Source organism: Haliotis rubra, unplaced genomic scaffold (genome assembly GCF_003918875.1).
Source record: "Haliotis rubra isolate DU_JTF1 unplaced genomic scaffold, ASM391887v1 Scf1603, whole genome shotgun sequence".
In the NCBI taxonomy this organism is placed as follows: Eukaryota; Metazoa; Mollusca; class Gastropoda; order Lepetellida; family Haliotidae; genus Haliotis; species Haliotis rubra.
This window is the reverse complement of record NW_025765563.1, coordinates 2,343-74,431: the sequence shown is the minus strand read 5'-3', so window position 1 is coordinate 74,431 and position 72,089 is coordinate 2,343. Positions and strand designations below refer to the sequence as shown.

General features: G+C 40.2%; 5 protein-coding genes across 6 annotated transcripts; 1 reads left to right on the top strand and 4 right to left on the bottom strand.

Moving 5' to 3' along the window:
- Positions 1-29,915: 29,915 nt before the first annotated feature.
- On the bottom strand, positions 29,916-31,489 carry LOC124271485 (ribosomally synthesized cyclic peptide ustiloxin B precursosr-like). The gene is made up of 2 exons (XM_046706638.1): positions 30,562-31,489; positions 29,916-29,950 (listed from the first exon to the last, which is right to left on the bottom strand). Exons 1-2 carry the CDS (start codon positions 31,487-31,489, stop codon positions 29,916-29,918), a joined length of 963 nt encoding a protein of 320 aa, XP_046562594.1.
- Positions 31,490-44,462: 12,973 nt separating this feature from the next.
- Positions 44,463-45,347, bottom strand: LOC124271484 (ankyrin repeat domain-containing protein 2-like). The gene has a single exon (XM_046706637.1). The coding sequence runs from the start codon at positions 45,345-45,347 to the stop codon at positions 44,463-44,465; it is 885 nt and encodes a 294-aa protein (XP_046562593.1).
- Positions 45,348-45,656: 309 nt separating this feature from the next.
- LOC124271483 (putative ankyrin repeat protein RF_0381) lies at positions 45,657-46,826 on the bottom strand. Its single transcript, XM_046706636.1, has one exon. It carries the CDS (start codon positions 46,824-46,826, stop codon positions 45,657-45,659), a length of 1,170 nt encoding a protein of 389 aa, XP_046562592.1.
- A 1,460-nt stretch (positions 46,827-48,286) lies between these two features.
- Positions 48,287-56,553, bottom strand: LOC124271481. 2 transcript variants are annotated; one of them, XM_046706634.1, is made up of 9 exons: positions 56,509-56,553; positions 55,741-56,024; positions 54,368-54,533; positions 51,658-51,711; positions 50,830-50,843; positions 49,789-49,812; positions 49,358-49,426; positions 49,086-49,145; positions 48,287-48,847 (listed from the first exon to the last, which is right to left on the bottom strand). In XM_046706634.1, the coding sequence occupies exons 2-9, from the start codon at positions 55,880-55,882 to the stop codon at positions 48,714-48,716; spliced, it is 663 nt and encodes a 220-aa protein (XP_046562590.1). In that variant the 5' UTR covers positions 55,883-56,024; positions 56,509-56,553; the 3' UTR covers positions 48,287-48,713. The 2 variants fall into 2 exon arrangements, with proteins under 2 accessions (XP_046562590.1, XP_046562591.1); XM_046706635.1 differs by lacking the exon at positions 49,789-49,812.
- Positions 56,554-58,184: 1,631 nt separating this feature from the next.
- LOC124271480 (multiple epidermal growth factor-like domains protein 6) lies at positions 58,185-60,911 on the top strand. Its single transcript, XM_046706633.1, has 3 exons — positions 58,185-58,740; positions 59,354-59,471; positions 60,476-60,911. The coding sequence occupies exons 1-3, from the start codon at positions 58,185-58,187 to the stop codon at positions 60,780-60,782; spliced, it is 981 nt and encodes a 326-aa protein (XP_046562589.1). The 3' UTR covers positions 60,783-60,911.
- The last annotated feature ends 11,178 nt before the right edge of the window (positions 60,912-72,089 follow it).

Here is a 72,089-nt window from a genome sequence, read left to right as displayed (position 1 = left end):
ACATTTTATAGTTTGCCAATGTGAATCATAATTCGCACACACGCCCTAGTATGTCTCATTACACTTCATGGCGAAAACAACAATTCTGTTGAATGCTACAACAAATGAATAAAAACAAAATGCAAATATTAAAATTAAAACAGAATAAATTTATAGGAACAATGTCAGGCTATTACCTTGTTCGAGGAAAGTATCCATCAATATAAAAAAAACCCGAGTGATATGCCAATCATCTGCAGCTGTTCCCAGTGATGTGTCTTTCAACAGTCTAGTATATGAAAAAGTGATATATAGTTTCAGGTATGTGACATTGGTGTATAGTCTCATTGGTCACCCAAGATAGCACACCTGGCAACTGATTGCATAATGTCCACCATTCTTTAAAAACGGTAATTTAGTAAGCCAATAATGAGCAATCAATCACTGTATTGGCGGTTAATCCTTTGAAGGAAGGACGTTGTTTTTACGCAGACACAGCCACGACAGGGTGTATTCAGTATAGATTAATAAATCTACATAGATAAACACTACCTTTTGACAAATCCGCTGTGTAAGATAAAAGTAATCAATCAATCAGCGTGTTCTCGGTTAATCCTTTGATCGATGTTTGTAATGCTGAATATTTACTCCAGACACAAGAAATGCCAAATGGGAAACTTTGTCGGGTAATCTAAGTGGTGTTACCACTAATTATACCTGTTATAAATTCATTAACTGACCATCAAGTGAATGATGACAAATAACATGTGTAGGTTTATACCACCTAACACGGGTTACAACGAGGGAGTATTCATTGCTGTATTGCATGCAATTTTAATTGCATGTGAAAACTTATGGGCCAAAACTGTTTTGAGAATACAAACAGAGCTTCATTGTTGCATAAGAAATACATATAAGCATTTGCTGTGTGCTAAAACTGTATGTACCTATTTACCTAAGTAAAATTTCAGATTCCTGTAGCAATGGCAAAATAGGATTGTTTAGTTTACCGATTCAAATAAATCAAATGTCAGTTTTTAATATCACGCGTAATAGGCGTCATATTTTTACATGACATGATTAAATATCGAGGTAAAAAAACACAGAAATGGGATCAATTTGGATCAGTCATTATACAAATAAGGCCTAACGACACCAAGCGATTTTGACAGAATCGTCTATGAAAACAAGTTGTAACTCGGAAACTAGGAAAAGCGGGAGACAAAATTATATGACAGAAGATTGTGAGAACATATAGCTTTCATTTCCACAACAGTTGTCACGATTTCAGGTTTATACAAACCTGTAAACAAGATAATTTACCCCCTGAAAGGTGGATGAATTCTGCATCGGCCCTCATATCTATTCCTCATATGACGTCACAGAGACGCCCCGCTTTGATTGGTTGAAATTTCATTCGCGGGTGAGAATTGTGCACTGTTGTCAAAAAGGTCAATTTAAGTTGATTAAAGATCGAAGTGAGTAGTTTTAATGACGGGGTTTCATTTATAGCGATGCCAGTTAGTGATTTATTTATTGTACCCCCCTAGAGTATATGTGATCTTCAATGTATTTTCATGAAAATGTACACTGATATTCCAAAGAGCTTTCAAAATAAACACTGTTTAATACGTGCAATGTATAATTAGAAATATGCAGCTAAAAGAGTTTTAAATAGTATATAGTAAAGCGCTAATATACATTATGTTTTAGGTCTGGACATATTTCACCTTGCACACATCAATTAACAATTTATTAACAACACCCCACTAAATAGTAGCTGCAAACACATTGTCAATAGCAGTATGAGATATTAGCTATGGAGGTCCGCCTTTGACCCCATTCAATTTCTTGTCTGCCAGAATGACCCCACATTATTTTTTAAACCCAAAAATTTCTTTTCACATTATTTTCAAAATAATGGATAATTCGTAGTTCTATACATATGATATCAAAACATAATGTATGTAACATTGAGAAAATAAGTTATAGCTTTCACATGAGAATTTCTCGGAAGAATTGGCAATGATAGTATGATCAGTATAGACTGATTACTTTGAGGTAAACAAGGGTAGTTTTTTGGAGACCCTGTTGATCACTGCTGGTAAAATAAGAAGACATCAGAAGATTTTTCAAAATATGATCAGGCAGCATTCTAAAGGTGAGAATCTTTTGTAATTATGCTAGAATTTTATCATATTTGTTCTATCATCTGTTTAGCAAACCCCTCTGTGTCACCTGTCACTGTCAAATAACACTGGCATTCCACTGGATGTAACTGTGTATAAACATACACATTTTAACAAGAATAATGTACCTTGATGTTTTCTAGGATATATCAGGCTACATTTAATATTGTTAGAATAAGAACATTGTATCAAGGCCTAGCAGATTATGAAAAGCAAGCAGACGTCAAGTGACACATTGTTGCAAAGTGTATATATAAGCTTAAAATGACAAGTAATAACAATAGAAACTGTAGCCTTTTTTTTTCTGTTATCAGACATTCAGGTTCAAATCCTAATTGTTTTTTTCTTTTCTTCTTTTTTTTTCTTCAAAAGTTAAGTTAAACATTGTAAATTGGCTGACAAAACTTGTGCACATGAAATACAAATTTTGTTAATTTTTTTTCTTAAGTTTGGTAATGTAAGTTACACTGTTCAAACAAACTTGAATTAACATCATGTAAATCTTGTTTAAGCCTGAAGACACTGACTTTTCCAATTTGTTCCCACACAATAAAGAACCTGTAGAAGGTAAGCATTGTTTCAAAATGTTAGTATGGTAATTTCTTTAAGTAAATATTTAAAAAACTGTCCAGAGCTGTTAATTAGTGGTGCACTGATCAAACAAATAATTAGTTTATGGATATTTTGTGGGCTGCCAGTCAATTACCGATAACCAAATCACATAATCAATTAAAACGTTCACTATTTCTTCTTAAAAATATGTTTACAGAATCAATGACTATTGGTTTCAATTGTCATATTAAAACTGAGGACTGATTACCTTGGTTTTCAAGTGCTCTAACAGTTGTTTTTATCTTATACCTATAATTGATCAAAAAGTGGCCTCAACAATTGATTATGCTTTTGGAGGTCAATTCCCTTCCCTATATAACTATCCTATTGACATGTTTAGCATTGGAAAATTACAAAGCACCAATTTCTTGAACATAATGATAATTCTTTTATGATTTCAAATATTTGTTTTCAGATAAGAGAAATTTGCTTGGACTGATTTCAGGAGTGTCATTTCATGTAGATGACAACTTAAAACTTGAGGTGGAAAGTAAGAATAATGTGAGTGCTAAAAAATAACCAATATTTTTTCTTCAATTTTCTTATTTAATGTGACAGAATTTCAGAAATACTGATGTCTCAGTGGTGATTAAATCTGCATAAGCCTTCAAGGCCAGACAACTGACATTTGAAAATAAATAAGTAATGTTACCCTTGAATAGATTTATAATATCAAAGTTTTAAAACAGGATTTTCTTTTGATATAAAGTCATCTGTTTTTCAGTTGAGAGAAGATCTGGGTATGGCAGACACCAAGACAATATGCCTGTTTCCAGCAACTTAAGTGATACACGGTTGAATGCTGCAGTTCTTGACATTGATTCAGAAACTGATTCAGAGATTGATGACCATGTGGATGAAGAGTGAAAGTGGATGTTTTATATATATATGCAGTGAATGAGTTGTGAATAATTACTTTTTGAAGAATTTTGAATACTGACTTTTAACACTTACTTGGTGTCAAAATCAAGCTGTGCCAAGAGTGTAATTTCACCTGAAAAAGGCCCCTTTGAGGTCAGGACCTGTGCTTTTTAGTGCAACATGATTGGTTATTATAACAACATGTTGAGAATGAGATGTTTACGGTATATATTTGCAAGAATGTTGTAAATACTGACTTTTAACACTTACTTGGTGTTAAAATCAAGCTGTGCCAAGAATGTAATTTCACCCAAAATGGCACCATTTGAGGTCAAGACCTGTGATATTTAGGGAAGCATGGTTGGTTATTGTAATAACATGTTGTGAATGAGATGTTTACTTTATATGTATATTTGCTAAAAGCGGTTGTAAATACTGACTTTTAACACTTACATGGTGTTAAATCAAGCTGTGCCAAGAATGTAATTTCACCTGAAATAGGCCCCTTTGAGGTCAAGACCTGTGATTTTTAGTGCAACATGATTGGTTATTGCAATAACATGTTGTGAATGAGATGTTTACTGTATATTTGCTAAAACCGGTTGTGAATACTGACTTTTAACACTTACTTGTTAAAATCAAGCTGTGCCAAGAATGTAATTAGACCTAAAATGGCCCCCCTGTGATTTTTCGTGGGACATGATTGGTTATCATAAGTACATGTTGTAAAATTGACCTAAAGTTTATGTTTGCAAAGAAAGTTGTGAATAATGTGCTTTTTGTAATCAATTGGCAAGTAATTGAATTACTGTCCACAATGTATTGCAACCCTAATTGGGCCCCTTGAAGTTAAACCCTTGTGATTGATGTTGACATGTTTCTTCATCATGAATACCTGTTGCAAAACTGATACTGTTTGTATGTAAATAAACTGATAGTTGTATATAAGTCATTATGGCACACTGATATTTCAGATTTCTTGTTATTTTTTCATGGGAACTGATAAAACCCATTTTTGGCCCCTCTGCATTGAAATTATGGCCTCAGATCATTTTAAAAATAGCTTTTTTATGCAAAGCCATCTTGTCTCTAAACAAATAACATGTGTTCAGCCAATTCTGTTTGTGGGCCAAAAACCACCCTTATCATACCTTGTCCTTTCACTAAGTTCTTCTGCGATTGAAACTTTTATCACTTTTCAGGTCAAATGATCAGTTTTGATTTATTGAACTTCGTGCTTATTGGACAGTGGTTACAGTTTATTTTTCCTCAAGCTTAAGGAACATTGGACAGTTTTCCTTTCTCCAGCTAGCGAAATTGTTGACGAATGCTTGTTTGTACTGATTGTTTATTGTTTTCTAAATTTCAGAAGCTGGAAAGCAGGACGAAGGTCCTGACAACGATTGACTGGCCGGAGAAGAAGAAGCAGAAAGTTCTTCCTCTCTTGGGGAAAGAGTTAACATTTCTCAAATGGGCAAACCAAATAATATGGATTCATCTCCATTGATGAGTTTAAGGAAAACATTCCATACTCACTGCTATTTATTCCCATATTGCTTTTAATTATTCTCATGCCAATAATAGTTGTCACCCCTCCCCACCTCCTTACTCCCACACCCCTCTCCAATTAAAAAAATTGAAGGGGGTGACAACCATTATTGGCATGAGTATATTTATGCATTTTGAAAATGTGAATTTATTAATGTGAACATTCCAAATATCATTTGTTTATCAGCAAATTGTTGAATGTAAATAAACCTATCATGACTTTGTGTTTTATTCTGTTATATATTTGTCATCCTGACGGTTTTACCATTGTGCAATTGTATAAAATACCTGATTTTGTATGTGTGTTGCATGAAACACAACCTCTGTTCTAGAGGAGCGCATGGTTCCTAGTATGGTGATCTACCTTCAGTTGTTGGCGATCTATAACCCGTTTTTATATTGTATTGTCTTCGTAAATAAAATAGTTTTACATGTTCATGCTAGTTTTACACTCCATCTGTGATACTCTAGTTATTTTACAGTCCTTCGATGACTGATTATTTAGCAATTATTTTGTTTTGTTTATGTAAAACATTTCTCGTCACTATATGGCTGAAATATTGCAGGGGGGGCGTTAAATTCTAACTCACTCACTTTGGAGGAGCCTGTAAGGGTCCGGCACACAACATATTCAGTTTCATGGAAACCAGGTTATAAGCTGGGAACTAGGTTGGAAACAACAATGAACTAAGCACCAGCAAGAGACTCCATGGACGAGTGGGTAAAGTCCCGACATGGATACCATCCAGATACTGGTGCAAAATGTAGTTTCAGTTTTAATGGAAACTAGGTTATAACTTGGAAACCAGGTTGAAACCTACAACAAACTAAACATGGAAACCAGGTTGAAACCTACAATAAACGAAAACATGGAAACCAGGTTGAAATCTACAATAAACGAAAACGGAAACCAGGTTGAAACCTACAATAAACGAAAACGGAAACCAGCTGGATCCTGCTTGGAGGAGTGGGTAATGAATCGCACTGGAAACCAGCCGGAAATGGTGCAAAATTCAGTTTCAGTTTTCATGGAAACCACAATGAAACTATAGGGAACTACATGGAAACCAACTTGAAATGGTGGTTTCCATGTCGTTTCTTCTCAGTTTCAGTGTTCCGGAAACCAACTTATTTTTGTAGTGATAAATTCTTTAGATATGTGTGGATATACATTTCATAACATATATAAATCATTTTCATTAATATTATCAGTTTCACTTATGAGGCTGAATGAAGTCGCTGTGCATTAACCTGTTCATATGAAATTGCAATAGTCCCAATGTACTGGATATTGTACATCCTAGGAACTAAAGCACATGTTGCAGTTATGGCTATGTGTGATCTTCTAAGTAATAGTTAGACCGACTGACTGACAGAGTTTGGATTTACGCCGCTTTTAGCAATATTCCAGCAACATCATGACGGGGCACACCAGAAATGGGCTTCACACATTGTACCCATGTGGGGTTCGAACCCGGGTCTTCGGTGTGACGAGCCAACACTTTAACCACTAGGCTACCCCACCGCCCCAGTAATAGTTCGAATCTATGTAGAGAAATATAAATGGTTAAGAAGAAGATAAGCTTCTTAGCCACTAAAATTTCTCCACTGACTTAGAACTCCGCCTACTTTGGATCGACAGTTATGAAGTGACGTCACTAGCAAGGTCATATCCTACGTCATCTTTTTACCTCACAATTCAAATGTGGAGAGCCATGAACGAGCAGTCCGATTTCGTGAATTTTGATTTGTTGTTCGACGAACTTTTCAGCAATACTGACTTTGAATCTGTTGAATGTGCACAAGCTCCAAGTCTGACCCAGTTGCTGTCTATTCCATCTCATGATTTGGTAAAACATGAGGAAAGTGACGGTCGTTTTTATCTTCCTGTGATATCAAACAAGAACACAAGGAAGTGATACCGAAGAAAACGCGACAAAACAACCAGTGGGCACTAACTGTTTGGAAAGACTGGGTGCAGTACCGAAATCAGCACGATCCAACTCTCTTAGAATTTGGTGTAATTCCAGAGGATATTTCTCGTTGAATAACCGCGACCTTGATTTCTGCATGCAACGTTTCATTCTTGATATCAATATTTATAAGGAGGACGATCCTACTTTTGCCGCATTTCGTAAGACATTGGACGCGCACATGATAAACTTAACGGCAAAATGCGTCAGCGTTGACAAGAAACGTTGTGACCGAGTAAAAGAAGCGGACGAACGGAAAATGTGGGAATCCAATGTGTTTTCTTTGGATTCGATGAAGGACTAAGTAATGCTGTCGTTTTCTACAACGGAAAAGCGTTCGCTTTTCGTGGATTCCAAGAACATAAAAATTGTGAAGCGGATCAATTTCAAGTTTTGAGTGATGCATCTAACGACAAGCGGTACGTTAAGTATGCGCCACGTGTTTTGAAAAATGTGCAAGGCGGGTTGAAACATTGCCTCATTGATAAAGAACCTATCATTCATTATGAACAACCCGCAAACCCGAACTGTCTAGTAAAACTGTATAACAAGTATTTGTCGTTGATTCCGAGAAAAGGACGCCTGCACGGGAAATCGCTTGCCGTCATGGATGACGGTCTACCAAGGTTCAGTGTAATTGTATCTCAAACAATAAACTGTCGGGTATGTACAAGAAGTTTTACCATCAGCCAGGTATTGACACCGATGGCAGGAATATCTCCAACCACTCAAGCCGCGTAACACGCTGTACAACATTGTACAAGAGCGGATTTACAGACAAGTCCGTCACAAGTCGAAGTAAACATCGCAGTAATGCTGTGAGAAGTGATCAGCGCGAATGCAAAGGCGATAATAATTCATTAATAACCCAACCCAGAATATCAGGGATGAATCCTCTGTTTCTAAAGATCCTAATGAAAACCGTAAATTGAGTATTTTAGATATACCCGATTGTGTTGAAACTGCTGTCATCTGTAAGGCGAAAAGAAAGTCACTGTTGACATTTAATAAGTGACATATTGCATTATGTTTGTTCCTAAAGTTTTCATTTTCAGTTTTGGGTCTTGACGGCATTAGAGTCACGTGAAAACATTGTTGTGTATCTATTGACCAATTGGCAACTTGCTAAATGCCTGCTGAATGCTGTGCTGAATGCCTGCTGAATGCTGTGCTGATTGCTGAGTTCTTAATCATTAAGAGCCTATGGTTCAGACGGGAGAAGTAGAAATTGTTTGCTACAAAACTTACACTGTTGCAAGCAAATATTTTTGTGAAAAACAATAGGATCCTAGTTCTCGTTAATAAATTATGAAGTCCCCATACAAGATTCCTGCCTGGTCGAGCAGAGATAACATAAGCGAGGCAGATACTTTATGCCAAGAATGATAAAATACAAGTCAGGACCCATTCTCTTCCCACAGAGGCAACGTGTCATATCTTCCTACGAACCTATGTTCTAATACGGCCCTTCCATGGTGCGAGTGTTCAGGATTCGTGATTGGTTGCGATCAGATTTAGTTGTGCCATCAGCGACGTTGTTTCAAAAGTGATCATTCGCAAGGCTTTGGTAATTCCCGTAAGCTTCGGGAAAACTAGAACCTCTTCCCCTGCGCGACGCGCCAACGTTTCTTCTAGACAGAACTCAGTCATGTAATGGCGGATCAATGACCCATCGCCCTCGTTGACAACGGACAAGCCAGCCATTAAATGTCTTGTATCTCACATCAACACAAACCCCGGCAGAGGAGGGATATTTGTGGCCCCACATTTGCTTGTATTAGTCTCGTTAAATCTAATTCGATGTAACACATGTTCTGATTGGATAGAAAGAAGGGAGATAATTCGTGTTGGGATTTTTTGCTGCTAGGGGATTTTACGAGAACCGTATGGCCGTATTAGAACAGAGGTTCGTAGGAAGATATGACAAGTAACCTCTGTGGGAAGAGAATGGTCATGACCATACATATTTCCCTAATTTTATCTTATGGAAATAGCTATTGTGTTCGGTCATAACGTTAGAATGACAACCAATGAGAATACAGGAAATCTTTCACGGCACATACAGGAAAACTTTCAGGGCACACACTACTGACAAATAGCAAGTCAGATGCTGACGCGTGTAATTTCTCAAAATGGAAAACAATGAATGAAACAGGTACTATGGCATTTGTCGTTGTGTCTATAGACTGGAGTATTTGGGCTCCAAACCAGAACGAACGTGAAAGCGAAACAATTTCAGGCTCATGTAAAATCTCTGACTGATTTTGATAGTAATTTTATCACAATCGGACTTGATTTTATCATTGTTATAAAAATACCACTGACAGTAGGTAGGTGAATTCGTAGACCAGACTGGTCCGTAGACGTGGAAATCCGGTGGATTCGTAGACGGATTGACGTTATTGAAATGGGAAAAGTTCAACCTCAATGATGATGAAAATCGACGAAAAGTGTTTGCATTTTGTGAAATAAATAAAATATATCAGGTAAGTATGATTGGCGGTGAAAATATGCTTAAAATAATAAAATATGCTTCACAGCGGTCCACGTCCGACAAATTCCGACAAATCATAGGCCGCTAATATATTAAATTCAGTTGTGTAAAATTAAAAGATATGTATTAGGTAAGTATCGTCATTCAACGTTCAACTACGCAGACCAGCAGAGAAGTAGCAGAAAACACTTCTTAAGAAAACACTTACATCTCCCACACAGAGTATTTCGCAATCAAAACAACTCACTACTTCCTAATTAACATTCACAACAACTCAGTGAAACCTGTTAATCCTCCCACAACAATGAAAACAGTCGGGAAATTATGATGAGTAGACTAATTTTGTCTGATCCGCCGACAAAGATTACCTGTACACACACTTATGGTATATAAACCTCAAGAAGGTAAGAAGAAATAATTCTTCAATCACACTTTCTTGTCCTTAGCTGCCCTTAGTTTCGTATCACTGAAAACAAAGCATAACAACTTCGTTATACACATTCTAAGTAAAAATCAAACTTAATATATACTATTATTCAATTATTAATACACGTCTACGAAATCACCGTCTACGAACCAGTCTGGGTTACGAATCCACCGCGTCTACGAACTGGTTCAGTCTACGAAATCACCGTATCCCACTCCCCAGGGGTACTACTTCCTTCTTCAGCCGAGCTTTTGGATTTTCATACCCTATGCGTGCAAGGCGAGATTCATCTCTTTCATATGCATCCGACTCGAAATGATCGGAACACAGGACTGCATTCTTGCTTGGCTTCTAGTTTTTCTCTCCACGTTGACACCCATGAACCCAAACCTTTCCTGCCTAAATATGTCTTTTAAGTGTTCGCCATTGTGGTATAAATGTCGCCTTTAACATGAAGTGCTTCTCACATCCACAAGACACCGAATGTCTCCTCAAACGACTTTATTCACTACCATACACAACACACGCAGCACGAGGGGAGAAGGCGTTCCCCCGAGCAAGAGTGAACTAAGGGACGTTACTCTATGCGGCTCGACAGATGGATAAAGGGACGCAACATTAATAATCCTACACTGGAAACAAAATCCACATTTACAAGCTTGGAAATGTCTTGGAAAGATGATGTTTCCTAGACATTTCCAATTTTGGAAAGATGATGTTTCCAAGACATTTCCAATTTTGGAAAGATGATGTTTCCAAGACATTTCCAATTTTGGAAAGATGATGTTTCCAAAAATTTCCAATTTTGGAAATGTGAGATTTCCAATTTTGGAAATATCCGCAAGGGGAGATAACTGGTGGGTGATGGTAAATTATTGTTCTGCATGGGCTAATTGCTATAGTGGCGTGGGGGCGGCATGAGTGTTTCATGGGGGCGTTATGGCGACTGGCGGTATAAGTCTTTGATGTTTGGTGTTGTTTTAGTAATGATTGTTTAAGGGATTAACGAAAGGATTATCGACTTGACTAGTCGAAATTGCAGTGGTGAACACATTTTAAATGTTCAATGTTTTGGGTGAAAAGTGAATTTTGTCACGTTTAGTTTAAGTATGTGTCATCGTAAGCATATATCTAGTGAGTGAGAGTTAATTTCGTACAAGGGCCACCGACCCGTTATACAATTATAAAGATGACAATACAATCCAGCGCCATATGTTATATTAAGCTGTATGCTAACATGTACAATGTCTTATTTAATCTTATACTCTATATTCAAAAACTTAACTCTTTTTGTCAATGCAAGAAATATAAACTTAGCAAGATTGTTTACAGTTGTAGAATTGCAAGACAATAATAAGTTGATAAATTTAGTTTCACATGGATTATTTATGTAGTATTGTGGGAGCAGGCTGTTTCTCAGATCACAGTAAAATGAACATTAAATAAAGAATTGGTACTCTGATTCAATGGTAAGTACAATACACAGGGGGGCAGAATCGCTCATGTTGTTTTATATTTACTTTTCGCCCATATTCCAACATTAAAGGATGGTCTGAACAACGAAACTTACTCAAAGCAAAACGAATCGTTGCGTTGCCGTCAATCGTTGCGTTGCCCTCCTAGGGGGTCGAGTGATGGTGTCACCATGCACTAATTTCCACCGGACCCCGTAGTTCGTGCTAAATGGGTTATGTTTGTGAGTGCGAAGCGAGCGTTGTGGAAGCTTGGAACGATATCTTAAATGTGTTCAGATCGCTTCGCGGAAGTTAAAGAATCAAAACTACTTACTAGTTGTAGTACAATAAATATATGATTGATGACCAAAAGGTTTTCCATGACACAACTTGAAGCATAACGATTTCTTTCTCGGAAGCGAGGTTGTGGTGGAAGTGACAATAATATTGTAAGTACTGTTATATTGACACCCACCTCGCTTCCACGAGAGAAACTGTTATGTTATAAGCTATGTCATGCAAAATCCTATTGGCCATCAATCAAATACATATTTTACTACCAGTAAAAAGTAGTTTTGATTTTGTAACTCGGTGAAAACAAACCTAAATAGCATTTATTCTCAGACTGGCGGATGTTAGCGACAGGGCGCCGCCATTTTTAATAATCGTAACATCACGGGCTAAAGTTTGTTAAAGAATTAATGAGATAATGGTTTGTTTTCATCAAGTTAGAAAATCAAAACTACTTTCTACTCGTAGTTAAATATGCATTTGAAACATGGCCAACAGGATTTGGCTTGACACAACTTGTAACATAACGATTTCTTCCTCGGAAGCGAGGTGGGGGTCGAAGTGACAATACTGCGCAATAAATTTCTTGCTACATTCACGTGGTTAACGTCCACTCACCAGTATGTAGATACTAGTCAACGTGCGTCTTTATATTTGGTCTTATAATCCTAATTAGTTTATTATCATACTTGTATGCATTTTGAAACTAAATAAAAATCAGGCGATCTGCCTATACTTATAACTTGAATATCTAGACATTTTATAGTTTGCCAATGTAAATCATAATTCGCACACACGCCCTAGTGTATGTTGTCTGTCTCATTACTTCACGACGAAAACAATGATTCTGTTGAATGCCACGACAAATTAATAAAAACAAAATGCAATTATTAAAATTAAAACAGATAAGAGTTATAAGAACAATGTCAGGCTATTACTTTGTTCGAGGAATGTATCCATCAATATCCACAAAAACGAGTGATATGCCGTTCAACTGCAGCTGTTCCAAATGATACATCTAATACATGTTTACGAAAAGTGATATATCGTTTCAGGTATTTCACATTGGTATATAGTCTCATTGGTCACCCAAGATAGCATACCTGGGAACTATTCGCATAATGTCCACCATTCTTTACAAAAAAGTAATTTAGTTAGCCAATAATGAGCAATCAATCAATGTCTTGGCGGTTAATCCTTTGAAAGAAGGAAGTTGTTTTACGCAGACACCGACACGACAGAGTGTATTCAGTATAGATTAGTAAATCTAAATACATGAACACTACCTTTTGACAAATCTTCTGTGTAAGATAAAAGTAATTAATCAATCAGCGTGTTATCGGTTAATCCTTTGATCGATGTTAATAATGTTGAGTATTTACTCCAGACACAAGAAACGAAAAATGGGAACCTTTGTCAGGTTATCCAAGTGGTGTTACCACTAATTATACTTGTTTTAAATTCATTAACTGACCATCAAGTGAATGATGACAAATAACATGTGTAGGTTTATACCATCTAACACGGATTACAACAAGGGAGTATTAATTGCTGTATTGCATGCAATTTTAATTGCAGACAGACAGATCATTTATTAAAGTCTCACCCCTGTTATACATATATACAAACTAATTAAACATATATTTACATAGGGCCATTCCATACGGAATTATGAGAGACAAAATTCTTTAAACATTGCATGTACATGTATTATGAATAACAATAATTAAAAGTTATATAATACGGATTTTCTCCTCTTTAAAATAACATGGCAGGTTTTGGCAGCTATAAAACAGATATTGCTATTGGAGAGGATAAAAGCAGTTTTTTGTATATCAGTAAGATTACTAAAATTCTGACATAGGCTATCACAAGTATTTAAAAGACTAAAACGTTCATCACTATAAACCGGACAATTAATTAAAACATGAACTTCGTCTTCAACACAGTGTTTACAATAAAAACATTTTCTGTCGTTAAGTGGAATATTGTTATATCTACCCAGCTCAATATTAATTGGTGCAGTGCCGCATCTGAACTTAGCATATGCACTTCTGTATGGGCGGGGCATGGGATGAGTTACGTAAAATTCCGGCGTATAAACATCCTTAAAAGTACCATAAAAGCGTAGCTTATTTGCCCCCTGTTTAGATGAACCACAGGTATTGCATGTGAAAACCTATGGGCCGACACTATTTTGAGAATACGGACAGAACTTCATTGTTGCATAAGAAACACACATAAGCATTTGCTGTGTGCTAAAACTGTATGTACCTATTCACCTAAGTAAATTAGTCTTCTAGCAATGGCAAAGTGGGGTTGTTTAGTTTACGGATTCAAATAGATCAAATGTCATTTTTTAATATTATACGTCATATTTTTAAATGACGTGAATAAATATCGAGGTAAAAAACCCACAGAAATGGGATCAATTATGATCAGTCATTATACCATTCAGGCATTAGAAAACCTGCAAAAGCCCACACTGCTGTGATACTTTAATACAATCAGACAAGAACTACCGGGGAAATTAACGGCATCTGATGGGCATCCACCCTTCCTAATGTCGCACTGTTTAGGTTGAAGTAATTAACCGTAACCGAGATGAGCGAGGCTGATCATAGTTTTCACTGTCACTAGCGGCTGGCTCGAACAAATAAGGCCCAGCGACACCAGGCAATTACGACAGAATCGTCTATGAAAACAAGTTGTAACTCGGAAGGGGAGCAGGACAAAAGCCACCCGGACAAATGCCACCCAGTTATTTTACCATTACAGAGAGGACAATCACCACCCATATTGATTTTAATGTTGATTTTGTTGTAAAATTATGTAGACTTTGATGAATAATTTGGGTTCTTAAAAAAATATATTCACTTTGATAAAAAAGTTGATTTTCATGTAAAATTTTGATTTCATAGTAATGTTGACTTTTTAAAAATGTTATTGTGTTGGTGGTTTTTATTTTTATTTGGGTGGCATTTGTCCTAGGTGGCATTTGTCCGGGTGGCATTTGTCCTAGGCCCACTCGGAGGCTAGGCAAAGCAGGTGACAAAATAAAATGACAGCAGATTGTGAGAACATATAGCTTTCATTTTTCACAACAATTGTCACGATTTCTGTTCCTGCTGAGCTGTAGGCTCGTTCGATATCTCGCGATGTCATTATCGCGATAATGCACCGAGGAGATCATCAAAGGAGTGGATTGCTTATAGGTCACATGCAACCAAAAACTCAAACATAATTAAAACACAGTTATCACTTATTTATGACATATAATATACATTGCTGATTATGAAAAAAACATATAAACAAAATTAAAAGCGTACAATCGCAAATCAAAAGTGCAATATTTTGTACTTGGGTTTACTTCCCTAGAAACGAAGCAGCCGGGATACCGAACCCAGTCAGAGCGGGTGGGTGTGCACTCAAGTGTAACGGCTGGTTCATTTGCCGATGCCCTCACGGCTCATTGTGTGTGTGTGTATATATAGAGATGTTAGGTTTTGAAAATACGGTGTCGTACCGGGAAGGCTAAAATGTATTTTTCAGATGTCCCGGGGAAGGCTAAAATTTATATTTCGGATTTCCCGGGAGAGCTAATTAGGGGAGTACCGCCAAAGCTAAAGATACGGTGCCGGGAAGCATAATCCATGCCGGGAGTAGATACATTTCTTTTCAAAACATTGTTATAATAGAGGATTTATCAGAACAGAATAGAACATAGAATTTATTAAGACTTCAACCAGTCTTCTATTCGATTAAGATTTAAAGATAAACAATGGACACATATTATTTCTTCCCAAGGTACATTATGGTATCTTCCAACTTCAATATGTAGCAGGCATCTTTATCTTCTTCGCTTGTTTAGACCTGTATTTAAGTGGCGTTTTTATTTCAGATATATTTAGGCACCCATGAAAGGCCACCTCCTCGTGGTGGGTGCTGGGTCACGCTAAGCGCCTTTCAACCCCCCGTTGTGGACCCGGGGGGCATATTTTGGTCCACCAACCCGTTTGCCGTGGGTTGCGCCCCTGTGTCGGTGGAGGACGGTAGCCTGGTGGTTGAGGGCAGTAGGGGCCTGGAACCGTGTTCCTATTGCCCAACACACCACTTCGGCCCTTACTTCACCTAGACGGGTGGTTGAATGGGCCCGGTTCAACCAATCGGCTGGTCATGCCAAGCCCTGTGCATGATTTATGTGCATATACATTTTTTGAATATATACTATGTTTTGATTGGTCTTGGCTAACGTTTTACGTTATCAAAATTAAATCTGCCTAGAGTCTCATGCCAGAAGGCGGTGGCTCATGGGCCAATTCGGTGATGTTGACCTCCGAAATCTGTATGTTTCCTGTTTCTTGTTATGGGCGAACCAGCCAGACATTTAATTTGGTAAACTTACGCAGCTTTTCGCGTCATATTTGCTGAAGTATACCATCCCTGTATCCCTGGTGTTTGCATGATGGAGATCCGATGCAATTAAACACCGCTCTTTTTGCACTCCATGGTGGGTGGGGAGCAGGGATGCTGAATCCCATTATTTCCACTATGGCTCAGAAAAACCCTGGTTCAAACAGATCTAAACGCCGTCATGTTGATTCAGATGAATCTGATCACAATGTATCTTCTGTACTTGATTCATGGCCTCGATTTATTATCATTGAAGCAGCAGACAAGCAGCCACTTAAGCTCAACCCGTTTGCAATTTCGAAAGCAATTTCAGGAATTTGCGGAGAAGTAAAGAACGTGACACGTCTTCGTAGTGGATCGCTGCTTATTGAGTGTTTGCGGGAGCACAATCTCTAAACCTGTTATCATTGAAAACATTTGTAAACACTGAGGTTGTTGCGTTTGCACACAAAACGTTAAATACTTGTCGCGGCATTGTTCGTGACAGAGCACGTTGCCTGTCCGACATGTCTGAAGAAGATATTTCAAACGAATTACAAAATCAAGGAGTGACAACAGTCAAACGTTTTACAGTGAAGACCCGGGACGGTGATATCATTCCCTCAAATACATATCTGTTTACCTTTTCATTGTCTGCCTTACCCAAATCAATAAAAGCTGGTTATGTCAACATCGGAGTGGAGGTGTATGTCCCAAATCCACTCCGATGTTTCAAGAGTGCCAAAAATTTGGACATGGCTCCAAATCATGCAATCGATCTGCTGTTTGTCAACGCTGTGGAGACGGACATGAGAACGCAGATTGCTCAGCAGACATCAAATGTGCAAATTGCAAAGGACAACATCTTGCTTCATCACGGTTATGTCCTGTGTGGCAAAACCAGTCTAAAATACTTAAGGTCAAACATGAAAAAAAAACATCTCGTTTTATGAAGCAAAAATATTTGTTGAAAACCAGTCACCAATTCCACTCAATAGAACTTTTTCTGCAGTTGCTGCTACTTCTACTACTAAATGCACTTCAGTTTCTGTTCAGACTGATTTGACATGGCTCAAATCAGATCAACCCTCTAACATAACTTCAGTCAGTGAGTCTCACACATCTTCAACCCAAACTGTAAATCAAGCTCAGATTGATGTCAATGTACTTGATGTTCCCAATGTACCAGTCACAGCACCACCAGCTTCTCAACCTTTGACCAAAATGAAAGAAAGAAATTCAATAGAAAACAGACAAACAGGAAAACTTCATCTTCAGATATAGTTGTCCATAACTCTTTGAAGCTCTTGATATGGACACAACCCTTTGTCTCAGAGCGGTAAACATCCGCCCCCTCACACCGTGAACGATCGCCAATAGAGCCACCATGACGCAGTCATCCAGCATAATCCAATGGAATTGTAGAGGACTTAGGAATAACTTTAATGATTTACAGATTTTAATACAGGATTTTACACCATCAGTAATGTGTCTACAAGAAACGTATCTTCGAGACACAGATAAATGTGATATCAGAAAATATAATTTGTATAATCACTTTTCACCTCCAGGTGCAAAAGCCACTGGAGGTTCTTCTATCTTGGTAAGACAGGATGTTATTCATAGTGTTGTTCCATTAACTACTAATCTTCAAGCTGTTGCAGTTCGACTTACATTTCACATTGCCTTAACACTTTGTTCTTTGTACATTCCACCTTCTTCGGCGTTACAGCAGGCTGATCTACAAGCTTTATATGCTCAGCTTCCCAAACCCTGTGTTATCATGGGTGATTTAAACGGACATAACCCTCTATGGGGAAGCGTTAGTACTAATGCTAAAGGCAAAGTAATTGAAGATTTTATTTCTGACAATAACATATGTATCTTAAATGATTGCTCCAACACGTACTTACATCCTGCCACGGAACTTATTCAGCATTGGATTTGACTCTGACAGATGCCAGTTTACTAAATGAATTTGACTGGTCTGTCCATGATGACCGATGTGGAAGTGATCATTTCCCTACACTACTTAAAGCTATAAACCCTACTGATGAACCACCTGTGACCAGATGGAATTTTGCCAAAGCAAACTGGCCTTTATTTCAAACTCTTTGTTCCAGAACACTGCAGCCTGAAACTTTCAGAAATATTTCAGACCCAATTCAGTTATTCTCAGAGAAATTGAAAAGTATAGCTGATGACACTATTCCTAAGTCCTCTATGAACCCACACATACGTAAACCATGGTTTACAGATGATTGCAAACGAGCTAGAAAATGTAGGAAAAAGGCTGAAAAGTATTTCCGGCGACACCCTACAGTTCATAATTTTAATACTGTAAAATAAACAACGCAAAGGCAAGACGTACATTTAAACAGAGTAAACGTCAGTCCTGGAGACATTATGTATCTAAAATTAATTCACGCACACCAATATCAAAGGTGTGGAACATGATCCAAAGAATTAAGGGTAAAGGTTCCAAATCTACTGTTCATCATCTCAAGGATGGTGACAATATATTAACTGGTAAGTCTGACATTGCCAATAAGCTTGGTGACACTCTCGCCAAACACTCTTCTTCGTCGAATTACGTCCCTGAATTTCAACACTATCAGAAACAACAGGAGAAGAAAAGAATAAATTTTAACTCAGACAATGGCGAAGACTATAATGAATTATTTTCATTACATGAGCTACACACTGCCCTTGCACAAGCTCATGATACGGCAACAGGAGCTGATAATATACACTATCAGCTCTTGAAGCATTTACCGAAATCATGTTTGGAAACACTTTTAAATATTTTTGACACAATATGGACTTCAGGGAATTTCCCAACTTCCTGGCGTGATGCCATTGTAGTCCCTATTCCAAAGCCAGGCAAGGATCATACTGATCCGTCTAATTATAGACCAATCTCTTTAACGAGTTGTGTCTGTAAAACCATGGAAAGAATGGTGAATAATAGATTAACTTGGTATCTTGAAACCAATAACCTGATATCAAATATCCAATGTGGTTTCAGGAAAAATCGTAGTACCATTGATCATTTGGTACGTTTAGAATCCTTTGTCAAAAATGCTATAGTAAATAAACAACATGCTGTATCAATTTTCTTTGATCTTGAGAAAGCTTATGATACAACCTGGAAGCATGGCATTTTGAGGGATTTACATGATTTTGGTTTAAGAGGCCGTTTGCCTCTTTTATATCACAGTTTTAAAAGACAGGCAATTTCAAGTCCGAGTGGGTTCAACCCTGTCTGACCATTACAATCAGGATCAGGGTGTCCCGCAAGGCAGTATTTTGTCTGTCACATTGTTTAGTATCAAGATCAACAGTTTATCCAAGGTTTTAAACGATTCAATTGATGGATCACTTTTTGTGGATGATTTTAATATTTCTTGTCGTGGTAAAAATATGCATACTATTGAACGGCAATTGCAGTTGTGTTTAAATAAAATAAATAAATGGTGTCTTGAAAACGGGTTTAAATTTTCCAAGTCCAAAACTAATTGTCTACACTTTTGTAGAAAATATAAGCCTCATAAGGACCCAGAACTATCTTTAAATGGCACTCCTATCAAAGTTGTGAAGGAGGCCAAGTTCTTGGGTCTAATTTTCGACTCTCATTTAACCTTTTTGCCGCATATTAAATCACTTAAAGCTAAATGCCTGAAGGCCCTTGATTTGTTGAAAGTTGTTTCCAACTCAAAGTGGGGAGGGGATCAAACTACCCTCCTCCACCTATATCGTTCATTGGTCCGCTCGAAACTTGATTATGGTTCCATCGTATATGGTGGGAGCCTGCAACAGCAACCTAAAACTACTTGATTCTGTCCACCACCAAGGCCTAAGACTTTGTCTTGGGTCTTTTAGAACCTCTCAATTGACAGTCTCTATGTTGAGGGCTGATGAGCCATCACTTACCCAACGTCGTATCAAACTATCTTTGCAGTATATAACAAAACTCCATTTCTAACGAGTCTAATCCTGCATTTAACTGTGTTTTCAATCCTTCTTATGAGCAGTTGTACAACAAAAGCCTTCTCTTGTTCCGCCTCTTGGGCACAGAATTAAACCATTCCTTTCTGCTGCTGGCATTGAGCTGGATAATATATCTCCTTCTCGTCTTCTTTCTTCTCCTCCTTGGGCAATTGGTGAGGCCAGAAGTTGACTTAACATTAACCACATTTAAAAGTCCGAAACTAATGATTTACAGTATAAACAAGAATTTAGTCAATTAAGAAATAAATATAATACCTATAAATCCTTATATACAGATGGATCAAGGATGGTGGCGCGCGGTTGCTTGTGCCACTGTCATTGGGTCCAAAACAATATCTTCCAGACTACCTAATGACAGGTCAATTTTCACAGCAGAAGCAAACGCAATACTAACAGCTCTTAAATATATTAATAAACACCGTAAATATAAACAATATATCATTTTTTCAGATTCTCTTTCGTGTCTTCAGGCTATTAAAAATCTTTCTTGTAAACATCCACTTTTATTAGAAATTATTGAATTGAATAATGAGCCTGCTACTGGCCAATGCGACATCGTCTTTTGTTGGTTACCCAGCCACGTTGGTATTTCTGGAAACACGATGGCTGATATTGCTGCTAAGGCAGCACTCAACAAATCTGTGACACCACTTCTGATCCCATACTCTGATTACAAAGCTTGCATTAGATCTTACATCCGTGATCTGATGCAAAAGAAGTGGGACACCCAAGTAGGTATCAATAAATTACATGCAATAAAACCCTATATTGGTTACACTTACTTGGGTTGTCAGTCCAGATTTGAAGAGGTCATTATGCGGCGATGTCGCATTGGCCATACAAGGTATACCCATGAATATTTGCTTAAAGGCGAAGATCCTCCAGTTTGCATCCCTTGTGATGAAGAATCACAGTCAAGCATGTCCTGCTTGACTGTGTTGAATATTCCATCACAAGGGATAAGTATTTTAATGTCAAAACATTGAAGGATCTTTTTACTACTGTTCGTTCTGATTTAGTTATTGCCTTTTTTAAAAGAATTAGATTTGTTAAGTGATTTGTAAATAGTTATATATTTTATTATTGGTAGTTTGAATTAGTAACTGAGATTGTTAGTGGCTGTATCCTCAAAGGGGGTTGAAGTAGTGTAAAATTATTGTCCTCCTGAGAGGGTACGTAAGTCCCAAAACTTTCAAAGTTAACTTTTTGCTTACCCGATTTTTAATCGTAGTATATTTGTTCATTTAAATTTTGGCTAAACTTGTCCTACAATCGCCAACTGCTGAGGGGATGGTGTAAATCCAACTAGGATCCATGCAGGTAGCGAAAGTAATGTAAGTCCCCATGGTTTCTAGTATGGTGATCTACCTTCAGTTTTTTGGCGATCTATAGCCCAATTTTATATTGTGTTGTCTAAAATGTTTTAGACTCTATTACTAGTTTTATCTGTATATGTGATACTCTAGTTGTTTTACTGTCCTTCGTCGGCAGGTTTTGTAATATACATATATTTCATTTCAATATCAAATTTTCTCGTCACGATATGGCTGAAATATTGCCGATGTGACGTTAAATATTAACTCACTCACTCACTCAGATATATTTAATTCGAAAAACATTGCTATAATATTTAAGTTGCAAACTGACACCGAAACTATCGTACACATATTCTTGATGGCAGGTGCGCAGGTTAGATTTGACTTAATCCTGAAGGGCCTTCTGAACAACAACATCATCGGGGACATCGCCTACACAGACCACGTGTCTGAACTTCTCAAATTGTCTTAAGCTCGACGTCGATTGACAGAAATGTGATTTACTATGGATAATGACAATGTAATGTCGAATTCAAGAAAATGTATACTGAAAATGAAAACGTATAGCTGTATTAATATTTTTGTATGTGCCTAAATTAAAGAGCGTCCACGTTAATCCTGTTTTCTTTGTAATTTGTCAGAGCCTCCGAGTGAGGCGCCCCGTGTTCATTTAACCATAACATTGCAGACAGACAGATATTTTATTTCAGTCTCACCTCACATTAAATACATATATAAATATATTTATAAAATGTAGCATATAAGTGAGCCACCCTTTAAGGGTTATGAGAGACTAATGTATTAATACATTATAAATACTAAATAGTAAATAATTATATAGGTACATACAGTCTAAATTCTATCCGTATAAAATATGTTTTCTTCTTTGCAAGAGATAAAAGCAGGTTTTGGCACTGAAATATACATGGTGTTTAAAAAGTAAAACTAATTTATCATCATCACAAAGATCTAAGAAGTTGGGATAGCTAAAACAGACATTTTCATATAAACTTTCACGCAAATCATCATACATAGGGCAATACAACAGAACGTGTCTTTCATCCTCAACACTCTCACTGCACTGAAAACATACCCTCTCATTCACGTTCACATTTGTATATCTGCCGGTTTCCAAATGCAGAGGAGCAGTACCTGATCTGAATTTGGAGAAGGCAGAGCGGTAACAACGGGGCATACTCATACTCACATAACTTTTACAGCCATTGCAAGTACCGCGAAGGCTACGCTCATTGAACCAAGAAGCGTCACGATTTTAGCATTCCCGGCAATGAACCGTAAATACATGCTTATTTTCTTGTGTATAACAATTTGCAATCAACAGACATCATAACATGTCATGTGTACAAGTATCACACCTGCCTGTCTGTCTAATTACATAATGTGACAGAGACAGAACTCGGGCCATAAATCAATGCGTTTTGTTTATGGTGTATAGCCTGATAGGTGTTAAGTTCAAATTGCATGTGGTCAGTGATCGAAGTTGTGTATTGAATATTGTCATTAGCAGACAGGCAGGCAGACACATAGGTGTCAATAAAACCGACACTGAGTTTTGTCTGTGACAACGACATATCTGTGTCACAGTTACATATTCTGTCAACGCTAAATAATGACATTGCTTTTAAGTATCGAACTGAGAAAGTGTCTCGGTAAGAAGACGTGTGGTGAAATAGACAAATGAAACAGTTAAATCGGTAATCTACTGGTATAACATATAAAAAGCTCGCACCTGTGAAATATCAACAAAACATTTAAAAAAAAATAGCTCACACCAAAGCCTTCACCGAGTATTCACCGGAAAACCCGCTGCGCGAACCTATTTCACTGCGCATGTGCTATGAGCGCAGCCCAGCTGTTGAAACCAGTTTTCCTCAGAAAAGTCGGGGGAAAATTAGTGAATCGTTTGAACTCCGATTTCGCGCGTTTTTTTTCATCGCGTTATTTTTCAACTTTATAAGTTGAATTTGCATTTTTTGATGATTTGTTTCGGTAAGTCCATACCGAAAGGTATCAGAATCTGCAAAGTTGTGTTTTACGTTGCATGTGACCTTTAACATAAGAAAACGTCACGTGAGTTCCATCGGAATATGCAGAATGTACTCACTCACAACTAAGACGTTCATCCGCAGTCATAACATTAGTATTCTAACCGGCGTTGTTTGAAACTCATATTAACCCTCTGACACATATAATTATACCAGTGAAGTTCCGCGTTTGCATTGGTATTCATGTTTGTCGTTAAAAGTGAAAGGATCGGGTCCCAGTGGTCAGGCTCGCTGTCTTCGCGTATCATCGTATCCTAATTGCGTTGATCGACTCACATGTTGATCACTCGATTGTCTGGTCCGGATTCGACTATTTACAGCCCTCAGACTTGTTACTGCAAGCATGCTGAGTGGTTGCTAGTTTTTAAACACCGCAAACAAATCTTAAACTTGTGTTGAAGGAAAGGGGTTCACGTCAGCTATAGAAATCACTGGATTATCTGGTTTCTTTACAGACAGGGATGAGGAGACGTCAACAAATTTCATCATCTTATCACGCACTCAATAATGTTGTACCAGTTGCTTCCTGACCACGAAGGAGATGTAAGTGGTACATTCCAGTTTAAAAAAATTAGGTTCACGACAGAATTCGGAGAGAAAGTTAAGCTACTTGTCAACATCATACAAGTGGCATTGATAAAATTCATTATGCTTTTGATTTATACCCCTACAAGGCCGCAACTGTTCGTGTATAAAGCTTTCTAAGTTCCGTTCTCATTGCATCAATCTTTCCAATCTTGCATTAGGAAAAAGGCTTTTTGTACCGCACGCCAGACGGCAGTCGAGCCCACGGCTTACACCTCTCGATAAGATAATATCTTAAAATTGTATGCATGATTGGACAAAAGTGTGTATACAGATCCCCATATGACCTTTCAATTTTTTGCACTTATGACAATACTTACAGTATTCTTGTTTAAACTATAGCAGTTTATTTTAAAATACCACAGAAGTGGTAAGATACTATTCTAAAAGTTGAATTTTGAGCAAAAGTAAATATTCTCTCCATTGGGCAAATTTTATTCACCCATGGGTGAAATATTTTAATAGCGCTCTTAATTAACCAAAACATCATACGTGATTCATCGTTATTCGAGATAAAGAACTACAACCACGGAGTACCAAATGAGTTCGGCATTCCCAGTGGAGTACATAGAAAATGTTACTCGTTTGTAAGCGGGGTACATTGAAAACAACAGAAGAGCGCTCAGCCATTCAGAAAACGACATTTATGTGTGAGGCAAGATAAGAATCTGTATCGAAACGTCGCATCGCGAATAAAAGAAGTTGTTATCCATGAAGTTAGTTCTATATTATATATACTTTTACAACAATATTTCACACCGAAAATCATTGGTCAGTTGTATTATTTGTTTCAAAGTATAGCTGACTATATTTCTGCAGCAATGGTTAGCCAGTTAGCGCCTACAATTGTGTACTGAAATTAGGGACCTAACGGTTTCGTGTTTGTGAATGCATCTGCCTGTGTTTGTATTGTTATAACCAGGGTCTGCTTTGTATGACATAAGCAGTATACACAAAGTCAGTTATTTCAAATGTAATGTAATTTCCATAACAAAAAATCTTGAAGCTATTACCTACTGATCAGAAAAGGGCTCATTAGCACCTAATCGCCAAATACTCGGATCCAAAGTAACAATAATATCCATCTTAAGTATTTATTTTTATATATATAACCCACACAGCATTCTGAGTTCTAACGAAACAGAATGCCCTGACATGAACCTCTCAAACAGATTCCATGTGTGGTGAAGAACGGCACATGTATTAATAGTCTGTGCATCCCTTTAAGTTGTAGCTGCTTGCTTCGACCACACCCCTGTTTAGTGCGGACATATCGTCAGCCATTTGTGTCAAGGTCGTTTATTTGAGGGTCAAAATCGGTTTTCAATCGACTTGCAGAAATAACAATATTGAATTGGTAGGTGTCGTTGGTGGTGCTCGATAGGCCAATAATCCATGATTATGTTTACATAAACTTTTAATCGAATGCATGCGATGGTAGCGTATCGATCAGCAAAGCAGGCGGGTGGGGTACACCGAAGGGTCCGGGTTTGTCATGATGTATTGTACTGTGAAACATTTCCAGTCGGGGGTCATCTCAAAATCAATATATACAAATTAAACTTTAATCCTCGGAAAGGCACGAGTGCCTGTGGCAGAGGTGGGAATAATTCCGCAAGAGCGACTTCGTCAACTTAATCAGTCTGTGCCGAGACAGTGCCGAGGGGTAATTGCTGCCAATGGTGGCCTTACGAAGTAGTGTACGGAAAACACAACGATTAAGTCTGCTGTTGTGTTGGCGACCTCTTGTCTATAGACGTGCGAACTCGCACCTTTCTAACATTGAAATTACATGATATAATTGCTCTTAAACTAAATAATTCTTCTGAAAATGTCTATGCGTTTCTTTTTTTGAAAATTGTACTTACATATAAAACGACAAAACTAAAAACATATTGATCTTAGTTAACGGCATGATGAGAATTGATGAAATATATCGCCGAATATCAGTGTTATCGAACTTCGCGTCAAATTCCATGCAAGTTTAACGTCTCGTGGACCAAAATGCATGCATGACTAGTGACTCCTTGCTGTGTGTATGAGAAACAATAAATACCTCAGCTCCCAGATACTGGTCAACCGTCCTGTTGTTTAAACACAAGTCCTTCAAGGTTGTCGCTTCATGAAGACACCGAGTAACCTTTCAGACAACACCGTACCACCTTGTAACAACTTACAGAGCAATGTCGTACAATTCTGTCCGGTTGTATGAACGTGCAGAGTCTGGTGATACTGTTCAATACCCTTGCAACTAAACTATGAAAGTCTTATCGCAGCATGGAAAGGTCAAAGTTGATCACAGCAGGAGGGGAGTAATAGGTTGCCCAGTTCAACATTATTCAAACATTCCAGACAGCTGCCAGGGTTTATGTCAATACAACTCATTAAATTCAACCCATCCTCACGACTGGAACCCCCATACCTACCCACCTGTACATCACACCTACCCACCTGTACATCACAACTCCACAGCTGTACATCACAGCTCGCTACCTGTACCTCACAAACACCCACCTGTACCTCACATCTCCCTAGTTTTACCTCACACCTCCCCAGCTGTGCCTCACACCTCCCAGGCTGAACCTCACGCCTCCCCAGCTGTACCTCACACATTCTCAGATGTACCTCACACCTCCCTACCTGTAACTCAAACCTTCCTACCTGTTCCTCACACTTCCCTAACTGTACCTCACACCTCCCTACCTGCACCTCACACATCCCTACCTGTGCATCACACCTCACCAAATGTACCTCACACCTCCCCAAATGTCCCTCACACCTCCCTAGCTCGACCTCACACCTCCCCACTTGTGCATCTCACCTCCCTAGCTGTACCTCACACCTCCCCAGCTGTCCCTCACACCTCCCTAGCTGGGACCTCACACCCTCACACCTCCTAGCTGTACTGCACCTGCTGTACCTCACACCTCCCTACCTGTACCCTCACACCTCCCTACTCTGTACTCTCACACCTTCCTAGCTGTACCTCACACCTCCCCTTGTAGCTGTTCCTCACACCTCCCTAGCTGTAACCTCACACCTCCCCACCTGTGCCTCACACACCTCCCCAGCTGTACCTCACACCTCCCCAGCTGTACCTCACACCTCCCCAGCTGTACAACTCACACCTCCCCAGCTGTACCTCACACCTCCCCCAGCTGTACCTCACTCACACTGCTGCAATCCCCCCAGCTGTACCCTGCTTTACAGTTTTCGTGCTGTTCCCCACTACTCTGATTTTGCCTCAACCTTCTCTGGGGCACTTCACCCACAGCACTTCTATTCCAAGAAGATAGCTATATTATACAGAATGAGTTCATTGAAGCTAATTACCTCAATACCTTGAAGGAAACGGTTACATTCGTTGATCGCTACTTCCACGGTTTATCCTACTTTTGACCAGCTTATCTCTATGACACTTTGTACAAGAACATCAACCACTGACTTAACACTCAACGCGCAACACTCCAAGTCCACTGAATGTATTGCCTGTTGTCACAGCCCGACAATTCACCGACATTCTGACTTCATGAGTGAGTGAGTTCAGTTTTACGCCGCTTTTAGCAATATTCCAGCAATATCACGGCGGGGAACACCAGAAAAGGGCTTCACGCATAGTGTCCATGTGGGGGAATCGATTCCGGGTCTTCGGTATGACGAGCGAACGCTTTAACCACTAGGCTACCCCACCACCCATGACCTATTAATGAGGCGTCCGTGGTACAATTGCAAAATTCAGTTAGTGTTTGTGAGAGAAGAGAAGAGATTCTTCGACAACATAATTATAAGAAAAACATGCTCAAGCCTTCCTATGTCTCCACCCTACTTTCCAACTTCAAGTCCACATTCCGTCGTTGCTACCGTTGCGACAAGTTCATATCACATCGCATATCAATCTGTTATCTGAGTAATATGAGACCAGAGCATGACCTCGAGAATACTGTGCGGGCGTCACCCGTGGTCTCGGTTAGACTATTGATCTTTAGTAACCTATGCTTGTCGTAAGAGACAACTAACGGGATCGGGTTGCAGTCTCGCTGACCTGGTCGACACATGTCAACGGTTCCCAATTGCGCAGATCGATGCTCATGCTGTTGATCACTGGGTTGTCTGGTCCAGACTCGATTATTTACAGACCGCCGCTATATGGCTGGAATATTGCTGAGTGCGGCGTAAAACTAACCTCTCTCACTCAAACTCACTGAGCGGGCGGGTTGACTGAGTGTACGGGGAGATTCAGTGTATTTATAATTCAGTCGTGGAAAAATTTACCTAATTTATCAGAAATAACTCTTTCCTATATAGTCTGTACAATCAAAGATGTGAATATTTATTCGGACCAAGCATTGACTGCATCCCAGTTTTGTTGTAAACTGTCAGATATCTTCACGCCTTTAAACTTTTTTATTGAAATTTTAATTGACATTCTGTCAATGTCCTGGAGTGTTTGTTTGTTGTTTAGCTACACATTAATTCCAGTTTTAGGACACATAAATTAACACAAGTCATGTTGTCCTTGGCAACAGCTCAAGATGTTATCAGAGAAAGTGAGATTACATGCCATCAATCTGTTGGATCTGAGTGCGGCGTAAAACATTTCTCTCTCACTCCAAACTTGGCAACAGCCCAAAGGTTAATCAGGGAAAGTGGATTACATGGATCATGTACATTTGCTCTTTAAATTAGATAATCCTTCAGAAAATGGCTTATGCCTTTCTTGTTCAAGAGTTTACTTACATATAAAAACATAAAGATCTTAGTAAACGGCATGATGAGAATTGATGACATATATCGCCGAACATCAGTGTTAGCGAACTCTGCGTCACATTCCATGCAAGTTTAACGTCATGGACCAACATGCATGCATGACTAGTGACTCCTTAATGTGTGAATGAGAAACAATAATTACTTCAACTCCCAGATACTGGTCAACCGTCCTGGTATCTAAACACAACTCCTTCAAGGTTGTCACTTTATGAAGACACTCAGTAACCTTTCAGACAACACCGTACCACCTTGTAACAACTTACAGAGCAATGTCGTACAATTCTGTCCGGTTGTATGAACGTGCAGAGAGTCTGGTGATACTGTTCAATACCCTTGCAACTAAACTATGAAAGTCTTATCGCAGCATGGACAGGTCAAAGTTGATCACAGCAGGAGGGGAGTAATAGGTTGGCCAGTTCAACATTATTCAAACATTCCAGACAGCTGCCAGGGTTTATGTCAATTCACCGACATTCTGACTTCATGAGTGAGTGAGTTCAGTTTTACGCCGCTTTTTGCAATATTTCAGCAATATCACTGCAGGGAACACCAGAAATGTGCTTCAAACATTGTATCTATGTTTGGAATCGAACCCGGGTCTTCAGTATGACGACTGAACGCCTTAACCACTAGGCTACCCACCACCCATGACCTCATGCGTATTATTGAGGCGTCTAGGTAAAATTGCAAAATTCAGTTAGTGTTTGTGAGAGAAGAGAAGGAATTTTTCGACAACATTTAAAAATGACATGTTCAAACCTTCCTATGTCTCCACCACACTTTCCTGCTTCAAGTCCATATTCCGTCGTTGCTACCGTCGCGACAAGTTATTATCACATATCAGCCTGTTATCTTAGTAATATGAGACCAGAGTATGACCTCGAGAATACTGTCTAGGTTAGAATATTGATCTGCAGTAAGCTATGCTTTCAGTTTCAGGACACAAAAGTTTACACAAGTCCTGTTGTTCTTGGCAACAGCACAGCTGTTACCAGAGAAAAAATGAGATTACATGACTCAATCTGTCTGAATATTATAGACATATTTCCATATGTCAGGACACCCTGCACTTCGTCAACTAGGTCACACACCACTCGTCTGGGGAGACCCGTGAAGATCCGGGTTAGAATTGTATTCAACCCATTGTCGTAGGAGGCGACTGACGGGATCGGGTGGTCAGGTTAGCTGATGCTCATGCTGTTGATCACTGAACTACAGACCGCCGCCATATTGCTGTACGATTGCTGAGTGTGGCGTAAAACTGAACTCACTCACTGTTTGTGAGGATATTTCTTTCCCCTTTTTCTCATTATTTTTATAAAAGTGTACATGACGATTGGATATTCATACATACAATATACAATGGTTGGTCCAAATGATGTGCATGAATATTTACTGAAATTAGTGCCGATACGTTATCGAAGCGATCGGCAAAACTACTTTCTGATCATTTTTGTCATTATGACAGTGCTTTCTAACACAGCTAAACAACGTACAAACCAACGAAACTGCCAAACTATTTGCCTCAAAATCTACATGTAGATGATGATTTATCCAAAGTCATGATTAAGGATAGCCCGTCCTCCCTGTCTGTACCTTGGGCTAGCATGTGTAGCCCGTCCTCCCTGTCTGAACCTGGGGCTAGCATGTGTAGCCCGTCCTCCCTGTCTGTACCTTGGGCTAGTGTCTGTAGCCCGTCCTCCCTGTCTGAACCTGGGGCTAGCATGTGTAGCCCGTCCTCCCTGTCTGTACTTGGGGCCAGCATGTGTCGCCCGTCCTCCCTGTCTGAACCTTGGGCTAGCATGTGTAGCCCGTCCTCCCTGTCGGAACCTTGGGCTAGCATGTGTACCCCGTTCTCCCTGTCTGTACCGTGGGTTAGCATGTGTAGCCCGTCCTCCCTGTCTGAACCTTCGGCCAGCATGTGTACCCCGTCCTCCCTGTCTGTACCTGGGCCCAGCATGTGTAGCCCGTCCTCCCTGTCTGAACCTTCGGCCAGCATGTGTACCCCGTCCTCCCTGTCTGTACCTTGGACTAGCATGTGTAGCCCGTCCTCCCTGTCTGAACCTTGGGCTGGCATGTGTACCCCGTCCTCCCTGTCTGTACCTTGGGCTAGCATGTGTAGCCCGTCCTCCTTGTCTGAACCTGGGCCCAGCATGTGTAGCCCGTCCTCCCTGTCTGAACCTTGGGCTAGCATGTGTAGCCCGTCCTCCCTGTCTGTACCTGGGGCAAGCACGTGTAGCCCGTCCTCCCTGTCTGAACCTTGGGCTAGCATCTGTAGCCCGTTCTCCCTGTCTGTACCTGGGGCTAGCATGTGTAGCCCGTCCTCCCTGTCGGAACCTTGGGCTAGCATGTGTAGCCCGTTCTCCCTGTCTGTACCTGGGGCTAGCATGTGTAGCCCGTCCTCCCTGTCGGAACCTTGGGCTAGCATGTGTAGCCCGTTCTCCCTGTCTGTACCTGGGGCTAGCATGTGTAGCCCGCCCTCCCTGTCTGAACCTGGGGCTAGCATGTGTACCCCGTCCTCCATGTCTGAACCTGGGGCAAGCATGTGTAACTAATCCTCCCTGTCTGAACTAGGCCTAGTGTCTGTAGCCCGTCCTCCCTGTCTGAACATGGGGTAAGCATGTGTAGCCCTTCCTCCCTGTCTGGACCTGGGCCCGGCACATGTAGCCGTCCTCCCTGTCTGAACCTTGGACTAGCACGCGTAGCCCGTCCTCCCTGTCTGTACCTGGGGCTGGCATGTGTAGCCCGTCCTCCCTGTCTGAACCTGGGCCGAGCACGTGTAGCCCGTCCTCCCTGTCTGAACCAGGGGTTTGCATGTGTAGCCCGTCCTCCCTGTCTGAACCCATGCTCAGCATGTGTAGCCCGTCCTCCCTGTCTGAACCCATGCTCAGCATGTGTAGCCCGTCCTCCCTGTCTGAACCTGGGGCTAGCACGTGTATCCCGTCCTCCCTGTCTGAACCTGGTGTTAGCATGTTTAGCCCGTCCCCCCTGTCTGAACATGAGCCCAGCATGTGTAGCCTGCCCTCCCAATCCCGTCAGAACCAAACCTGTACCTTCTCAAATTTGCCAATTTACCCCCGACAATGTCGCTTCTCTCTCAAATTCAATCGAGAGTTACAGCGAGGTGAACTAGGTGACCCTCACATTTTATCAACAAGGTTGCAGCCTTTCCAATGAAAGTCCATACCCCGAGAATGTAACGTGGGCACAGTCCACTGTGTGTGTAGGGAACACGACTAGCTTTAGTCGGCAAAACAGCCGTCAGTATCAAATAAATCTGTTTCACACTCCAAGAAGCTACATGCATGACAAAAAACGTTTTTGTTCATTATTCAGAACAGTTTCTTCTTTACTTGATTAGTCAGTTTTTGACAACCTTTCACCCCTCGCGTTTCTACTCATAGTTCGGCCTACTCTTTATCTCTTATCAGCAAACAGTTTCCCCTCTTGCCAACAGCATCATCGATTTTATGATAATATCATTGAATGTAAAATGTGCATGGATGCCGTGGGTTTTCGTTTTAAACAATACTGCAACGCCAGCATCATTACAGCAGAAGACTGCGGCAAGTGTCCCACCAGAAAGTGATATGTAACGTGGGGTCTTGGGTAGGACTGACCGCAGTGAACTGTGACATACCAGGAACTGATTAGTAACGTGGGGTCTTGGGTAGGACTGACCACAGTGACGTGTGTCCCACCAGGAAGTGATATGTAAGGTAGGGTCTTGAGTAGGACTGACCACAGTGAAGTGTGACCAACCAGGAAGTGATACGTAAGGTAGGGTCTTGGGTAGGACTGACCACAGTGAAGTGTGACCAACCAGGAAGTGATACGTAAGGTAGGGTCTTGGGTAGGACTGACCACAGTGAAGTGTGACCAACCAGGAAGTGATACGTAACATAGGATCTTGGATTGGACTGAGCACAGTGCGGTGTCCGAATCCACATTTGGAGCTACCATTCTACACTGACGTTTCTACAATGCAAACAAACTACAAAATAACGCTAAGTCTGTTTTCCACGCTGTTTATTAAAGCATCTTAGTAGCAATATGCATTAAAAAGGCAATGAGGCGACAGTAAAATATCACACATAAGAATACAGTTTCGATTGGAAAATCTTGTACGTGAATATCAGTGAACGTCACACTTAGATGAGTAGAGTTTTTATTCATTAAGTACACAATCCCATTCACAAAGGGACTATGATGCTGTTCCATGTCGAGATCGCGTTAGGAAATAGGTAACTCCCGACTGTGTAAGGATGTGGACCATGTGTGAAAAATATCAATTTTCTGTGTGTTTTTTTTTATCATTTTCTCCGAAACAGCTCGCATAACGAGGTCCCACAAACTGTTCCGGAATCTGTTTGAAACATCCTGCATACATGTACAGTTCACTAGAAGGCACAGTTAGATGTTGGTGTTTCTGTTTTCTTATACGATTTTCGCTGGCAATGTTAAACTTCTGAAAGCAGCTACTGACACTAAACCGATTTCTTCTTATACACACATTTTATCTCCTGCACAGAAATGAAACCTAATGCTTCCATCAATGACTCTTATCGGTCAACAACAACAACATGTTCGTCAAACATAAAAATTGTAAGCCACTTGAAGACTTGTGATCACATGCTGGACGCGGTACTTGTACAGTAGTATACAAACCTGCATGCACATAGTGTTCTATGGACGGCACAGATGATGCTTGTTGTGGTTTTCAAATACGTTTATCACTGGTATGGGAAAGAAATTCAGAAAGCACCAAATATATACCTATCAGGAATAAAACTATAATTGACCTGATCATGGGTCCTAAACACCTTCCATCAATGATTCTTACTCTTCACCAATATAAAGACAGTAACGACCTGTTATTCAGTTTTGACCAGAAAGTGAGTTATATTTGATAATGATCCTGACAAACTGTAACCTTTGTTATTGCTCTCTTCCCAAAGCACATCTTTAATAAAACGCATTTGGGAGAATTGTGGGAAATTGCCAGTATATATCGAGAACTTCTTCAAAACAAAATAAAAATGTACAATATATCATGACATTCGTAGCAAATGTATCTGTATAGTTACAAAAGAGTGACAAATACTTTTTTTTGCATTGCACTAAGCAAACACTGACAATCAGATTCAGACCTCTGGGACAAAACAGTTCTCTGATAATCAGTGAGTTCAAGCATGGGAAAATGTCAGCTGAATTGGTCCTCAGAATATGAACAAAATAAAGAACCCGGAAGTCGGAAAAACGGAGTCGGCCAAAGCAAAAACTGTCAGCCATTTGATCTGGGCACCAGTCATGTTAAAGGTCAGATTAATCAGTTTCACTAGGTGGGCGTCGCGATTTTAAAGTTTTTAATAATAGACTCTTATCCAAGGTGAAACGTTTTGATCTTTCAACATTCAGGAGAAATAGCATCATGCTGCATTTGGTATCACCTTCTGTTGTCTGTCACAGCTATCTTGTCTCTTGGCACAAAGATGTAATCATTTGTAGTAACTATGTGACATGGATATCATAGGAACTCTTCCACAAAATCCATTCCTTAAATGCTGACACTCAGAAAATTGGCATTTTAAAAATTAATTATTTGACAAAATCACATACCTTTGATCTGATAAAGACGTAATTTTGGATACTTAACACAATGTGTAATTCGTACAGACGAAATGTATTGAAGTCTAAAGAAGTATGCTAAACTACTTCACAATTGGGAAACATACAGTATATGTATTGTTAACTCCTGCATGAAAATATACAAACCAGGAAAGTAAAAACAACATTAAACCATAGCGACTACAACGGTTCTCTTCTGTCCATTGTGATACAACGTTCAATGTAATACTACTACAACGGTTCTCCTCTGTCCATAATGATACAACGTTCAATGTTCACTATATTGCCTTTTTTCAGTTAATAATATTTACGTACACACATTATGCATGTTTCACATAATGTCAAAAGACTCATTGCTGCCTCAAAGTAGTTTGATGATATCGTGTCTGGAATTTGATAGATCAGAATCAGATCTTGACTTCCTCAGCTGTAGACCTTCAAGCCAAGTACTTCTCTCCTTTATCAATGATTTCTTCAGCGGTAGACCTTCAAGCCAAGTATTTGCCTCCTTTATCAATGATTTCTTCAACTGCAGTTTTTCAAGCCAAGTCTTGCCTCCTTTATCAATGGTATCTTCAACTGTAGTCATTCAAGCCAAGTACTTGCCTCCTTTATCAATGATTTCTTCAACTGCAGTCATTCAAGCCAAGTACTTGCCTTCGTTATCAATGGTATCTTCAGCTGCAGTCATTCCAGCCAAGTACTTGCCTCCGTTATCAATGATTTCTTCAACTGCAGTCCTTCAAGCCAAGTACTTGCCTCCGTTATCAATGATATCTTCAACTGCAGTCCTTCAAGCCAAGTACTTGCCTCCGTTATCAATGATATCTTCAACTGCAGTACTTCAAGCCAAGCACTTGCCTCTTTTATCAATGATTTCTTCAACTGCAGTCGTTCAAGCTGAGTACTTGCCTTCGTTATCAATGGTATCTTCAACTGCCAACTGCCGTCATTTAAGCCAAGTACTTGCCTCCTTTATCAATGATTTCTTCAACTGCAGTCCTTCAAGCTAAGTACTTGCCTCCTTTATCAATGATTTCTTCAACTGCAGTCGTTCAAGCTGAGTACTTGCCTTCGTTATCAATGGTATCTTCAACTGCAGTCATTCAAGCCAAGTACTTGCCTACTTTATCAATGATTTCTTAAACTGCATTCCTTCAAGATAAGTACTTGCCTCCTTTATCAATGATTTCTTCAACAGCAGTCATTCAAGCCAAGTACTTGCCTCCTATATCAATCATTTTCTCCACTGCAGACATTCAATCCAAGTACTTGCCTACGTTATCAATGATATCTTCAACTGCAGTCCTTCAAGCCAAGTACTTGCCTCCTTTATCAAGGATTTCTTCAACTGCAGTCATTCAAGCCAAGTACTTGCCTTCGTTATCAATGGTATCTTCATCTGCAGTCATTCCAGCCAAGTACTTGCCTCCGTTATCAATGATTTCTTCAACTACAGTCCTTCAAGCCAAGTACTTGCCTCCGTTATCAATGATATCTTCAACTGCAGTCCTTCAAGCCAAGTACTTGCCTCCTTTATCAATGATATCTTCAACTGCAGTACTTCAAGCCAAGCACTTGCCTCTTTTATCAATGATTTCTTCAACTGCAGTCGTTCAAGCTAAGTACTTGCCTTCGTTATCAATGGTATCTTCAACTGCCGTCATTTAAGCCAAGTACTTGCCTACTTTATCAATGATTTCTTCAACTGCATTCCTTCAAGCTAAGTACTTGCCTCCTTTATCAATGATTTCTTCAACTGCAGTCGTTCAAGCTGAGTACTTGCCTTCGTTATCAATGGTATCTTCAACTGCAGTCATTCAAGCCAAGTACTTGCCTACTTTATCAATGATTTCTTCAACTGCATTCCTTCAAGATAAGTACTTGCCTCTTTCATCAATGATTTCTTCAACAGCAGTCATTCAAGCCAAGTACTTGCCTCCGTTATCAATCATTTTTTCAACTGCAGACATTCAATCCAAGTACTTGCCTACGTTATCAATGATATCTTCAACTGCAGTCATTCAAGCCAAGTACTTGCCTTCGTTATCAATGATTTCTTCAACTGCAGTCCTTCAAGCCAAGTACTTGCCTATTTTATCAACGATATCTTCAACTGCAGTCCTTCAAGCCAAGTACTTGCCTCCGTTATCAATGATTTCTTCAGGTGCAGTCATTCAAGCCAAGTATTTGCTTCCGTTATCAATGATTTTTTCAACTGCAGTCCTTCAAGCCAAGTACTTGCCTCTTTTATCGATGACTTCTTTAATTGCTGTCATTCAAGCCAAGTACTTGCCTCCGTTATGAAGGATTTCTTCAACTGCAGTCCTTCAAGGCAAGTACTTGCCTCCTTTATCAATGATTTCTTCAACTGCAGTCCTTCAAGCCAAGTACTAGCCTCCGTTATCAATGATTTCTTTAACTGCAGTCCTTCAAGCCAAGTACTTGCCTCTTTTATCAATGATATCTTCAACTGCAGTCCTTCAAGCCAAGTACTTGCCTCCGTTATCAATGATTTCTTCAACTGCAGTCCTTCAAGCCAAGTACGAGCCTCCTTTATCAATGATTTCTTCAACTGCAGTCATTCAAGCCAAGTACTTGCCTCTGTTATCAATGATTTCTTCAACTGTAGACCTTCAAGCCAAGTACTTGCCTCTTTTATCGATGACTTCTTTAATTGCTGTCATTCAAGCCAAGTACTTGCCTCCGTTATGAAGGATTTCTTCAACTGCAGTCCTTCAAGGCAAGTACTTGCCTCCTTTATCAATGATTTCTTCAACTGCAGTCCTTCGCTGCCAAGTACTAGCCTCCGTTATCAATGATTTCTTTAACTGCAGTCCTTCAAGCTTGCCTAATGATTTCTTCAACTACTTGCCTCCTTTATCAATGATTTCTTCAACTGTAGACCTTCAAGCCAAGTACTTGCCTCCGTTATCAATGATTTCTTTAACTGCAGTCCTTCAAGCCAAGTACTTGCCTCCTTTATCAATGATTTCTTCAACTGTAGACCTTCAAGCCAAGTACTTGCCTCTTTTATCAATGACTTCTTTAACTACAGTCATCCAAGCTAAGTACTTGACTCCGTTATCAATGATATCTTCAACTGCAGTCCTTCAAGCCAAGTACTTGCCTCCGTTATCAATGATATCTTCAACTGCAGTCATTCAAGCCAAGTACTTGCCTCCGTTATCAATGATTTCTTCAACTGCAGTCATTCAAGATAAGTACTTGCTTCCGTTATCAATGATATCTTCAACTGCAGTCATTCAAGCCAAGTACTTGCCTCCGTTATCAATGACTTCTTTAACTGCTGTCATTCAAGCCAAGTACTAGCCTCCGTTATCTATGATTTCTTCAACTGCAGTCCTTCAATCCAAGTACTACTTGCCTACGTTATCAATGATATCTTCAACTGCAGTCCTTCAAGCCAAGTACTTGCCTCCTTTATCAAGGATTTCTTCAACTGCAGTCATTCAAGCCAAGTGCTTGCCTTCGTTATCAATGGTATCTTCATCTGCAGTCATTCCAGCCAAGTACTTGCCTCCGTTATCAATGATTTCTTCAACTGCAGTCCTTCAAGCCAAGTACTTGCCTCCGTTATCAATGATATCTTCAACTGCAGTCCTTCAAGCCAAGTACTTGCCTCCTTTATCAATGATATCTTCAACTGCAGTACTTCAAGCCAAGCACTTGCCTCTTTTATCAATGATTTCTTCAACTGCAGTCGTTCAAGCTAAGTACTTGCCTTCGTTATCAATGGTATCTTCAACTGCCGTCATTTAAGCCAAGTACTTGCCTACTTTATCAATGATTTCTTCAACTGCATTCCTTCAAGCTAAGTACTTGCCTCCTTTATCAATGATTTCTTCAACTGCAGTCCTTCAAGCTGAGTACTTGCCTTCGTTATCAATGGTATCTTCAACTGCAGTCATTCAAGCCAAGTACTTGCCTACTTTATCAATGATTTCTTCAACTGCATTCCTTCAAGATAAGTACTTGCCTCTTTTATCAATGATTTCTTCAACAGCAGTCATTCAAGCCAAGTACTTGCCTCCGTTATCAATCATTTTTTCAACTGCAGACATTCAATCCAAGTACTTGCCTACGTTATCAATGATATCTTCAACTGCAGTCATTCAAGCCAAGTACTTGCCTTCGTTATCAATGATTTCTTCAACTGCAGTCCTTCAAGCCAAGTACTTGCCTATTTTATCAACGATATCTTCAACTGCAGTCCTTCAAGCCAAGTACTTGCCTCCGTTATCAATGATTTCTTCAGGTGCAGTCATTCAAGCCAAGTATTTGCTTCCGTTATCAATGATTTTTTTCAACTGCAGTCCTTCAAGCCAAGTACTTGCCTCTTTTATCGATGACTTCTTTAATTGCTGTCATTCAAGCCAAGTACTTGCCTCCGTTATGAAGGATTTCTTCAACTGCAGTCCTTCAAGGCAAGTACTTGCCTCCTTTATCAATGATTTCTTCAACTGCAGTCCTTCAAGCCAAGTACAAGCCTCCGTTATCAATGATTTCTTTAACTGCAGTCCTTCAAGCCAAGTACTTGCCTCTTTTATCAATGATATCTTCAACTGCAGTCCTTCAAGCCAAGTACTTGCCTCCGTTATCAATGATTTCTTCAACTGCAGTCCTTCAAGCCAAGTACGAGCCTCCTTTATCAATGATTTCTTCAACTGCAGTCATTCAAGCCAAGTACTTGCCTCTGTTATCAATGATTTCTTCAACTGTAGACCTTCAAGCCAAGTACTTGCCTCTTTTTTCGATGACTTCTTTAATTGCTGTCATTCAAGCCAAGTACTTGCCTCCGTTATGAAGGATTTCTTCAACTGCAGTCCTTCAAGGCAAGTACTTGCCTCCGTTATCAATGATTTCTTCAACTGCAGTCCTTCAAGCCAAGTACTAGCCTCCGTTATCAATGATTTCTTTAACTGCAGTCCTTCAAGCCAAGTACTTGCCTCCGTTATCAATGATTTCTTCAACTGTAGACCTTCAAGCCAAGTACTTGCCTCCGTTATCAATGATTTCTTTAACTGCAGTCCTTCAAGCTTTCGCGTACTTGCCTCCTTTATCAATGATTTCTTCAACTGTAGACCTTCAAGCCAAGTACTTGCCTCTTTTATCAATGACTTCTTTAACTACAGTCATCCAAGCTAAGTACTTGACTCCGTTATCAATGATATCTTCAACTGCAGTCCTTCAAGCCAAGTACTTGCCTCCGTTATCAATGATATCTTCAACTGCAGTCATTCAAGCCAAGTACTTGCCTCCGTTATCAATGATTTCTTCAACTGCAGTCCTTCAAGATAAGTACTTGCTTCCGTTATCAATGATATCTTCAACTGCAGTCATTCAAGCCAAGTACTTGCCTCCGTTATCAATGACTTCTTTAACTGCTGTCATTCAAGCCAAGTACTAGCCTCCGTTATCTATGATTTCTTCAACTGCAGTCCTTCAATCCAAGTACTTGCCTACGTTATCAATGATATCTTCAACTGCAGTCCTTCAAGCCAAGTACTTGCCTCCTTTATCAAGGATTTCTTCAACTGCAGTCATTCAAGCCAAGTGCTTGCCTTCGTTATCAATGGTATCTTCATCTGCAGTCATTCCAGCCAAGTACTTGCCTCCGTTATCAATGATTTCTTCAACTACAGTCCTTCAAGCCAAGTACTTGCCTCCGTTATCAATGATATCTTCAACTGCAGTCCTTCAAGCCAAGTACTTGCCTCCTTTATCAATGATATCTTCAACTGCAGTACTTCAAGCCAAGCACTTGCCTCTTTTATCAATGATTTCTTCAACTGCAGTCGTTCAAGCTAAGTACTTGCCTCCGTTATCAATGATTTCTTCAACTGCAGTCCTTCAAGCCAAGTACGAGCCTCCTTTATCAATGATTTCTTCAACTGCAGTCATTCAAGCCAAGTACTTGCCTCTGTTATCAATGATTTCTTCAACTGTAGACCTTCAAGCCAAGTACTTGCCTCTTTTATCGATGACTTCTTTAATTGCTGTCATTCAAGCCAAGTACTTGCCTCCGTTATGAAGGATTTCTTCAACTGCAGTCCTTCAAGGCAAGTACTTGCCTCCTTTATCAATGATTTCTTCAACTGCAGTCCTTCAAGCCAAGTACTAGCCTCCGTTATCAATGATTTCTTTAACTGCAGTCCTTCAAGCCAAGTACTTGCCTCCTTTATCAATGATTTCTTCAACTGTAGACCTTCAAGCCAAGTACTTGCCTCCGTTATCAATGATTTCTTTAACTGCAGTCCTTCAAGCCAAGTACTTGCCTCCTTTATCAATGATTTCTTCAACTGTAGACCTTCAAGTCAAGTACTTGCCTCTTTTATCAATGACTTCTTTAACTACAGTCATCCAAGCTAAGTACTTGACTCCGTTATCAATGATATCTTCAACTGCAGTCCTTCAAGCCAAGTACTTGCCTCCGTTATCAATGATATCTTCAACTGCAGTCATTCAAGCCAAGTACTTGCCTCCGTTATCAATGATTTCTTCAACTGCAGTCCTTCAAGATAAGTACTTGCTTCCGTTATCAATGATATCTTCAACTGCAGTCATTCAAGCCAAGTACTTGCCTCCGTTATCAATGATTTCTTCTTTAACTGCTGTCATTCAAGCCAAGTACTAGCCTCCGTTATCAATGATTTCTTCAACTGCAGTCCTTCAATCCAAGTACTTGCCTACGTTATCAATGATATCTTCAACTGCAGTCCTTCAAGCCAAGTACTTGCCTCCTTTATCAATGATTTCTTCAACTGCAGTCATTCAAGCCAAGTTACTTGCCTTCGTTATCAATGGTATCTTCATCTGCAGTCATTCCAGCCAAGTACTTGCCTCCGTTATCAATGATTTCTTCAACTACAGTCCTTCAAGCCAAGTACTTGCCTCCGTTATCAATGATATCTTCAACTGCAGTCCTTCAAGCCAAGTACTTGCCTCCTTTATCAATGATATCTTCAACTGCAGTACTTCAAGCCAAGCACTTGCCTCTTTTATCAATGATTTCTTCAACTGCAGTCGTTCAAGCTAAGTACTTGCCTTCGTTATCAATGGTATCTTCAACTGCCGTCATTTAAGCCAAGTACTTGCCTACTTTATCAATGATTTCTTCAACTGCATTCCTTCAAGCTAAGTACTTGCCTCCTTTATCAATGATTTCTTCAACTGCAGTCCTTCAAGCTGAGTACTTGCCTTCGTTATCAATGGTATCTTCAACTGCAGTCATTCAAGCCAAGTACTTGCCTACTTTATCAATGATTTCTTCAACTGCATTCCTTCAAGATAAGTACTTGCCTCTTTTATCAATGATTTCTTCAACAGCAGTCATTCAAGCCAAGTACTTGCCTCCGTTATCAATCATTTTTTCAACTGCAGACATTCAATCCAAGTACTTGCCTACGTTATCAATGATATCTTCAACTGCAGTCATTCAAGCCAAGTACTTGCCTTCGTTATCAATGATTTCTTCAACTGCAGTCCTTCAAGCCAAGTACTTGCCTCCTTTTATCAATGATATCTTCAACTGCAGTCCTTCAAGCCAAGTACTTGCCTCCGTTATCAATGATTTCTTCAGCTGCAGTCATTCAAGCCAAGTATTTACTTCCGTTATCAATGATTTTTTTCAACTGCAGTCCTTCAAGCCAAGTACTTGCCTCTTTTATCGATGACTTCTTTAATTGCTGTCATTCAAGCCAAGTACTTGCCTCCGTTATGAAGGATTTCTTCAACTGCAGTCCTTCAAGGCAAGTACTTGCCTCCTTTATCAATGATTTCTTCAACTGCAGTCCTTCAAGCCAAGTACTAGCCTCCGTTATCAATGATTTCTTTAACTGCAGTCCTTCAAGCCAAGTACTTGCCTCTTTTATCAATGATATCTTCAACTGCAGTCCTTCAAGCCAAGTACTTGCCTCCGTTATCAATGATTTCTTCAACTGCAGTCCTTCAAGCCAAGTACTTGCCTCCTTTATCAATGATTTCTTCAACTGCAGTCATTCAAGCCAAGTACTTGCCTCTGTTATCAATGATTTCTTCAACTGTAGACCTTCAAGCCAAGTACTTGCCTCTTTTATCAATGACTTCTTTAATTGCTGTCATTCCAGCCAAGTACTTGCCTCCGTTATCAATGATTTCTTCAACTGCAGTCCTTCAAGGCAAGTACTTGCCTCCTTTATCAATGATTTCTTCAACTGCAGTCCTTCAAGCCAAGTACTAGCCTCCGTTATCAATGATTTCTTTAACTGCAGTCCTTCAAGCCAAGTACTTGCCTCCTTTATCAATGATTTCTTCAACTGTAGACCTTCAAGCCAAGTACTTGCCTCTTTTATCAATGACTTCTTTAACTACAGTCATCCAAGCTAAGTACTTGCCTCCGTTATCAATGATATCTTCAACTGCAGTCCTTCAAGCCAAGTACTTGCCTCCGTTATCAATGATTTCTTTAGCTGCAGTCATACAAGCTAAGTACTTGCCTCCGTTATTAATGATTTCTTCAACTGCAGTCCTTCAAGCCAAGTACTTGCCTCCGTTATCAATGATATCTTCAACTGCAGTCATTCAAGCCAAGTACTTGCCTCCGTTATCAATGATTTCTTCAACTGCAGTCCTTCAAGATAAGAACTTGCTTCCGTTATCAATGATATCTTCAACTGCAGTCATTCAAGCCAAGTACTTGCCTCCGTTATCAATGACTTCTTTAACTGCTGTCATTCAAGACAAGAACTAGCGTCCGTTATCTATGATTTCTTCAACTGCAGTCCTTCAAGCCAAGTACTTGCCTTCCTTTGTCAATGATTTCTTCAACTGCAGTCCTCCAAGCCAAGTACTTGCCTTCGTTATCAATGGTATCTTCATCTGCAGTCATTCCAGCCAAGTACTTGCCTCCTTTATCAATGATTTCTTCAACTCTAGACCTTCAAGCCAAGTACTTGCCTCTTTTATCAATGACTTCTTTAACTGCAGTCCTTCAAGCTAAGTACTTGCCTTCGTTATCAATGATATCTTCAACTGCAGTCCTTCAAGCCAAGTACTTGCCTCCGTTATCAACTGTATCTTCCACTGCAGTCCTTCAAGCTAAGTACTTGACACCTTTATCAATGATATCTTCAGCTGCAGTCATTCAAGCCAAGTGCTTGACTCCTTTATCAATGATTCTTCAACTGCAGTCCTTCAAGCCAAGTACTTGCCTCCGTTATCAATGGTATCTTCCACTGCAGTCCTTCAAGCTAAGTACTTGCCTCCGTTATCAATGATATCTTCAACTGCAGTCATTCAAGCCAAGTACTTGCCTCCGTTATCAATTGTATCTTCCACTGCAGTCCTTCAAGCTAAGTACTTGCCTCCGTTATCAATGATATCTTCAACTGCAGTCATTCAAGCTAAGTACATGCCTACGTTATCAATGACATCTTTAACTGCTGTCATTCAAGCCAAGTACTGGCTTCCTTTGTCAATGATTTCTTCAACTGCAGTCCTTCAATCCAAATACTTGACTCCGTTATCAATGATATCTTCAACTGCAGTCCTTCAATCCAAGTACTTGCCTCCGTTATCAATGATTTCTTTCAAAGCAGTCATTCCAGCCAAGTACTTGCCTCTTTCTTCAGAGACTTCTTCGTTGACCTTCAAGCTACGCATTAGCCTCCTCTAAGACGGACTTCTTTAAAGGTAGACTTCCAAGTAAAGTACTTGCCCCTTCAGCAAGTCATCTAAGTTATTATCCCTTTTACCAAGGACTTCTGTAACTGTCGACCTTCAAGTTACGTACTTGCCCCCTATCGGTTCATTTCATGGTTGTCAGTTTCTTGATTTCGTATACTTTTTTTCATCTCCGACTGACGAGTTTAAGCTCTGTCTGGCTTGTACATAGTCAGATAGTACACATCAGCCCTCATTATTGACCTCATTATGTCATTCAATGGCTTGACATTCCTCTTTGACTCACCACCTGATGTAAGTGTTTCTATGATTTGTCTGCAGTCCACTTTAAGGGCAATGTTCAAGGCGTCATCCCCTGTACTGTCAACCAGTGTCAGATCAGCACCTCTACTTCTCAGGTAGTCAAACACTGCAACTTTACCATGTAACACTGATGTCATGATACATGATAAGCCACCTTTGTCTTGAACATCAATATTGAACTTGTCTGATATATGCTTCACAATGTCAAGGTGACCGAATTTGCACGCAAGATGTAGAAGAGTGAGTCCATCCTTGTCCACCAGTGTATGGTCAGCATCTCGGGACATCAGGAACTTCACCAGACTCATATGACCTCCAACAACAGCTCTCATCAGAGGCGTGCAACCATTCTTACCCCTTGTGTTGATGCCAAAGTTGTCAATGACCTTCCTAACAATGGATTTGTTCCCTCCTTGACAAGCTGCATGAAGAACATTATCATTCTGTGGAGTAGTCAAAGATGGAATACCACCATTTGTTACAATCAATTCATAAGCCTCCATCTTTCCACTGAGAGCTGCCATCATTATTGGCGTCCATCCATCTTCTCCCGGACTGTTGATGTCAAACAGAGGCAGGAGGTACTTTATGATGGACGTGTTTCCTCCCTGACAAGCAAGATGCAGTAAATTGTTCCTGGAGAGATCCAGCAGTTCTTTCTCAACACTTTGTGACACAAGGAGGCTGAAGACATTCTTCTGTCCTGCCCAGGCTGCATGCATAACTGGTGTGCAGCTATTCCGTCCTTTAGCATTTATGTCCATCATCTTCAGAATACAATAGCTGAGTCTCCGCCAAGATATGCAAAATGTAGAACATTATCATTGCAGTCATCGGTTAGATTCAGCTCAGCTGCCTTTGACACAAGAAAATGATAAAAAAAAGCTTTGCCTGCCTCCATGATAGCTGTTCTGTTGTTGAATCCCCGGTGATTGACATCACTCTGCTGTAGGAGGTATTCTACTATTGAAGTGTTCCACCAGGACAGGCTAAATGAAATATGGGCGCGTTGTAATCATCTTTAAGTGACATGTCAGCTACTTTAGAGACAAGGTCAAACACGCTCTTCACTCCATTCACATCACAGGCGTCCTGCCATCTTGTCCACGAGTGTTGATGTCAAACAGCGGAAGCAGATGCTTTATGATGGACCTGTTTCCTCCTTGACAGGCGAGATGAGGAACGTTGTTACCATAGTCATCAGCTATAGTGAGATTTGCTTGCTGTGAAACATGCACATGTCTGTTTCCTAACGAGGCTGCTATCATCGCTGGTGTCAAACCCTTCTTTCCCCTGGTGTTGATGTCAAACATTTGAAGAACACACTGAACGATCGTGGACCCGCCTCCCTTACATGCTGAGTGTAGGACACTATCTCTGTAGTCATCGATCACTTTCAGATCGGCGTTCTTTGAGACCAGAAAATCGAAAACACTTTTGTTTCTGACAGAAGCTGCCTTCATGATTGCTGTTCTCCCACTGTCTCCCAAACTGTTGATGTCAACATGTGGAAGTAGTTGTTCCACTATTGACTTATTTCCACCCAGACAAGCTAAATGAAACACAGAATTGCTGTGGTCATCCTTCAGCGATGTATCAGCTCCCTCTGAGACAAGCAGATCAAACACACTCTTCACTCTGTTGACAGCTGCGTACATCACAGCCGTCCTGCCATCCTGTCCACGGCTGTTGATGTCAAACAATGGAAGCAGATGCTCTGTGATCGACATGTCTCCTCCCTGATATGCGAGGTGAAGCATGTTGTTACCGTGTTCGTCAGTCAGATTGAGATTCACTTCTTTTGAAACAAGCAAGTTGAAAACATCTGACTTTCCAAATCGAGATGCTACCATAACTGGTGACCAGCCATTCGTTCCCCTCGCATTGAGGTCAGGTGTTGTCAGCAAATGTTCAAGAATGGCTACATTCCCGCCCTCACATGCAAAATGTAAAACGGTGTTACTGAAGTGGTCAGTCAGTTCCAGATCAAGTTTTTGTGACACAAGAAAATCAAAAACATGAATGTGCCCTGACTCAGCAGCTTTCATAAGTGCAGTCCTGCCGAGATAATCCGAACTGTTGACTTCAGATTTTGGCAGTAGACATTCCACAATGGATAGGTTCCCACCTACACATGCTGACTGAAATACAGTGTTGCTGTAGTCATCCTTCAAAGATACGTCAGCCCCCTCTGACACAAGCAGGTCAAACACGTCCTGGCAGCTGCATACATAACTGGCGTCCATCCTCTATTCCCACGACTGTTGATGTCATACATTGTCAGTAGATGTTTCACAATGGAGACATGTCCACCATGACATGCCAGGTGAAGGATATTGTTGTTGTTGTCATCTTTCGGGTGAAGATCAGCCTTTGCTTAATCCAGCTGGTCAAATGCATGTCAATCGTTGTCAGTAGAATGTCAGGTATGTCATCAAGGAGGCAGGTTAAAAGAAGGAGACTGTTGTTGTCATCGTCAGTCAATGACAGGTCTGCATTTTGTGACACGAAGTCGAACATATCCATCCTCCTTGACAACAGAGCACACATCACAGGCGCCATACCGTTATTCCCTTGACAATCTTTGTCTGTTGATGGTAACAACGAACTTACAATGGATTCATTTCCATATATACATGCCAGATGAAGAACAGTGTTGTTGTTGCTATCACGTAAGGTTAAATCACTTGTGCCTTGTTTGACTAGATAATCAGAGAGATCATTCTTGCCCGTGACAATTGCATGCATAATTGGTGTCCAGCCATTCACTCCTCGACTGTTGATATGACAAGTGTTACTTTTCTTCAGCTTTTTTTCAACATATTTGACAAGTGAAATGTTTCCATACTGACAAGCCAAATGTAACAGGTTATTGTTCATGGCATCACACAGTGTGATATCAGCTTTATGAATCACTAGAATTTTCAAACTGTCCATCTGTCCACCAGCAACTGCAAACATAACTGGCGTCCAACCATTCACAGCACGTCTGTTGATGTCACAATGGGGAGGAGTCGGTCTATGATGTCATTGTTCCCGAGGAAACAGGCATAATGGAGAATGCAGTGCTTTGTATCATGAGACTTGGTTCCAACATCTAGAACCATTTGTTGCACTTTGTCTGCAACTTCCTTCCTTTTCCAGATGGGATGCATGATGTAGTTACTGAACGTGCCATCAACAATAGCTTCAGCCAGCCTGGCGGTAATGACGTCACTGTGAGCACCTGGGAAATAAATGGCAGTCTGTTCTGCTGGAGCGGTGTCATGCAGCTGGTCACGTACATGGTCACAGATGAACTTTAAACTACAGTTATGGAGGAACAGCTCTGGTGTAATATCCAATATGGCAGACATACACATGTCATGTATTAGACGATGGGAACATGAGACAAGGGCTGAAACATCTTTCAGGTGTGTGCCTTGTATTTGGTTGTCGGATACAGTGTGGTGTTTTCTTGTATTCATTTCACCTCCACATAATGACTTCAACAGAAAGTTGACTGACTGATCGTCCAGGTGATTTATGTTCTTATGCAGTTCCTGTTTTAGATGGAATTTATGCATTTCAAAAAACGATTCTTTGTGTTTTTGAAAGGGAGCATATCTTGAGAAAAGCTTGCATGCTAGAGAAAACCCAACCCTTTCCTCGTATGAAATAATTATGTCTACGTCGACCTTGGTTTTACAGTCGTAATGATTTTTTATGTTTCAGCCATATGGCCTTCTTCTCTTCACCTGTCATCAATTTGGTCAAGTCTACTACTGAAGAATTTTGGAACAATATAGGTTCTTTGAGTTTTGGCATTGTATGTTCAAGGTTGTTGGAATCTGTAGTGAATATGATATATACGTTCGTACTATATTTTCTTCTTTGTTCGGTTCCTGGTGTCTGCTGCAGGATGTTGTATCTTCTTTCCAACTTGGTTTTCCAGGGTTCAAGATGTCCATGGAGCTCATACAGAACTTGTCTCAGGCGATGTACGTCCATGGATGGCCCAGCGTTCTGAAATATGTCATCGAATATGACACAGACGTCTTTGTCCTTACACAGACAATCAGACAACTGGAAAGTACCAACGTCCTCAACCAGCACCACTTCATACCCCTGTCTCCTGTATTCAGCTCCTAACATCAGGATGTTTTACCTTCTCCTGGACCACTGCTTATTGTCACGTGGCCAAGTGTTTCCAGTTTGTATTTAACCTTCCGGTAACCCTCAGTTTCCACGAACAGGTCACTGATGTCCTTCTCCCTGGACTGCTGATCTGTTCAGACAGAAATAATACCACACACTGAAATTAAGTTGGGAGACATAACTCAGTAAATTATACATTCGTGTATCCATTCATTGTAGTAACATCTCCTCTCAGAGATCCATCATTCATTTATCATAAAATCAATTGCTCAATTTGTGAACTGTCGCTTGATGGAACCACAGCGAAGTTAAAGGAGTGGGAATGTTAAAAACAAAGTTGGTACAAAAATCGCAGTTTATATATATACCTGTCGGCTGCTTGTCAATGTTGGGAACATTCTTGTGTGTATCCTCGTTTCCTGGTGATTCTGTCAAAATAGACGTCGCAGTTACTTCACAGAAAAATGAAAGTTTGTTCTATAACTCGGAGTATTATGTTCAGGACTCAAGATATGAAATCTGTTATACTGCGAAGGAGATCAGAAAACATTATTGACACTTGAAACTACATGTATTAAATTATACATTCAATATAACACATCTCTCAGTGATGTCAACAGCAACACGTCAGTATACTCACCAACCTGGTCTGCTTCAGGCTGCTCCACTTCAGGCTGCACCGCTTCAGGCGGCTTCTCAGTCAAGGGAACTGAAACATGTTATGTGATCATCAGACCATGTTTATCAAACACATACACTACAGAATAACAAACAAATCAGTTCAACAGCCTCACTAACATCTGCATTAATATTTTTACTGCATATTCATATTCTCCAAGACATGAACTATTAATAAAATAATGCAAAACTTATCGGAAGAGAAACTATGCTAATATGTAGGGACTTGTCACCATCTGAAACACTGCTGACATCTCCCGATGAAGATGCTCACACTCACGGCATTATAACACTATACATTGTTCACAAATCAAGAATGAAACTTTGTTTGGAGTCGATTCTTCAACACTTCCATACATGGTACAAAGTCTCATGTACACTCACTATACTGCCCTGTATCGTGCGGCTTCAACGGAGCTGAAACAATGTAACAGAACAGATGTTTGATATTTTAGAAATTGGTAGGGTAAACCAAGACACTTGATATATATGTGCAACTTCTTTATTATTTACACACGACGTTTCTGGGCTAATACTTGCCCCTTCAGCATTCACCTGATATACAGCAATAATACAAGGCAGATAACCTTGGATATAACAAACTCCCTGTAACACGAAACAAGCGTTATATCCGTAGTTCGTCACTCGCGAAACCACACGTCATCGGTTTACAGTTGCGTAGATCCATGTTGATCACGGAATCGTCTGGTCCAGACAAGAGTATTAGCTGGGATATTCTTTAGTGCGGCGTAAAACTAAACTCACTCACAACTCGTGAGACAACAGTGTTTGTCCACCGTCTTCGAAACAAAATGTCTGCGGTTGTTTGTTCAAATTATTCCTTTCTGTTCATCCACAAATATCCCATGTTAAATACACATTCAACTGTAACATGTTTGTCTATGGGAATAGATAATTCCTTTACTTCGCTATTCAGGGTGTTACATGTTTGTTTTGTATGAAAAATGTTCGCTGTACTGGTACACGGTGATGGCCAACTAACCATCACTTTCCACATTACGAAATCGGTGCCATCTGAAGCTCCAGTCTAAGCGGCGATGACAATTTGTCTCTGTGGGTGCATTACGCCCGTGAGCCAGAGTTACCTCCCTTTGTCTACATATGTACGAGAATACATGTGCGTACACACACACACTCTCATACCCACCAACAACCCACGCGCGCACACACACACATACATGCATTGCCATCAAGATTGCCCCCTCCTAGTAACACGCATGCACACTCATTCACACACACTCATTCACACACACTCATTCACTCACTCAAACTCACTCTCTCACTCATACGCGCACATAAAACAGAGTTACCTCCCTTTGTAACTCAAACTCACGCTCTCTCACACACAATACACAGACAGACAGACATGACGCCAAAAAAGATCTTAATTTGACTGAACTAAGGCATACTTACCAGCTTCAGGAGTACTGCAAAGAAAAGAAAACATTTGAATAATATTTCTTTGAGAGGCATTTTAGAAGTTGTGAAGATGAAGGAAAATTTTGTAGTCTTGTCGGTTGATTTCTAAGATATCCTAGAAATCAACCGACAAGACTACGATTAGGAAACTCCTAGAAGCCATAACATCCAACGCCACAACCCCACCATGAATCGAGATCAAGGTTATTTCATCTCGTCAGCCTATCACCACCTAATCAAAGACCACCACCAGTAATCCTTCCCTACCTCCTTTGTCCATCTGGCTTCCATTCTCCCTCCTTTGTGCTTGTAACCACAACTATTGTACGTCAACTCCTCAATTGTATAAACTCAACTCTAATCACAATCAATCACTCTGTACATCAACCTCCTCTGCTGTAATCACTTATCACATATCCAATGTACATCAACCTTGTTAATTGTATATACTCACTATACAGCTATGTATATATTCTCCTTGCTTCAGTTGTTGTATCACTTGCTTTATAACGGTGTTAGTACCTACACCGAAACGTCGCACTCATTGCAATAAAGAAGTTGACTATCCATAGAAATCAGTTTTCCTTCATTTGAATTATACTTTGTATTACATATTTAGTTGCACTTGGTCACAACTTGAGCTTAAGTTCAGTTTACAGTTTGCTCATTCAAGAGTCGTGTCAATGTATGTACACATATTTAGATGTTGATGACAAGGCATTTCTTTACCATTCATATTTTTCTCCCCAAATCCATATACGGTCAGTGGATTACACAGTGACCTAAGTAGGCTATTCATCATCGTTTACAAGTTATAGTTACCTGTATTCGTTATTGGGATATCTTCTTTTCGATTCTGTCCTTCTCCTCGATCTCCTGGAAGTGAATCGGAAGTAAAATTGAAGTGTTAAAGGTATGCTCATGAACATCTACACAGAGTTTCATACTTACAGGGAACAATGTAAGACTGTTGTTTCACTATAGGTAGCATGGTCTCCACATTCTGTGTCATACATGTCATACATTAGAGATGCTGCTAAAAGTGTCAGTGAAGATTAGTGTATACCCCCATGCGACGATAAAACCCAGTAGTACATATGTTACAGTCTGACAATGTGGAGAATGAATTTTAGTTTATGCAGTTCAATAAACGCCTGGATATATAAGTTCGTTAAAGAACAAATGTTGTCTGTTTAATCGTTGATGACAAATTGCAAACATTGTGATGATTACTTTCATCACAGAAAATTGAAAGGATATGTAAGTGTGTACATGTTTGATTATTTAAATGGGTGACGTTTAATCCTAACATAAATAATCCACTTTCATTTGTTTGCGTTTTTGAAATTCAAAATAATTTTAAATAAATGTTTGGGCAGATTTATTTTCACTCAATTTTTTAAATGACAGAAGAATGTTGGCGCTTTGTAGACTGTCGAAGTGATGCACATTTATAGAGTAGAATATACACTTACAGTCTGAACACCACCACAGCTAGGATGATACAGACGATGAGGATAATGAGGAATATACACTTACAGTCTGAACACCACCGCAGCTAGGATGATACAGACGATGAGGATAATGGGGAATATACACTTACAGTCTGAACATCAACACAGCAAGGATGATACAGACGATGAAGATAATGAGGAATATACACTTACAGTCTGAACACCACCACAGCAAGGGTGATACAGACGATGAGGATAATGAGGAATATACACTTACAGTCTGAACACCACCACAGCTAGGATGATACAGACGATGAGGATAATGAGGAATATACACTTACAGTCTGAACACCACCACAGCAAGGATGATACAGACGATGAGGATAATGAGGAATATACACTAACAGTCTGAACACCACCACAGCAAGGATGATACAGACGATGAGGATAATGAGGAATATACACTTACAGTCTGAACACCACCACAGCAAGGGTGATACAGACGATGAAGATAATGAAGGAATATACACTAACAGTCTGAACACCACCACAGCAAGGATGATACAGACGATGAGGATAATGAGGAATATACACTAACAGTCTGAACACCACCACAGCAAGGATGATACAGACGATGAGGATAATGAGGAATATACACTTACAGTCTGAACACCACCACAGTAAGGGTGATACAGACGATGAGGATAATGAGGAATATACACTTACAGTTTGATCACCACCACAGCAAGGGTGATACAGACGATGAAGATAATGAAGGAATATACACTTACAGTCTGAACATCACGACAGAAAGGATGATACAGACGATGAGGATAATGGGGATCAACACTTACAGTCTGAACACCACCACAGCTAGGGTGATACAGACGATGAGGATAATGAGGAATATACACAAACAGTTTGAACACCACCACAGCAAGGGTGATACAGACGATGAAGTTAATGAAGAAATATACACTTACAGTCTGAACACCACCACAGCTAGGATGATACAGACGATGAGGATAATGAGGAATATACACTTACAGTCTGAACACCACCACAGCTAGGATGATACAGACGATGAGGATAATGAGGAATATACACTTACAGTCTGAACAGCACCACAGCTAGGATGATACAGACGATGAAGTTAATGAAGAAATATACACTTACAGTCTGAACACCACCACAGCTAGGATGATACAGACGATGAGGATAATGAGGAATATACACTTACAGTCTGAACACCACCACAGCTAGGATGATACAGACGATGAGGATAATGAGGAATATACACTTACAGTCTGAACAGCACCACAGCTAGGATGATACAGACGTTGAAGATAATGAAGAAATATACACTTACAGTCTGAACACCACCACAGCTAGGATGATACAGACGATGAGGATAATGAGGAATATACACTTACAGTCTGAACACCACAACAGCAAGGGTGATACAGACGATGAAGATAATGAAGAAATGTACACTTACAGTCTGAACATCACCACAGCTAGGATGATACAGACGATGAGGATAATGAGGAATATACACTAACAGTTTGAACACCACAACAGCAAGGGTGATACAGACGATGAGGATAATGAGGAATATACACTTACAGTCTGAACACCACAACAGCAAGGGTGATACAGACGATGAAGTTAATGAAGAAATATACACTTACAGTCTGAACACCACCACTGCTAGGATGATACAGACGATGAGGATAATGAGGAATATACACTTACAGTCTGAACACCGCCACAGCTAGGATGATACAGGCGATGAGGATAATGAGGAATATACACTTACAGTCTGAACACTACCACAGCTAGGGTGATACAGACGATGAGGATAATGAAGAAATATACACTTACAGTCTGAAAACCACCACAGCTAGGATGATACAGACGATGAGGATAATGAGGAATATACACTTACAATTTGAACACCACCACAGCAAGGGTGATACAGACGATGAAGATAATGAAGAAATATACACTTACAGTCTGAACATCACCACAGCAGGGGTGATACAGACGATGAAGATAATGAAGAAATATACACTTACAGTCTGAACACTACCACAGCAAGGATGATACATACGATGAGGATAATGAGGAACACTGGGACAAGGATCGCAGCAAGATTGTTGTCATCGGGGCCTGCCGTGGTTGTCACTGTCGTGGTTGTCACTGTGGTGGTAGTGACTTTTGTGGATGGAGATGTCAAAATACCTGTTGAAAAACAATAATAATAATAAACATCCACGATAAAAAAGAACATCCGTATGTCAGATTAATATGAGATATGTGCTATCCACATGAGTGTCTATGTAACCATAAATTATTATACCTGTGAACATCCATTTTCAAATTTATCCTCACCAACCCATGGCCCTAACAAGGAACATTGGACCAAGAATCTCAGAAAGATTATCTGTTGTCGTGGCTATGTGTTCGAAAAATGCTCCTCAAAACGAAGAAAAACATAAACCTGTTTAATTAAAGGTGTAACCATCTCAATAACCCGGTTTACAGCAACATTTTGTAATGCAATTTTCTATTCTATACAATTAGATACATAAAGGTTAAAAATTGCCTTATAAAATGTGGAGGTTTGGAATCTTCACTGCACCTTACGTTAACACGTGTTTCAAAAATCGCTACCTACCAAGAGTGAGTGAATAAGAGAGTGAATGAGTGAGTGAGTGAGTGAGTGAGTGAGTGAATGAGTGAGTGAGTGAGTGAGTGAGTGAGTGAGTGAGTGAGTGAGTGAGTGAGTGAGTGAGTGAGTGAGTGAGTGAGTGAGTGAGTGAGTGAGTGAGTGAGTGAGTGAGTGAGTGAGTGAGTGAGTGAGTGAGTGAGTGAGTGAGTGAGTGAGTGAGTGAGTGAGTGAGTGAGTGAGTGAGTGAGTGAGTGAGTGAGTGAAGATATAAAGTCACAAAGACAATATTTCAGCTATATCGTGACTCAAACTAGTTCTAAATAAATTCATAATAAATACACATGATATATAAAACCCTGTCAACGAAGGACAGTAAAATTGCACAAAATGGGTTAAAACTAGATAGCAGATATCTTTAAAAGTAAAAATCTATTTTGGACAATACAATGTAAAAATGTGCTATTGATCGCCAACAACTGAAGGTAGATCACCATACTAGGGTCCATGGGGACTTACATTACTTTTGCTACCTGTATGGCCCCTAGCTGGATTTACACCGTCCCTTGCTTCAGCCGTTAGCGACGTGGCATTTATGCTGAGATTTAGCCATACATTAAAATGACAAAATTACTACGATTAAAATCCTGTTAGACTTTTGGGACTTACGTACCTACCTACCAAGAAGTAATAAATGAAATGCATATTTAGGATGTTCTATTTATTGTCTCCGATGTTAAAGCAGTTAAGAAAGTTTAGGTCCTGCATGAACTACTGTACCTGAAGTCTCATTGCAGAAATCCCCGGTGTAGGTCTCTTTACAACCTAACGTACAATGTCCATCTCCGGTATTGCAGGTTTCATTTAAACAGCCTCCGCTGCAGGATATATTACACTGGTCGCCATGGTAACCACGAAACATCCCTCAGAACATTTCCCTGTGTACTTCTGACAGTGTCTGAGGTTTCTGGGTGGGACAATGGCACAGTTGGAGGGGCAGGTCCTGTCGCAGTTCTCGCCATATATTCGCCAGGAGCATTGCTCATCGCCATGCACCGGTAAAGCTGGAAGAGAATTGTTACATATTAAAACTGACAAATAGTAATGACGCAAGGTAACATCGATTTGCAAAATGTGAAGACAGTATGAACTCATGTGTGCTCTATGACCCTTAGTCTGAATGTGAGTGAGTGAGTGAGTTAAAATATAACGTCACATCGGCAATATTGCAGCCATATCGTGACGAAGATTTGAATAATACATAAAGTTGTAATAACTAAAGTCAAGTTATAAAACCGAAGGACAGTAAAAAACTAGAGGATCACAGATATAGATATAAAACTAGTATGAAAAGCTAAAACAATCTAACTATAGAAGACAATGCAATATAAAAGCAAGCTATGTATTGCCAAGAACTGAAGGTAGATCACCATACTAGGGACTATGGGGACTTACAGTACATTTGCTTCCTGCATGGACCCTAGCTGGATGTCTGAATTGAAGCTAGCACATCTTCCCCTACGATATAGATATAACACAGGTACTCACTGATCCCCAGCAAAACTGCAAGTAGACACATTGCGGAAGCTGTTGAAATACAAAACAAATATCGGTAGTAACTACAATGAATAATAAAACATAGATAATAAAATGCTAAAGTTCCTTAGTTTAATTAATTTCTTGTGTAACGACGAAAACTCTATTCGTGAACTTTCAAATATAGCAACAACTCAACTCTGAAACGTCATGTAAAACAACTGACAAACTAACAAACAAATGCAACAAACAACGGTTACAAGTTTACAAATCAGGAAAGGTTACTGCAAAGAGAATACATGTACATTGTTATTAGAAAATGCATTGGCATTACAAAACTATGGGCAAAAATATATGATGGTGGGACATGCTCATCGGGTATCGCCACTTATTTAAAGAAGCTGACAATGGCAATGACAGTGCTTTTAACAGGTTATCTGACTGACTGACTGACTGTGTGAGTTTATTTTTATACCGCTTTTAGCAATACTCCAGCAATATCATGGCGGGGGGACACCATAAATGGGCTTCACACATTGTGCCCATGTGGGGAATCGAATCCGGGTCTTCGGCGTGACGAGCCAACGCCTTAACCACTAGGCTACCCCACCGCCCTATTTGTAGCAGATTAATAATAATAATAGTCCACTTGTAACGCGCTGAACCCATGCACAGTACATTCTCTAAGCGCAATTGTCTGAGAGGAGGTGCGAGAAGTTACACAGAGAAGGCAAGTCTGAACAGAAAGGTTTTGGGTTTCAAACGATGACAATGATTAGGATTTCTTCCTGAAACATTTTCAATACCTGATGTCAAAATACACAAAACCTATATTCAATCATTATGTCTGATTTACATTCAGTAATGATTTCTGGGTTTCTAAACCCAAAGCCCGAGAAACCGTCACAGACGCAAGTGAAACCAAACATTCGTCCGTACGGAAACCAAGATGTTTTATTTGTAGTAAATGTTTCCGGAAACACTTGAATGGCTTCTAAACATAGTGTGTTTTGTTTCCTGCTGACAAGGAACATGGAATCAAGCCCAAACATCGCCAATCTGAAACTTAAACACAAACATAAGGTCATGTCGTGACTTTCGTGTGTTCATTGTGTATGTTTAAAACTCTCCCCCAGTTCTGCTCTGGGTACATTTCATTTTGCATACAACGCTGTCTTCACATTTTTGAGAAGCAGTTGTGTTTCCACTTTTTTCAGAAAGAAAATAGCATGGAAATATTGGAGCTGTTGTCACTTGCTTACATTGTTGGGATCTCACAAGGTAAATCCAGTTTGTAACATTGCTATGTACTGAATAACACTTCAATTACGTAATGCTATTGTTTACATCATATCACTATTATTGACATCTATATCATTATATGCGTAAGAGAGTTTTGTTTTACGCCGCTTATATCAATATTCCGGTAATATAACGGCGAGGGACACCAGAAATGGGCTTCACACATTGTACCCATGTGGGTAATCGAACCCTGGTCTTCGGCGTGACAAGCGAAAGCTTTAACCACGAGGCTATCCCACTGTCCCTATCATTACTCAAACTAGTTTGAGACATACTTTCAGAAATCTGTTCCAGTTGCACCATGCAGAGACGGTCAGCACTGTTCAGACTGTAGTAACATCTCGGGACAGTGTCTCACACAATGTGACCATGGCTATTTCGGCCTGATGTGCAAATCTGTCTGCAGTAAGACGTGCAAGGGAAACATATGCCAATCTTCAGCTACTGGCATTGGTGTGTGTTCCGAAGGATGTGCGTCTGGATACCAGGGCGGAAGGTGCCTCATACCATGTGACAGTCCAGGCGGTGGATGTACAGAATGTCCAGGTGGTTGTGATGGAGAGTACTGTTATCTGGACGCTGTGTCCTGTGTGTCTGGCTGCAGTGATGGGCACTACGGATCTGACTGCAAGACGTGTTCTGACAGATGCAAAACATGCAACAGGACATCAGGGGCATGTTGGGAGTGCCATCCGCCATATTTCGGCCGGAACTGCGAGTATTCATGTAATCGATGTATAAAACCATGCAACTTTCGTTGTTTCCATGGATGCCTACCTGGGTTTTATGGCCCTTTCTGCAGTAAGAATTGCAGTGAAAACTGTCGAGTCAACCACATTTCTTTGAACGAAACAGCTGCTAGTTTCGAATGCCAAGAGAAGAGCGGAAAGTGTATCTATGGATGTAAAGATGGCTGGGTCGGTTTACAATGCTCCAATCAGTGTAAGTATGGAATTTTTTAGGTATAAGTAATAATTGTTAACAGGTTTATGATTGATGATAGATGTATTTTAGTTTTGATTGTCATGATTACGATAACAGAGAAAATGTCTCATCATTATATACCTCTCACACTTTGCTAAGGATCACAAAAATTCACAACTTTACTTAGACGTAGTTTATATTTTGAGCTTGTATCCATTTAAAACTGGATAAATAATGATATAGTAACCCCTCTTCAGGCACACAGTCACCTTAATCTAACCTTATGCACTTGATACATCAGTAACCATAACAATGGTTTTCATAGCAGCAATCGACCATTTTGCATATCACGGAACGAGTCACTGACAAGTACACAACACCTGTCAATAGCAGGTATGGGATCCACAAGATGAAATGACATACTGAAACCTATGATCCATATTTACAATAAGCTTAAATATTTAAACCAAATTGGACCTCATATCATAGTTTTCTGTTGAATCCTTGATTTGATCCTTAGCAAAGTATGAATAGTAAATCTTGACCATGTGACGTAACGTGATTCTTTTCTCTGTTCAAAAGAAAGTTAAGTCTGTCAGCAATTGCTCATTATATATCTATGTATGTTTAGATGGGGCTACACAAGCTGCTGATGCTGCTACTATAGGACTTTTAACAGGATCAGCACTTCTATTACTGATGTTGATGGCAGTGTGCTACCGTTTTCGCAAGGTCGTGAGATGTGACAGGTAAGATCATAACAGAAGTAAACAGTTGGCTCTGTTGTCTTTTGCATGTCGTGCTCCCCTTACATTACCATACCCGTGAAGATTTGGGTTGGAATTGGTCTTCAGCAACCAATACTTATAGTAAAAGGCGACTAACGGGATCGAGTGGTCAGATTTGCTGACTTTTTTGACACATGTCATCGATTCCCAATTGCGTAGATGAGCGCTCATGCTGTTGATCACAGGATTGTCTTGTGGAGACTCGATTATTTACAGACCGTCGCCATAAAGTTTGTAAATTGCTAAGTGCGACTAAAACAACAAATCAACCAACCCTTAGATTACCTGTAGTTCGTAGAAATCAACTGGAAAACAGTATTGTGCCTTGTTGAAACATATAGAAACATCAACAATAAAGTGATTTGTGGTCTTGATCGACTCTCCTTTTGGTTTACCGAGATGGTTGCTTTACTGTCACCTCTTGGTCAAACCTAGTAGTTTATCAAAGTACATGAACATACACAACTGCCACTTTGCAGTTGCTATATGTAATTGTGTTTAGAGCTGATATAAAATGCTGGTTTATCAATGGCTATTTCACGATACTACACGGTACTAATTTTAAGTGTCTATTGTTGTGACTTGTCAGATAAGCATGTACCACACTCGGAACAGATTACATTATACATAAGGGCTTTACCTGGACACATGTGCCATCATTTGTTAAACTCGCCCTGTGAATTCTACAAAGTTGGAATGAAAATACAAAACAAATCGAGGTTGTGAACGTTACTGGAAAATATGTTGGTATTGTGGACAATGACAGACTCAGTGTGTTAAAATGAGATGACCTTGAAATAAAATAACGCTAAAATGAGATGACGTTACAGTGAAAAATATGCTTCATAAGTATGACATTTGTTATTATGGGCAACAGGATAAAGGAATATAGTTGACGCTCAAATAATATAAATGAGTCCACTTCTTTTGATATAAGGATTAATAAATATGATCTCCCTTCACAGAGGCATCCAAGCGGCCTTCCCTCTACCTGACAGTGTGGAGGAACACAAAGATGACCACGCTGTTGAGTACCATGGGTATTGTGAAATACTGGAGGACGACGACAACAGGAGTCACCAGCCTATCATGAACCCAGAAGAAGGAAGTGATTCCCCAATGCCTGTTTTGGCAGACTGTTTCCCTGCAGCTGGTCACGGAGGAGGAGGAGGAAGAGGAGGAAAAGGAGGGCCATCAAATATCAGACAAGTGCGTGATGTCTGTGTGGATGACACAAACACTGTCGTCAACTACATATCGCCAGTTGAGTGATACTGAAAAACGTGATGTGTATATTCTGTAGGCATGTGCTACGGTGTTTCTGAATTTCCAATCTATTCACCCGCGAAGGTCCTGTTTAGAATTGATCTTCAGTAACACATGCTTGTCGTAAGAGGCGACTAACGGGATCAGGTAGTCAGGCTGTCTGACTTGCTTGACACATGTCATCGGTTCCCAGTTGCGTAGATCGATGCTCATGATGTTGATCACTGGATTGTCTGGTCCTTCTGTTCTAGATTTTGTACAGACCGCCGCCATATAGCTGGGATATTGCTGAATGAAGCTTTAAACTAAACTCACTCACTCCCATTTGTCCAGTTTTTTACAGGAAAAACGCACGAGTACCATTATTGTAGCATTTCTCTATTGCTGGAACAATGCCCTGGACGAATATATTTTTTATATTATGCAATTTCAGTGTTGTCATCTCTATAACTGCCGGATTTTGATGCTCATGCTGTTGATCACAGGATTGTCTGGTCTGGTATGATTGTTTACATACCGCTGCAATATAACTGGAATATTTCTGAATACGGCGTTAACATCAAACAAACATAAGCTGATAAGCAGGAAACGTACATCTACTTCACATCAAAGGTTTAGACTCACTAGTGTAAATATAGCCACTTACTTCAGCTGATAAGCAGGAAACGTACATATACTTCTCATCAAAGGTTTAGTCTCACTTGTGTAAATATAGCCACTTACGTACATATACTTCTCATCAAAGGTTTAGTCTCACTAGTGTAAATATAGCCACTTACTTCAGCTGATAAGCAGGAAACGTACATATACTTCTCATCAAAGGTTTAGAATCACTAGTGTAAATATAGCTACTTACTTCAGCTGATAAGCAGGAAACGTACATATACTTCTCATCAAAGGTTTAGTCTCACTAGTGTAAATATAGCCACTTACCTCAGCTGATAAGCAGGAAACGTACATATACTTCTCATCAAAGGTTTAGTCTCACTAGTGTAAATATAGCCACTTACTTCAGCTGATAAGCAGGAAACGTACATATACTTCTCATCAAAGGTTTAGAATCACTAGTGTAAATATAGCTACTTACTTCAGCTGATAAGCAGGAAACGTACATATACTTCTCATCAAAGGTTTAGTCTCACTAGTGTAAATATAGCCACTTACTTCAGCTGATAAGCAGGAAACGTACATATACTTCTCATCAAAGGTTTAGTCTCACTAGTGTAAATATAGCCACTTACTTCAGCTGATAAGCAGGTAACGTACATATACTTCTCATCAAAGGTTTAGTCTCACTAGTGTAAATATAGCCACTTACTAAGCAGGAAACGTACATCAGCTGATAAGCAGGAAACGTACATATACTTCTCATCAAAGGTTTAGTCTCACTAGTGTAAATATAGCTACTTACTTCAGCTGATAAGCAGGAAACGTACATATACTTCTCATCAAAGGTTTAGAATCACTAGTGTAAATATAGCCACTTACTTCAGCTGATAAGCAGGAAACGTACATATACTTCTCATCAAAGGTTTAGTCTCACTAGTGTAAATATAGCCACTTACTTCAGCTGATAAGCAGGTAACGTACATATACTTCTCATCAAAGGTTTAGTCTCACTAGTGTAAATATAGCCACTTACCTCAGCTGATAAGCAGGAAACGTACATCTACTTCTCATCAAAGGTTTAGAATCACTAGTGTAAATATAGCCACTTACCTCAGCTGATAAGCAGGAAACGTACATATACTTCTCATCAAAGGTTTAGTCTCACTAGTGTAAATATAGCCACTTACTTCAGCTGATAAGCAGGAAACGTACATCTACTTCTCATCAAAGGTTTAGAATCACTAGTGTAAATATAGCTACTTACTTCAGCTGATAAGCAGGAAACGTACATATACTTCTCATCAAAGGTTTAGTCTCACTAGTGTAAATATAGCCACTTACTTCAGCTGATAAGCAGGAAACGTACATATACTTCTCATCAAAGGTTTAGTCTCACTAGTGTAAATATAGCCACTTACTTCAGCTGATAAGCAGGTAACGTACATATACTTCTCATCAAAGGTTTAGTCTCACTAGTGTAAATATAGCCACTTACCTCAGCTGATAAGCAGGAAACGTACATATACTTCTCATCAAAGGTTTAGTCTCACTAGTGTAAATATAGCTACTTACTTCAGCTGATAAGCAGGAAACGTACATTTACTTCTCATCAAAGGTTTAGAATCACTAGTGTAAATATAGCTACTTACTTCAGCTGATAAGCAGGAAACGTACATATACTTCTCATCAAAGGTTTAGTCTCACTAGTGTAAATATAGCCACTTACTTCAGCTGATAAGCAGGTAACGTACATATACTTCTCATCAAAGGTTTAGACTCACTAGTGTAAATATAGCCACTTACTTCAGCTGATAAGCAGGTAACGTACATATACTTCTTATCAAAGATTTAGACTCACTACTGTAAATATAGCCACTTACTTCAGTCAACTGTTGTAAACTATATTTTGCAAAATATTCCATTCCGTTTAAAAGTACTGTTTACACATAAACTGATGTATTGTAAAACAAATTCGTAACGTTGAAAAGATTATTGTCATGAGTTAAATAAATGATAAACTCCGTGAAAATTGGCGAATCCTTAATAAAACCTTTCCCCCGAAAAGCAGCTGTTCACATTCACGATATTTGCACATGTTTTTCAGCAATTTGATGCATGATCCTCATGCAATTCAACTGCATAAGGTCTGCAGTTGGTTCCCCTATGTTAGTGGGGAAATTCATCTTCGATGTAACAACACACACACGCACACGCACACGCACACACACTCTCTCTCTCACACACACGCACACACACGCACACACACCGACACACGCACACACACACACACATATAGTGAATGTTTTAAGTGAGCCTAAACTTTTGATGGGTAGTATATTTTGTTTTAGGTTAGTGTATGGTATGGAAACGTATAAGGGCCAAAACATGTTTTTATCATCTACGTAGAAGATGCTGTCACAACAGCAACAGCGAGTCCGCAGCGAATCAGAACAAATATGTCAGGAGAAGGCGGTTGTAGATGACAAGCAGGAAGGGAATTCCCTCAACTGTAACTAGGATTCCCTGACAGTCCAGCTGTACCTCACACCTCCCTAGCTTCAGGAGAAGGCGGTTGTGGATGATAACAGACAAGCAGGAAGGGAATTCCCTCAACTGTAACTAGGATTCCCTGACAGTCCAGCTGTACCTCACACCTCCCTAGCTTCAGGAGAAGGCGGTTGTGGATGATAACAGACAAGCAGGAAGGGAATTCTCTCAACTGTAACTAGGATTCCCTGACAGTCCAGCTGTACCTCACACCTCCCTAGCTTCAGGAGAAGGCGGTTGTGGATGATAACAGACAAGCAGGAAGGGAATTCTCTCAACTGTAACTAGGATTCCCTGACAGTCCAGCTGTACCTCACACCTCCCTAGCTTCAGGAGAAGGCGGTTGTGGATGATAACAGACAAGCAGGAAGGGAATTCCCTCAACTGTAACTAGGATTCCCTGACAGTCCAGCTGTACCTCACACCTCCCTAGCTTCAGGAGAAGGCGGTTGTGGATGATAACAGACAAGCAGGAAGGGAATTCCCTCAACTGTAACTAGGATTCCCTGACAGTCCAGCTGTACCTCACACCTCCCTAGCTTCAGGAGAAGGCGGTTGTGGATGATAACAGACAAGCAGGAAGGGAATTCCCTCAACTGTAACTAGGATTCCCTGACAGTCCAGCTGCGGTCCCTAGCTTCAGGAGAAGGCGGTTGTGGATGATAACAGACAAGCAGGAAGGGAATTCCCTCAACTGTAACTAGGATTCCCTGACAGTCCAGCTGTACCTCACACCTCCCTAGCTTCAGGAGAAGGCGGTTGTGGATGATAACAGACAAGCAGGAAGGGAATTCCCTCAACTGTAACTAGGATTCCCTGACAGTCCAGCTGTACCTCACACCTCCCTAGCTTCAGGAGAAGGCGGTTGTGGATGATAACAGACAAGCAGGAAGGGAATTCTCTCAACTGTAACTAGGATTCCCTGACAGTCCAGCTGTACCTCACACCTCCCTAGCTTCAGGAGAAGGCGGTTGTGGATGATAACAGACAAGCAGGAAGGGAATTCTCTCAACTGTAACTAGGATTCCCTGACAGTCCAGCTGTACCTCACACCTCCCTAGCTTCAGGAGAAGGCGGTTGTGGATGATAACAGACAAGCAGGAAGGGAATTCTCTCAACTGTAACTAGGATTCCCTGACAGTCCAGCTGTACCTCACACCTCCCTAGCTTCAGGAGAAGGCGGTTGTGGATGATAACAGACAAGCAGGAAGGGAATTCTCTCAACTGTAACTAGGATTCCCTGACAGTCCAGCTGTACCTCACACCTCCCTAGCTTCAGGAGAAGGCGGTTGTGGATGATAACAGACAAGCAGGAAGGGAATTCTGAAGTACATTTCAACTGGAAACTAGGTAATTCCCTAGACAGATCAGAATACGAGTCACCTGTATTCACAGGTTGCATAAAATAGTGAAAGGTATTTCATCAACTAAATCAGCGCCCGATCATAGCTGTGTCTAAGACCAAATGTAAGGTAGGCCTCAGCATAAATATCACACTGCACCAGATGATTAGTGAGGAAGTTATATATTAGAAATAATTATTACCTGAGTTGTCAGACGGAGTCAGCAGTTCTAGTATGTAAACATAATTCCCTCCAGCTGGTAGGCCCACACCAAGCTTCACTAACCTATTTGCACAAGCATACTTCTTCTACCATAAAACGCCAGCCCTCATCTATGACTGTGGAGAGTAGCGTGACACAGTTCAATACAACTGTCTAAGGAACATATTCAATTTGTTGTCTAACAAGAAAGCGTTCGCAGTTGTGCAATCATTTGAATACAACTTCCGTGTCCATTTATATGACTCTCATTGTCAAATGTTCACTACGACCCAGGCCGCGATCCATAGAATGTTCGGAGCACGGCAGTCTCTGCCTCACACCTTCCCCAGCTGTACCTCATACCTCCCTAGCAATATTTCACACCTACCTAGCTGTACCTCACACCTACCTAGCTGTATCTCAAACCTCCCTCGCTGTACCTCACACCTACCCCACTGTACCTCTCACATCCCCAGCTGTACATCGCCTCCCCCACCTGTACCTCACACCTCCCAAGCTATACCTCTCACCTCCCCAGCTGTACCTCACCCCTCCCCAGCTGTACCTCACACCTCCCTAGCTGTACCTCCCCCCTAGCTGTGCCTCACACCTACCTAGCTGTACCTCACACCTCCCTAGCTGTTCCTTACACCTCCCTAGCTGTACCTCACATCTCCCAGGCTGTTCCTCACACTGCTCGACACATCTCCTTCCTTACACAAAACCCGTGACGTCAACCACTGACCCAGAGTTCTGCTCGACACATCCCTTCCTTACACAAAAATCCGTGACGTCAACGACTGACTCACAAGTTCTGCTCGACACATCCCTTCCTTACACAAAACCCATGACGTCAACCACTGACTCACAAGTTCTGCACGACACATCTGCTTCCCCTTAAACAAAACGCCGTGATGTCAACCACTGACGTACATAGAGTTCTACACCTCACTGACTGTATGTACTTACGCCCTGGTAAACGTGTTGCAGTTGGGAATGTTATCACCGTGACGTCAACCACTGACGTACATAGAGTTCTACACCTCACTAACTGTATGTACTTACGCTCTGGTAAACATGTTGCAGTTGGGAATGTTATCACCGTGACGTCAACCACTGACGTACATAGAGTTCTACACCTCACTGACTGTATGTACTTACGCCCTGGTAAACGTGTTGCAGTTGGGAATGTTATCACCGTGATGCAACCACTGACGTACATAGAGTTCTACACCTCACTGACTGTATGTACTTACGCTCTGGTAAACATGTTGCAGTTGGGAACGTTATCACCGTGACGTCAACCACTGACGTACATAGAGTTCTACACCTCACTGACTGTATGTACTTACGCCCTGGTAAACGTGTTGCAGTTGGGAACGTTATCACCGAGACAAATCGACGACAAATCGATGAGATACTTTGAGGAATATGCATTTTGTAAATTTCAGAAACAAAGTTAGAATAAATAGTTCTACTAAGCACAGCTACCTTTTCGGTTAATATGCATCAACATCTTGTATGATAATGTTTCAAATGGCCAAATGTATATTATTTTCATGTCGATTTCATGTTGAGAGAACCATACCATGTTGCAAATTTCATGTACGAATAGAAGATGACACTATGTACAATCATGATTGGTGTCTCACATGTTGCTACGACCAAACGAAATATTGTAGAAACATTACTTACCTCGCGTCGATTTACATCAGCCCTCAAATGGAAGTAGTAGTCCTCATATCCAAGCAAAACGCCTTCAAGAAGAGAGGTACACAAGTTGTACCGTACTAAGGTGCAAACTCTTCTAGACTGCACCTTAGCTCCACTTTGTGACTGTACAGAGCTATGAGATAACCCGATATATGACAAAGGTAGTCACGGGCAAAACCGTGGTCAGGTGCCCTAAATAATTCAATCACAGTGAGAGTGAATATAACCCGATCATAGTGTTTACAGTTGTTCAGGCGCTTAATAGCTGTGCAGAAGATCCACCGTAAAGGACTTCCAAGAATGTTTGCCTTCTTTCTCCCTACTGAATCAAGGACTACTTTTTAAGGCTTTACAAGCAATCTACGAGGGACTATATGGCGCTAGGAATCATTACGACAATTCGTCAGTCTTTATGACCAATTAACTGGTGAACAAGGCCGGGTGCTCTTTTGTGATCACAATTTGATGTACCTTACCACCAACATGTGTAAAAGAATTGGCTGGCGATTAGAAAACAAACACGTTAACAAAGCTTGAGAGATGAACAATTCTAATGCCACGCCTTACAAATGCTGAACATGAACGTGTAACATTCTCTACCCACAGAGGTTACTTGTTATATCTTCCTACGAACCTCTGTTCCAATACGGTTACATTTCCCGGTTCTCGTAAAATCCCCTAGCGTCAAAAGATCGAATAATTTCCCTTCTTTCTATTCAATCAGAACACGTGTTACATCGACTTAGATCTACTTTCTTTGAGAGGCATTTTAGAAGTTGTGAAGATGAAGCAAGTGATAAAGTACAAATCAGTTTTCTTTCGCCGCAGCAAGTGATAACGGTGTTAGTACCTACACCGAAACGTCGCACTGATTGCAATAAAGAAGTTGACTATCCATACAAATCAGTTTTCCTTCGCCGTAGATCTAACTTGACTAATACAAGCAAATGTGGGGCCACAAACATCCCTCCTCTGCCGGGGTTTGTGTTGATGTGACACACAAGACATTTAATGGTTAGCTTGTCCGTTGTCAACGAGGGCGATGGGAGGTCCGCCATTGATCCGAGGTTGCATGACTGAGTTCTGTCTAGAAGAAACGTTTGCGCATCGCGCAGGGGAAGAGGTTCTAGTTTTCCCGAAGCATACGGCAATTACCGAGGCCTTGCGAATGACCACTTTTGAAACAACGTCGCTGATTGCACAACTAAATCTGATTGCAACCAATCACGAATCCTGAACACTCGCACCATGAAAGGGTCGTATTAGAACAGAGGTTCGTAGGAAGATATGACAAGTAACCTCTGTGGGAAGAGAATGACGTGTGATGGCGTGCGCAAGGATGGTCAATCTCAAGTGCCTGTTGCACGTGCCATGAGATGCAGAAAACGGATAATTAGGAGATCAGAAAATCAGAGGTATATAACGAAACTATAATAGCTCTAAACAAATTATTTAAAACCGAACGCTACACAATCCTACGTGTTCAGTTTTGAATAAAAATTAAGAGCTATTATATTTTCGTTATATACCTCAGATTTTCCAACACAGTACGTTTATCTCCATTCTGCCATAACTGCGTTATAAAGATTTAAAACATACATACTGTGTTTGAAAATCTGATGTATATGACGTGATTTTATACATCTGAATGACTTTGATTAACCAATCACAATCCAGTATTTACTGACATCATGGTAGAAGTTAGAAATACACGTGTTCAACAAACAAGTGAGAGAGTTAGTATAGTTTTACGCAGCTTTTAGTAATATTCCAACAATATCACGGCAGGGGACACCAGAAATGGGCTTCACACATTGTATTCATGTCGGGAATCGAACCCGGGACGATCAAACAAGTAATTACATCTGATCGTGTGACGTCACAACCTGAGGACAATCACATTCAGCTACTTCGTTTTACGTATACGTAATGTTAACGAGCAACGCACTGGTTGGAGATCGCGAAATGTGTAGAGGACTATATCAAAACCACACATCAACAAGGAAGTGGTAACGGACTTAGCCCACACCACGTTCAGGTTTATTAAATAATATTTTTAACTGATATTAATACATTTTGTTCCAGCTATGCTCTGACGTAATTGATGTTACTCCCTACTGCATGCAGTATGGGACTGCATCCACAGCAATGTGTTGTGTGTTATGTCCTGGTGTAGTATCTATGCCACAGGCCAGACAAATGTGAACACACATCTTGCACCGTCCATTCAATATAATGTACATATTTCTTAACTCTTTGATTTTTGACGAGCCTACACATCTAATTAAACAACTTTGATAGAATGGTTTAGTTTCACTGAGAAAATATCCTAAAACATGTAACACTATTTCGATTTGCGTAGCGATCCTTTGTTTACATAGGTTGTACGGCTCCACGTGCTGTCATCGAAGCCGACAGAGAGCAAACGATGCAGCCAGTTTGATATCTAAATATGTACTGTCATAAACCTTACTGTCGCAGTTGTGGAAGAATATACATGTAACAATGTAAAACATTGTGAAGAGTGCGCCGAAAAGCTTGCGTAAGGCCAGTCTCTTCTTATTATGAATATGCGCGTTTGTTTACAAACAAGAGAAAAGTCCGGTCACGTGATATGCAAATTAGCCTGTGGCAGTGATGTTATGCTAAGTCATCACTGTGCCGGAGTTTGATTTCTGGTTTGAATAGGCCCCCAGCAACGCCTGATCGACAAGCGTTCGGAAAGTTAAAACCTATCGTAACCTATCGTAAGAATTATTGCTACAATCCCAGGCTGATCAGTGCATTTGCTCATAATGTCAATCACTGGGTTTAGTGATCTACACTTGGCTATTTGCTGACTCCTGTTACATGAGATTTTTGTTTAAATTAAAAACAAAGTAAGGGGAATGAGTCATATCTGGAGGAATCTATTTAATCGTTTGAGGTTTTATAATAGTCACGTAATTCGTTACACAGAAGCAGTGAGTCTTTATGCTAGTGTCTTGTAATATATTACACAAGGTTGTACTATTTACTTCATAGAATACAACATATTAGTCCAAGTGTCTCCCCATACAACATCACACATCCTTGGGTAGACTCTGCGACAAGCTGTATCTACTACGACACTGACTAGACAGATATAATGTACGAAATATTGATCTAAATAAAGAAGCGCAAAGATACAATAAACAGGTAGTGATATATATGAAATATTCACCTAAATAAAGAAGCGCGGAAGAGATGTATTTTGCTGGTTTCTTTGTTAGTTGTTTAACGCCGCACTCAGCAATGTCCCAGCCATATGGCGGCGGTCTGTAAATAATCAAATCTGGACCAGACAATCCAGTGATCAACAGCATGAGCATCGGTTTACGCAATTAGGATACGATGACATGTGCAGTTGATATGTAGTGTTTGCTTGTTTTGTTGGTTGTTTAACGCCGCATTCAGTGATAGTGATATTGCAGCGGTCTGTAAATAGTCAAGTCTGGACCAGACAATCCAGTGATCAACAGCATGAGCATCGGTTTACGCAATTAGGATACGATGACATGTGCAGTTGATATGTAGTGTTTGCTTGTTTTGTTTGTTGTTTAACGCCGCACTCAGTGATAGTCCCAGCCATAAAAATAATCAAGTCTGGACCAGACAATCCAGTGATCAACAGCATGAGCATCGGTTTACGCAATTAGGATACGATGACATGTGCAGCTTGATATGTAGTGTTTGCTTGTTTTGTTTGTTGTTTAACGCCGCACTCAGTGATAGTCTGTATTGCAGCGGTCTGTAAATCGAGTCTGGACCAGACAATCCAGTGATCAACAGCATGAGCATCGGTTTACGCAATTAGGATACGATGACATGTGCAGTTGATAGGTAGTGTTTGCTTGTTTTGTTTGTTGTTTAACGCCGCACTCAGTGATAGTCCAGCTGTATTGCAGCGGTCTGTAAATAATCAAGTCTGGACCAGACAATCCAGTGATCAACAGCATGAGCATCGGTTTACGCAATTAGGATACGATGACATGTGCAGTTGATATGTAGTGTTTGCTTGTTTTGTTTGTTGTTTAACGCCGCATTCAGTGATAGTCCAGCTGTATGGCGGCGGTCTGTAAATATCTGGACCAGACAATCCAGTGATCAACAGCATGAGCATCGGTTTACGCAATTAGGATACGATGACATGTGCAGTTGATATGTAGTGTTTGCTTGTTTTGTTGGTTGTTTAACGCCGCACTCAGCATAGTCCAGCTATTCTGCGGTCTGTAAATCAAAGTCTGGACCAGACAATCCAGTGATCAACAGCATGAGCATCGGTTTACGCAATTAGGATACGATGACATGTGCAGTTGATAGGTAGTGTTTGCTTGTTTTGTTTGTTGTTTAACGCCGCATCAGCAATCCAGTGATATTGCTGCGGTCTGTAAATAGTCAAGTCTGGACCAGACAATCCAGTGATCAACAGCATGAGCATCGGTTTACGCAATTAGGATACGATGACATGTGCAGTTGATATGTAGTGTTTGCTTGTTTTGTTTGTTGTTTAACGCCGCATTCAGTGATAGTCATTATTGCATAAATAATCAAGTCTGGACCAGACAATCCAGTGATCAACAGCATGAGCATCGGTTTACGCAATTAGGATACGATGACATGTGCAGTTGATAGGTAGTGTTTGCTTGTTTTGTTTTGTTGTTTAACGCCGCAGTCAGTGATAGTCTGTAAATAATCAAGTCTGGACCAGACAATCCAGTGATCAACAGCATGAGCATCGGTTTACGCAATTAGGATACGATGACATGTGCAGTTGATAGGTAGTGTTTGCTTGTTTTGTTTGTTGTTTAACGCCGCACTCAGTGATAGTCCAGTCTGTAAATAGCGGTCTGTCTGGACCTGACCAGACAATCCAGTGATC

What these genes read in the sequence shown, in the direction of transcription:
- LOC124271485 (XM_046706638.1), bottom strand. Translation starts at nt 31,489, where the DNA reads ATGGAGGACGGGGTACACATGCTAGCCCCAGGTTCAGACAGGGAGGGC. An exon ending in GCTACACATGCTAGCCCAAG is followed by an intron (nt 29,951 to 30,561) that starts GTACAGACAGGG and finishes CTCTGGTAACAG; the next exon opens with CTGTGCTGTTGCCAAGAACA.
- LOC124271481 (XM_046706634.1), bottom strand. Translation starts at nt 55,882, where the DNA reads ATGTTTCGTGGTTACCATGGCGACCAGTGTAATATATCCTGCAGCGGA. An exon ending in TTTCTGCAATGAGACTTCAG is followed by an intron (nt 54,534 to 55,740) that starts GTACAGTAGTTC and finishes GTTTTTCAACAG; the next exon opens with GTATTTTGACATCTCCATCC. An exon ending in GCTGTGGTAGTGTTCAGACT is followed by an intron (nt 51,712 to 54,367) that starts GTAAGTGTATAT and finishes ATTCACTTCCAG; the next exon opens with GAGATCGAGGAGAAGGACAG.
- LOC124271483 (XM_046706636.1), bottom strand. Translation starts at nt 46,826, where the DNA reads ATGGACGCCAGTTATGTATGCAGCTGCCAGGACGTGTTTGACCTGCTT.
- LOC124271484 (XM_046706637.1), bottom strand. Translation starts at nt 45,347, where the DNA reads ATGATGGACATAAATGCTAAAGGACGGAATAGCTGCACACCAGTTATG.
- LOC124271480 (XM_046706633.1), top strand. Translation starts at nt 58,185, where the DNA reads ATGTGCAAATCTGTCTGCAGTAAGACGTGCAAGGGAAACATATGCCAA. An exon ending in TTTACAATGCTCCAATCAGT is followed by an intron (nt 58,741 to 59,353) that starts GTAAGTATGGAA and finishes ATGTATGTTTAG; the next exon opens with ATGGGGCTACACAAGCTGCT. An exon ending in AAGGTCGTGAGATGTGACAG is followed by an intron (nt 59,472 to 60,475) that starts GTAAGATCATAA and finishes CTCCCTTCACAG; the next exon opens with AGGCATCCAAGCGGCCTTCC.